The 72089-nt window shown below is 26.3% G+C and overlaps 3 protein-coding genes and 1 long non-coding RNA gene across 4 annotated transcripts; 1 reads left to right on the top strand and 3 right to left on the bottom strand.

Moving 5' to 3' along the window:
- Positions 1-40582: 40582 nt before the first annotated feature.
- On the bottom strand, positions 40583-41230 carry LOC135924271 (uncharacterized). The gene has a single exon (XM_065459325.1). It carries the CDS (start codon positions 41228-41230, stop codon positions 40583-40585), a length of 648 nt encoding a protein of 215 aa, XP_065315397.1.
- An 11179-nt stretch (positions 41231-52409) lies between these two features.
- On the bottom strand, positions 52410-56147 carry LOC135923353 (amino acid transporter heavy chain SLC3A1-like). Its single transcript, XM_065458048.1, has 10 exons — positions 55721-56147; positions 55500-55679; positions 55313-55455; positions 55036-55269; positions 54908-54996; positions 54692-54866; positions 54453-54644; positions 54171-54296; positions 52911-53087; positions 52410-52868 (listed from the first exon to the last, which is right to left on the bottom strand). The coding sequence occupies exons 1-10, from the start codon at positions 56082-56084 to the stop codon at positions 52695-52697; spliced, it is 1854 nt and encodes a 617-aa protein (XP_065314120.1). The 5' UTR covers positions 56085-56147; the 3' UTR covers positions 52410-52694.
- Positions 56148-57242: 1095 nt separating this feature from the next.
- Positions 57243-59392, top strand: LOC135924270 (probable cyclin-dependent serine/threonine-protein kinase DDB_G0292550). Its single transcript, XM_065459324.1, has 3 exons — positions 57243-57312; positions 57909-57964; positions 58886-59392. The coding sequence occupies exons 1-3, from the start codon at positions 57243-57245 to the stop codon at positions 59390-59392; spliced, it is 633 nt and encodes a 210-aa protein (XP_065315396.1).
- Positions 59393-64223: 4831 nt separating this feature from the next.
- Positions 64224-64508, bottom strand: LOC135925280 (uncharacterized). The gene is made up of 3 exons (XR_010571603.1): positions 64431-64508; positions 64321-64383; positions 64224-64272 (listed from the first exon to the last, which is right to left on the bottom strand). It is a non-coding gene; the product is annotated as an uncharacterized LOC135925280 (long non-coding RNA).
- Positions 64509-72089: the final 7581 nt, after the last annotated feature.

The raw sequence follows: 72089 nt of genomic DNA, 5'->3' as shown, positions 1-72089 counted from the left end.
AGCAAGTTTTTAAAAATTTAAAACACAAGTTTAAATAAATATCAGACATGTAAAGAAGGCCTAGCCCAGATTTGATATAAAAATATTTTTAAGCCCTACCCAGCATTTAAAAAAAAAATATTTTCAAGCCCAAACATTTTGACCCTGTTATGATTATTATTTTCGATCATTTTTCGACCCGGTACGGAATTTTTAAAATTTCATTAATTTGTTAATTGTGGCTGTATTTTAAAAATTGTTTCAAAGAGAAATTGAAAATATGAGCAATTCCAACATTTTTCAACTGATTAATTGATATAATTTGAATTTATTTTAAAAAATGGACATAGCCTAAATTTTTTATTAAAAATATTTCAAATTTTTAAATCCAGCGAATTTTCAATTTTTTACATTTTTAAGCCAAGCGAGTTGGGTTTGCAGGTTTCTTATTAAATATGTAACGCCCTCTAGTTTTGAAGTATTTTAATATTTTTTCACCAATCATAAGTTTATTTATTAATTTTAAAATTTTCCATTACCACAACTTTAAAACTAGATGGCACTATATAATTAATAACATTTATTGCATCTTTATATCTTAATATTTATATCTTATATTTATATCTTATATTTATATCTTATATTTAATTAATTTTAAATAATGTATGTAATAATTTTAAATTATAGATAAATTTAAAAAATACTAATAAAATTAAAAATTTTCTGTATTAGATTAATATAATGGATTAAATACTGAATTCCTTTTTATGTTATAAGGACAAACTAATATGACTTCAAATGGATTTATTTTTTGCCTTAATGTTGTCTAAATAATCAATTTATGTTTATTATGAGTCTATACCTCTATCACAACATGTATTTTATCAGTGGCATAGACAAGGTGAAGTTAGTTTGTGGATGCAACTCCCCTCCCCCTCTTATGGAAAATATAAGTGGGAAAAATTTTGTTTTTCATAATACTTTTATAATGATATCTCGATGAAAGGTTGCTTTTATTTTTTTTAAATTGATAACCCAATCCCCCCCTCTCCCTCTCTTCTCGTTTTCTAATTCTATATCTTATAAATTATCTCAAAAATTTCTTCTTCTATTTAAAATGGTGCGTAAGAAAACCATAAAAATCAGCGAATTAATTTTTAAAAAAATAAAAAATTTTATATTTAAAAAATAAATTGTTATTGTTGTGTTTACAACTGTTATCGAAATTAACTATTAAATTTTAATTGCCCCCCCCCTCTTTTGTTTTCAAAATTAAGTACCCTTACAAATTAGATAGTGATATACAAGTATTTATTTTCATTTTTTATAGAACATAGGCTGTTATTCTATATAACCATATGTATTAACACATTGAAATTGGTGATTGGTTAGTTAAAAAGAACTCATGACAATCCTGCCAGATTTTCGATATTATGAAAATATGAGCACACACCATCGATACCTATAAAAAGACGGGATTGTTTGTGGATTAGGATGTTTTTTTTTACTTTTCCATTTTTATGTCGTCTGATTTTTTTGGATAATATTTATTTTTTCTAATTATGCCAATGATAAAAATTGATTTCCGCATCTATAATTGTGAATTCCTTTATAAAACAATAAAAAATAGATGCAACCTGACTTGTTTCAAATTATGCTTGCCATTTCAAACCAAGAACCAGTATATCTGTTTCTGACATGATCAGTATTGTACCATCATCTTGTATTATATAAAGCAAACGTCGTAACAACTGAACCACTGTAGTTTTAATATTTTGAAATACTTGTATGTTAATTAAATTAACAAAACTTGGTCGGTACAGTAACATTTATCACAAGCCGTGTTTTATAAGCATCAAAATAAAGCACAAAATTTAATTTTTTAGCTAAGAAAATTAAAGTATATCTCTTCTTTAATTTTTAAATGATAATCAAAGGGATGTATGTAATACGCATAAACACTATATCAAATTTATAACCAGCTCCAGAGCATGAAAATTATTTTCAAATTCCTATTGTCTTAACATTTATGCTGTAAATAAAACTTGCATTCTACATTAGTCGACATCAGGATTTAAGGGATAATTTGAGGCTCTCCCTCAAAATTATCGGCCATTTGCCGGTTATGCTTATCTTTATTAACAATATATTAGGTTTTTTTCTGAAAAATTTAAATTATAGTCTTCAAAAGTTATTAAATTATATTTAAATTTATTATTTATAAATAATTTTTTTGGAGGAGTAGAGGTGAGGGTATATCATTTTTTATTCTAATACATATTTACGAAAGTTTACAAATTTGCTAAGTTGGCTATGTCGCAACCTATAAACTTAATATTTCTAAATATATTTGATCAAATCTTGATTAACTGTCACTTGTGTTTGTTTAATGTCCTCAAATCATAGAATTTTTAATATTCATTCATCAATAAACATAATATTTTTATTTTTTTTCTAAATAAATAAAAGCAATTTGATAAATAATTTTTCGAATATAATTTTATGGTACAAATCAAAAATTATATGTGAAAATCATGAACAATGACACAAAAAAATAATCGCCAAAAACAAATTACTGTAAAAATAAAATAATGTTCATTTTTAAACTCAAAATTATGTAAATTATTATTTTTTCCTTTTTTTATCCTTCTTATATTTCATTTTCTTGACAATTTTATTGCCATTTTCCATAATTATCTATTTATTTTTAAGTAAAAATAAGCTTCCATTTTTAGAAAATCATCTTAAGATTTTTTTTTAAATAAGAATGTTACTATTATGCTATCTGACGGAGGAAGTATAATTTTTAAAATTAATTTATTTATAACACAGGTTTTTTATTTTAGAAAGTTTGTTTATAGAGGAATCGTATTCCAACATGTATAGAGTATATACCCTGTAATTATCAGATACTTTTGCAGTGAACTTTTGAGCTGCCCATAATATATTAATTATATATATATATATATATATATATACTATAATTATTTGCAAATAAAATACCTTATCATATATATATATGTCGGGGAGATTGCGAAAGGAGGGGGGGGGGGGGGGGTCAGTGATTTTTCTCTTGTAATAAAATCTTTATTTCGCTTGAATTGAATTTAATAATTGTATCAAAATATTGATAGCATTAGGCTAAAAAAAATCGTAGCTTCTTACTTCAATAGTGGGCGTTATTCAAATTTAGTGGAGGTCGATTTTTTGCCATTATGTTCTCTCCAGACAGATGACAAGACATATGGGGTAAAATAATAATCAATAATTAAATCATGATATTTTGAATTTTATTTTATAAAATTGATCATTTGTAGGTGAGAATTATAGATTAAATTTCAAAAAAAAATAATATAAACAATATGGATAATATAATCGGAGTAATTAATGGCACAATTGGCCCGTAGCATTCCTACTACCTTGTAGATTTTATCCCTTCTTGTTTTTTTTAAATTTTGGTTATTACTACACATCACAACATAGAAATATTCATTTTTTCTATTTCTCCTTTATTTTTCTTATTTTCTTTTGATTAATTATTTTAGTTTTTATCCCAAATTCACTCCTTGCCACTAGCTACTTAGCCCCAGGAGTGGTGAACTTTCTATAGCCTTAACGAATTTTCTATGCAAGCTAACATGGATAAAAGTGTAATCTCTAGGTTATGAATAATAAAAAAAATATAAATATATTTTCATGCAAAAAAACAAGGTTGATAGAATCATAATTCCTGATAACCTAAAAAAAAACGAAAGGACTGCGGGATGACATGAAGGAACAGTGGTTCAACGGAAAAGTGCGATATTGTATGATGTTGAGTCTGAGGGTATTGTAAAAAACAAGCAAGCCGACCAACTGAGGGAAGCTCATGTACAAGCTAAAGAAACACCCATGACAATGACTGAGGATTTGGACATTGCAGAACATAATGGAAATACAACTCTAGAAAAAAGAGTTTCGAAACCCCCATTACGTTATTAGGATGAATTTTTTTAAACTTTCGGAATAATTATTCATATTATCCATATGCCAATGATTTTTTATTAAAATCTCTTTTAGATTTATATCATTGATCGTTTCACTAATAACTTTACTTCGAGTGAACGATAAATCTTCAATTAAATTGATCCTTACTTCTCTAATTAAATAATTTAAATAAAAATAATTTTTTTATTATTAATAATTGAGAAAGACACTAAAATTTAAAATTTTATAACAGTTATTGTATAAAAAGTTATATTTTTATGATCAATTGCCCTACGTACCTCGGCCGTGCCCCAAGTGCCCACTTCAAAAGATTATAAAGGAAATATTAATGGTTAATATGTTAATATAAAACTCAAGACTTAATTGAATTGATTTGATTACCCTTTACTGTATAATATTTTGATAGTTTATCGTGTCATAATATTTTTATATAGTAATCAATAATCTGGTGATGATAGTTTATGCCTCATATTACCCTAGCTTAATTATCTTATAAAACTATTTCAATTTTATTGGTTAGGTATTTTATTCATGTGTGAATATATGTTTCCAGCGAAACAGTTTCTTTCAAATTAAAAAAAATCTGTTTAATATATGATTGAAATTTGGAAAAAGGCAAAATAATTTGGCAACTGCATTTTTTAAACTGAAGTTTTGAATTTGCTTATAATGTATTCCAATATGTCTCTACAAATTTCAGATAATTTGATCATAAACTTTTGGGTTATTTTTAATTTTTACACAAAAATTAGAGTCATTACTTAAAATATTAATCTACACGTATTGCCCGATTAAGCACATTGACTAACATATATCTAACAATTTAATTTTTATTCTATTTTTAAGCTTTAACGACTCAAGTTGTCAAAATTAAATTAACTACGAACTAATACTAAAAGCTAAATATTTAAAATTTTATACGAAGAATGATTTTGTTCATTGAGTTTAAATTTGATGCTACCTCATTTATTATTCAATTATAATAAAATTATGAAATAAAATAGTATTCTGATGCAAAGTGCAAGATTTGTGTGTAAAAGGCTTAAAAAAACTTAGAAAATAAAATTTTATGTGAAAAATTGGATTTTGTCATTATTTTATTAATGTTTTTAAAAAAATTCTTTAAAAATAATAGTTTTTTATTATGATAAGAATTTGATCATTCATCTTTTTTTAAACTATAATTGAATTGTTTATTATACAATATAAAAAAATATGAAAATTTATGGCTAAAAGCTGCTTATGTTAGTATGATAATTGATAATTTATAGGGGAGACGTTAAATTTATCATTTCTTAAAATAATAGGGGTTTTTTTTATAACTTATTGAGCACATAAAAAATATAAATTTAAATTAATTTTTTTAGGATAATAAGTTTGATGAATCTAAAAGCAACAAAAATAATAATAATAATCGAATATTATACATGAAAATCAATATTTACGAATCTTAAGAATCCCCAGAGACCCGGAGAGAACTGCAATAAACCGCAAAACCTTTATAAATATCTGGACCGTACCCGTAACTGAACCGATATAATTATTTTTTGAAGGAGCAAAAGGATAAGTAAGGTTGAACAGGGTTCAAACAAAATAAATAAATCATTTTTCATTTTTTTCGTTTACATTTGGTATTTGTATATTTTACTATATCCGCGTCGTTTTAAGGTATCAATCCATTTTATAATTGTTAAATTATCAAAATATTTGTTTAATATCCAGAAGAAGTATGTATTAATTTTTAACTATGACTTAAATTTCTTTTAACTGCCTCTTATAAGATCCATATTACTATTTTCTCTATTTTAATATACAAAATATCTAAATAACCTATTTTTAGATTTTGATTTGTTACATTTGTTCAACTAATTTAAGTATAATATCATGACCTACCTATGAGTGGTTTGATGGAAGAACCATCATTCACATATAAATTACAAAAATAACCAAATTTATAAGATCTTAATTTTATATATTAATTGTAGAATTTTGGCCCTTGAGTATATTTTAAAGCAATAGTAGGGGAGACTGGGGTTAGGTAAACCCCGGGGCTTGGTAAACCATTTAATCTCATTTTAAAATTAAATACACCAGAAGGTTAAAATTTTTTCCTAATATAGTTTTCATTAGTATACATCTATGGACAAAAAATGAAATAAAATTTTGATGAAATTTTCAAAAGATTTTTACATGACAGTATTAAAATATATAATCATTTATAAGTAAATTAAATTTTATTGCAAAGTTTAAACACTCTACTATAATTTGGGTAAGTTTTATGAGTATTTATCAAATTTAGATATTATTTCAATCATCATTTGTCAAATTAGAGCTAGCGGGGTTTGCTAAACCATACACGTCAATTATGGCAGTTAATAATGAAAAAAATTTCAAAATCTTGAAAAGTCAATTTCATGGTTGTTTATGATTGGTATTTAGGATTTATGCTAATAAATCTTAATCTCTCCTTAAAATTCATATTTTTTTATATCCAAAATATGTTTATTAAATTAGCCAAAATTAAGTTTCAATTTTTATATATAATTAGCTTCAATTTATAAGTATTATGATATTTTGAAGAATAAAACAATAAAATTATTCTATACATATCATTATTAATAAATAAAAATGCATTTCAATTTATTATGGCCTAAAAAAACTAATGGTTTAGGAAGCCCCTTGATGTGGTTTGCCTCATCCCGCTATTGGGGATTGTTGAACAAAATTTTCACTTTTATAAAAAATAATATTTGAAAAAAATGATTACATTCTAAAGATTTTTTATAAGGCACCTTTATAGAGTATAGTTTTAGGTATCCAATCATATATTATTTTTTATATTATCTATAAAAAAAACAGGAGCTATAGCCAATATTGTAAAAATTGGTTCGACGAACCCCAGTCTCTCCTATTATTATAACCTTTATTATGAAAAATATATTTTGTTTCTTGAAATGCAAGTATTTGTAAAGTTGTTGAAATCTGTCTGGATGTGAGGACTTTAAACTAATAATATCCATATGATGTAGCTTTATAAATTGATGATGTATTCTAATTAGCTTATCAATATCATAATTTTAAAATATTTGTTTTCTCTGACCTCATATTTTTTATTGTATTTATGTTTATAATATATAAAAAAAATTTATCTCCCTTTAGAAAAAATTTAAATGTTCGAGCTAGAATTAACCCAGTCCGTTCCTTTTTACGAATATTCTCTTAGTAAATTATCCTGCATTATAGAGGAGTGCAAAATTATACTTAGGCCACCTGAAGCTAATTTGGAAATGCTTATTCCAAGAAATCATTCGAAAGAACACTAACTATAAAAAATTTAAAGCCTTTCCAAATATATTTTGCCATCAAATCGACATCTAGTCATAATTTTTATATTGAGCAGTCATTAAATTCTATGATCAGGATTAAAATGGATAAAACACATTAATAAATTCTTGTATAAAGTTATGATATATATTTTTATATATTATTAATAGATACTTATGATAAAAATAAATTAATCTCATCTTTTTATAAATAAACAAAATATTAAATTAAGTGCAAAAATTATAATAAATAATATTCAAAATTATAAATCATATACGATGCGTTGCTTCAAAATAATTTTAAATTTTTTTAAATAACCGCAATGAACCTTTATAGACATTTACAATTAGCTGAAACAAACCGAACCTTTATAGATTTTATCTTAAAAACAGTAATCGAACCGTAGCCATTATAAATTTTTATATACTGAACCTTTATAAATTAAGGTTCGGGCCCCTTTTAATCTCTGATAATAATTCATTATAAATAAAAAATAATATTTTATATTTATAATATGAACAGAATATGATTTTTTTAAATCTTATTTTTAAAATTTTTTTGAATGAATATTTGTTATTAATATTATAGTTCTCAAAACAACTTCAATCAAATGTTCATCCTTACCGTGAATGGTTTATGCTTTTTCTAAATTTTTCTTCCCAAAAAATAAAATTGTGAAATGCATTTATTAAAATTTAATTATATTGTAAATTAAGAGGGACAACGTGATATATATTTTTCAAAAACCTTATGGGCCTTTGGTTCCAGCCCTTGGGGTTTAATTCTAGAGTAATAAACTACTAAAAATATATAATTAACCAAATTATGTTGCATATAAAAATGCATCTCCAAATTTTGTTTTCTAATTCAACAATTTTTTAAAAATGATAAAAGTTTTTACCATAATACCTATCTTGTATTTTAAAAATAGCTTTTTCACATAGTACTCCTTTTATCATATAATGACTTTTCAAAAATAGATAACTTTTCAACAGACAAACGAGATTGAAAAGTAAATTATGTGTTTGAGAAAATAAAGGCTATAAGAAAAACCTTTATGCTAAAAAAATATTAATTTAAACATAGTTTAAAACTACCTTCAAGAGAATATAGTATTTATAGTAAGAGTTTGTGGTCATTTATTGAGGTTGTAAAAAAGGCTACACCAATTTTAAAATTTATAATATGACCAAAAATAATCCAAAAATAATAATTTAAAAATCTTTTCAAATGTTAAAAAACACTATTGGTCATGATAATACATGATTGATGATGCAGTTTTTCTAAAATTGCCGGAAAGGTCACGCCATATTTCATAAAAAAGCTGCTAAAATTGTCAAAAATCGTGAGGAAAAAAATAGATGTTTTTTGGTAAACATTGAGACGAATTTATATTATTCATTTTAAATTGAATAAATGAACAAATGAACAAAGAAAAAATATTAAAATATTTTAAAATAAATTTCTTTAAGCATTATCATTCGCTGAATATTTTTTGACTAATTTCTAGTATAACTCAGAGTAGAAAAAAATTTATTTTTTTTTGGCCCAAGCCCGGCCTAAATTTAATAATTTTTTGGCTCAAATACGACTCGAAATTTATATCTATTTTTAGACATGAACTTAGCTCGTCTAGACCTGGTCAAAAACTTGTAATTAAAAAATTTTTTAATTAAGGACATTTTAATAAAGTAAAAATCACTAGTTGCTTTGTCCTTATCATAGATAAATTCCAAATGTAAGAGAAAATATCATTTTTTTACTTTTTTAAATATTTTAAAAGCCCGAGACCAGTTTGAATTTTAAAATTCTAGGCCGAGAGTTTCAAACCGGCTTGCAAAGCTCTAACTCAGAGATTGTCACGAGAGGGTTCGAGCCAAATTCAAGAGTTTCAAATGGGAAGGGTCTTCACAAAAAAATAATGCACTTGGTCTATGTTTGCGCTCCTAAGGCTCATCGTCATCATCAGCATTTTTTAATATACTAAATCGATTCTATTAAGTTAAAGAGAGCTTGTTGATGTTAATTCTCATTAAACTGGAAATATATTTTATAAGTTTTGTTCACTTGACAAGTATAATTTTTCCTATACCACCTGCACCTATCGTTTCAGAGTTAATAACAAGCTCACTTTCAATTGGAACTTCTAGGAACACATTATCTTGGAAGTAAAGATACAACCCTCATATGCACTATATAAATTAATTATTACGATCTTATCTACATCAAAACTCTTATATTACAATATGACAGCAAATAAATCAATTCCAATGTTTTTGCCTTAGACTCAAAGTAACAAACTTCTCAGGTATTAAACCAACTTCTCATCATTAGCATGTTGACAGTAATAATCAGGTTCATTAATTTAAACCCTAATGCACATATAACAGTCCTGAAAAGAATTGTGCATCGATTTTAAAAAATACTCAAGTCATGTAGGCACTTTTTGTTATTATACTATCATTATAATCTATATATTCCATTATCCCGCTTGAAGCGAGGTCTAGCTTTAGCTTCATGCAAAGGCATTTGATTAGATCATCATTATGAAAACAACGATAGTGAACAACGACCCTGACTTAAGATAGTAGAAATCCGGGCCCTATGACGCAAGGGAGAAGATAATAAACAATTGGGCCATCTAAATTTTAGGTACATTGTTATATGTTTTTTAATATAATCTTATTGTTGTATTCCCTCCTCGTCTAAACCAATTTTTAATGTGTTCTCATCTTAAAAATATTAATTTAGCAATTATAAAAAAAAGTTATCTACAGGCCATCCTTATATGATAGTAAACAGGAATAATCTGCATTATTGCTTGAACTTTAGGCAAACTCATCATGTTTGTCTGTGTCTTTAAAGAGAGAGTTCATCACAAAAAATTGTACATCAAAGCGAGATTATATACAAATTCGGAAGTTTTAAATCAGATAGCTAGCTTTTAAAATTTGCCCCATCTCAATAATGATAGGCATTGGCGAACGCAGCGGGGGGGCAGGGAGACAAATCCCCCCCCCCCCCTCCAAAGCCAAAAAAAATATATTTTTCAAAAATATTATTTGTTTATATTAATTTATATTTGTTAATATTTATTCGTATCTCATATTAAATATATATTTTATTACATTTATTATCACATTCATAAGTTATTTTATCAATTAATTTTGATTTCAAGTTTTCCGGCGTAATATTTACTTATTATTTTCAAATTTTTAGTGGCGTAATATTTATCTACCATTTTCAAATTTCTAGTCAAATAATAATTATTTCTGAAACTTCTGGTCCAATAGGGAAAAAGAAATTGCAACCTTGTCCAACGAGATAGAGCCTCTTCAAGCACTAACAGCTATTAAGGAGTTAGAAGAGCCAATTATTTGCTATTACTGAAATATCAAAATGGCCTGAAAGAAATATTTCCTCAGAAGCAAGAAAATTATTGGATTTAATGCTTATTACAAATTTTATTTCTCATTAGAATGTATTATTTAATTATACAACTATCATGGATTTGATTAAGAAGATGATAATAGCAGAGAGCATTTTATCAGAACTCAAGGAAATTAGGGCGTTGATGAAGAATTTCATATTTTATATTTTATTGTTGGGTCAAAAGCAGAGCTATACGGGTATAATATTTGTCTCCCTCGACTTGCAGCAAGGCAAGCTCATAGTTCAAACATTAATATATGGTCAGTAGAAAGAAGAGTATTATAAAATAATCTTTATCCCTCTCTTAGATACAATTATTACTCAAATAAATGAACGGTTTTTAATTCATCAGGCAGCACTTACCAATCTGCAGATATTACTTCACAAAAGCCTTTCCAAACTTTTTCAGATGGTAGAAAAAAAATTAAACATTTGGCAGATTTTTATCATGAAGATGTTAAAGTATTATGATGCCTTATTAGCTGAATACCAAGATTTTTTACGGCCCGGCCTGGGTTTTTTTTAAAAAATTTTAAGCCTGACTCGGGTTTTTTTAAAAAAATTTTAGGCCCGGCCCGGCTTTTTTTAAAATAAAATTTTCAGGCCCGGCCCGGATTTTTTTATAATAAATTATATTTATTTTTGATTTTTATAGCTAATAATAACGATTTCAAATATAGGCTGTTTTAAAAAATACAGCCCGGATTGGGTGTTTTTTTTAAATAATTCAGGCCCGGCTTGGGTGTTTTTTTTAAAAAAAATTGGGCCTGGCCCGGGTATATTTAAAAAAATTAAAATACTGTCCAGCCCGGGGGACGAGCCTGCAGGTTTCTGAAAAACATACCAAGAAGTACAACATCTGAAAGTAGATTGAAAGGTTTGAATCTTTTGAATATTCATAGGCATTCGACGACAAGCAAGGATGAGATAATTGAAAAATTAGCTCAAACGAAGATTGGATTTTACATTGTAAATATATAACATATAAAATGCAATTATTCCTAAGAAACTTTTTGTGTAAAGGCTCAAAAAATTCAAATTTCTATTTTGGATCATTTAAGTGATTCTTTACATATAATTTTTTTTATAATTCACATAAATTTAAAATTGTGTATTAGAAATAGTTATTAGTCCTAATAAATTTATGCTTGATATTTTAAAAAACAAAAATATTTCTTAAAAATTTTTATTATCCCCCCCCCAGACCTAATTCCTGCGTACGCGCCTGTAGGGAGGGTATAACTAAAGAGGCTTTGAAAAGAATTTCCTCGTTAACTAAGGTGGATAGTGATAAGCTGCGAGAGAAACTAATTTTATTTTATAGAATTTATAACAATCTACTTATTGGCTTGAAGAAGAGTGCAAAATATGCTTCATCATAGTGATTACACATAAGAACCTGAAAGTGAAAATAAAAAATTTAATCAAGATTCAATGAAAGACAGTTACAATGTTGGAGAACCTTTAGCTAAATGCAATACAAAATGCAAGCAATGTTTGATATGTCATATGACATTATGTCGATAAAATATGCATACAGCATATTCCGACTTATATATAGTATACGAATATCTTCCCACTATATCTTTTCCACAAGTGAGTTGCGAACAAATTTTCTTATTTGAGCAAATGTTTACCATTAAAATTGTTAAGCCAACTATTACGGAAATTTTAAGCATAACTTCAGCAAATTCCTTTCTTTTCAAGCGTTCAAAACCGATTTAGAACTAAACGTTCAATAGCTTCTTATATCATTAATTTGATATCATTTAGATATTTTAATATATTGGAATCTATGACTGATATGTGTAGGACATATATATAGTGATAAACCATATTCATTATAATCCTGCTTCTTTTCCTATTTTGGGAATATACGATTTTTACAAAAAGCAAGTATTTTAAAAATCGAATCAGAAGTAAATTTTTAATATGTGATTACCAATATTCATATTTTTCGATAAGATTTTAGCAATGAAAGACCTTTTGCCGCAGATAAAAGATTTAGTCAAATGCTATTGGATTCAAGTCCTGCTCAACGATAAATTATTATTGGATAAAGGTCACTCCGCACACCATTGCATTAACAAATAAATACTTATTTTACTTACTTTTTAAAAATATTATATTATATTTTTATATTATTATATTTCGTTTTTTTTAAATATTATAAAAATATACAAGAGCTTCTATTTAATTCTTATATTTTTTTTTTAATTATAAATATATTGTTAACTTATTTTTTTTCTAATCATCTTTAGAGATATTGTAATCTCGGATTCCCCCCATTTATTATTCCCAATTATTTGCGACAGGCAGTCTTCCCTACTATATAAATATAAAATAAAGCATATATATATAAAATGAAATTGGTTAACATGAATAATAAGAATTATACTATAAAATTAATCCTAATATATAAAAAATGGGAAGATTATTTTGAATCATTTGAATAAAATAATATGTATAATAATTATGAACACTAAAGTTTATAAATTAACCTGAAGGATAATGTATTCAGCTCAAAGAACGAGTAATTTTTTTAATTGTATCATAATAAGATATTAAAAAGAAAAGAAATTCTTAAATTTTAATATTGTGGAGTATTTCAAATAAAATCATATAATTCCCGGCAGCAGGTCGGGTAAAAACGGGCCGTAGATCAGCAAAGGGGGGTTTAGGGGGCAAAGCCCCCATCTTTGGGCCCCATTTAGAAAATCCTATGGGGCCTTCTTGGTTACATTAAAAATAAAGATAGATGAAAATAGAAAATAGCAAAATAAAATGAAGAATTTTATTAATTCATTTTTCTGTAAAGTCTAAATAAAAAGCAGTATAATAAAGGAAACAAATCTAATTTATTAATATTTTATTGTCCAATTTAATAAAAAAAATCAAATATTTTTATTTTGAAGAATTCGACAAAAGACTAATTTTTCAAATAAAACATCATTTTCGTCTCCTGTTTGGCCTTTTAATCAAATTTTTAGATCAAAATAAGGGCTATACGGCATGGGTAAATATGAATTGTAATGAATATTTTAAATGATACATTCAGATTCTTTCAATTTAATAATCTGTTTTTCACAATCTATAGTACAAAAATCGTTTTAACAAAAATAACTATCGTCGTTTTCCTATGCAGAAATAATCACTTTTTCAATGGCTATCATTATTTAAGAAAATACAAAACGATATACAACTAAATTCCACAATGAATAGATTTGAAAATCAAGAAATCCTATTTGCAATAATATTGAATTATCTTGTTTTCTGTTAACCAATACAATTAGACATTCCATTGTCAAATTTAATATATTTTTATAAAAAAAATCATTTTATATTTTAAAAAAATGTAAATGTTTAGAACCAACGAAAAGCGAACCTTACTTTAAGTTACACAAACAAATATAATGGTTATAGAAGCTATTCGTTATATTTTTAAAATGGAAGATCTATTATAACGTAAAGCTAATTGAAACTTTTTGCCTAACTTTGCACACAACGACATATACAATATATTTTTTTTCACCAACATATTAGTAAATTGTGAAAGAAAATTTAAGTAAATTTAAAATTATAAATAATAGACTGTGGGCAAATATGGGACATGATCATTTGGAGGCATTTTATGGATGTCCATTGAAAAAATTATAATATTCGTTTAATTCATTTATTAAATATCTGTTTGGGAAACTATATTTGCAAGCCTGATTTTATATGTACAATAAGTTTTATCGCTGCAATATGATGTAATCTATGATTTCTATTTTTAGTAGAATATGTAATAATTTTATATGAGCAACTAATATTAAGGGACGGGGGTAGAACGATTGTTACTTTGCATTTCTACCACAATATTTTAAAATATTAACAACAAAATAAATTATATATTTATACGTAATTAAATCCCTCATTTACAAAATAAAAAAAGTGTAGCTCTCTAGGAGTTGTGATTAATTATGAGAAGTTAGTCATTTTCGTCATTTTACACCCCCCCCCCCCATACCAAGGGTAATGTGGCTAGGCATAAGGCTAAAGTGGCTAAACATGACTATATTGTTTAATTGAACAAAATATTACAATTTTGACATCTATTCATTACTTTTACTATTAACTAATCAATAAAGTACCTGAATGTAAAAAATTATATAAATAGCACATTTTGAATGCGCCCATTCATTTCAATTCCCCTTTACGACTATTCATAAAATTTTATTCCAAATAACACAAACTATTTATTAATGTTCATTTTTGCACAAGAGTAACTTTTATATGGTGTAGACATTGATATTAAAAAATTATCTTTTAACAGCTTAAATAAGACGTAACATTTTAACCATTTTATCATAGCAACTTTACTCTAAGATGATATATATTGTGTAAATCGTTATTGCGTGTCTTCTAGTTAATCTATAAATTTCCGATATATTTTATTTCATAGCGAGGTTTTTATGGAACATGTATACAAATTTTTAAATCCGGAGCCTTTATATATTTTGCTAAAACAAAAAAGAGAGTGATTTTTATAATTCTTTGGTAGAAAACGGTTCTGTGGCAAAATATGTCAAACAGGGAATTTTTTAAAAGATGAACATAGGTGAGAAATTATATATAAAAGTTTCATAGGTAAATGTTTTCTAGCGGCCTCATTTTTATGAGGGATTCGCCCCCATACTTCCCATTTGCGGGCCTTTGGCCGGTACCCCTTTATGGTTATTCATATTGTACATTCTTTACTATTTCTTATATTTTTAGACAAAAATATATCTAAAACGATGGGTTAAACACAATATCACAGTAATTTTATTAAGAATAAAACTTATATGAAATAATAATCATATTTTATTTTAGTAATTGCACATATAATATCATATTAATTGCACATAAAAGCATACTTTTGGCAATTGCGTATATAGTAATATATAACACACATAAAATACCGGGGTAAAGCGATCGACGGGGTAACAATATTAACGCGGATAACTTCTTAACTCTTGGGCATAAAGTCTTAAAATATTTGGAATGAAGACGTATTTTTATATCTAATTTCTTACCTATGTTCAACTTTTGAAAAATTTCCTGTTTGACAAATTTTGCATTATTTCGCCAACCACAAAACACTATATAAATTATAAGCCCTAAATAAAAATATCAATATCACGCCTTAACCGCTAAGTCACCTAAACTTCTGGAAGCATTAACTATGAAACTTATATCGATAATTAGGTATTATTTAAATTCAACCCATTTGGTAGGTAAAATAAAAAATTTCCAAGATTAGCATATTGCCCGAACGATGATAGAGGCACTGATTTGGGTGCACCACAGGGTGCGAACAAGGAGGGGGCGGATTTCCCTCCCCCATCTCAGATTTGGCTGCTTTCGTAAATATCATTTCACGCTGATAAAAAAAATCCCATATACACCCCCTCTCCCAAAATGTATACATTATATTACTATAAAGATGGTTTTGAAAAAAAAATTATTAAAAGTTAATAACTTTTTAAAATAACGACTATAATTCAGAATTTTAAAAAAGGACTTTTATTTTCAAAAAAGTGAAAATCTAAAATTATATCTAATATAGCCAAAGGCTTACAATGAGTGGACCTAAAAACCTACAACAAAATTTATGGGGAAAAATCCCACTTAAAAGTCCTCTCCCCCAGCGAAATCCTGGATGTGCCCATGGTGCGCCAATATGTATTGCCGAATTATTGCTTACTAATTCATCAATTAGTTTTTCCCATCAATAAACAAGAACCATTTATAAAAGGAATAAAAACTAAATTAAATATCGGATTTTAAATTACGATTCAAAAATTATTTACGAGAATAATCTAATTATCGAAGGGGGGGGGTCAATTTCCCTTCGCCCCCCCCCCCCTCTTCACATGGCTACACCTATGCGTCAATAGAACGCAAGATGTTTTCATTTTATTCAATTTTGTTTTTAATGTTGAGATGAGACCTATTTACAATCAAAAAAGTAGCGCTATTAATTAATTCTATAATTAAAATAATATAAATGTTTTTGCTCAAAATTATTCTCAAGCTATTATACACTATTGGAAAAAATAATAATTTCATTGCGAATAAATATATAAATGCCTCATGTAAAAAATAAGTATTTATATCAAACAATTAATAAATATTAATAAAGCTTCAAACCTAAAATGTAATTTTAAATTTTCATTTTTTGTATAATCAAGCCTCAATCCTAGAAGTTAAACGATTTTGTATTTTTAATTCCTTCTAATATCGCCGAGGCGTATATTTAGCTTAATGAATAGATAATGTTTCGGTTTTTTCCTAATATGATTCAATTTATTAGAAGTCTAATTAATGTATAGAATTGCTCGAATCTAGGAAAATAATTCCCCGGAAAAAAATCCCGGAAAATAAATCCCCGAAAATAAATTCCCCGGAAGATTACTCCCGGGAAAAAAATCCCGAGGAAAATAATTTCCTGGAATCCGGAAAAAAATTCTCATAGAAAATAATTCTTCGGAAAAAAATTCCCCATTTTTTAAATCCTATAAAATATTAAATTATTTTTATAAAATTTACAATACAGGAAAAAATATCCCCGGAAAAAAAATCCCTAAAATATATTTTGAAAAAATCGTCAAAAATTCCTGTAAAATTTTTCCAAATATAAATTTTCAAAATAAAATAGTACTTGTTATTAATATTAAACCTAACAAAAACTTAAATTATTAATTAATACTAATAAATATAATGTATAATGTTATGGACTTATCTCGAATGCAGGTTTAGTGAAAATTTAACAAAGCAATATTTATAAAATAAACGAATTGGATACCTAGTCTCTCTGATATTATGCAAAATATTATGGCCAGCTCAGATTTTTTATTTTGGCCCGGATTTATAAATTCAAAAATTACCTAGTCTCTGTAATATTAAGCTAAATATTATTATAAGTTAAGTAATGATAATGGCCAGCTCTGATTTTTTATTTTGGCCCGGCATAAATTCATTTCATTTTTTGACCCGAATCTGCTCTGCACTATTTAATTAAATATAAATGTTTTTTAAAGTCAAATTCCTTCGAGGATTTGAGGTTTTTAATAATAAAACGAAAGTTAAATAAATCTAGTTAACCTTTACACATTTTCATCAACTTTTAGATATTTATTGAAAATCAAATTTTTACTTTTAAAAAAAAATTATTTTTACACAAATTTTAATCATTTTTTTTAGAAATATATTAAAAATTTAAATATCAATTGGAGATAAGAGGCTTTTCACAATTTACTAACTCTTAAATAGCCCTCTTTTTTGTTTTTATAAGGATAAGCTATTAAATAATATAATTATAAATTGTGTGGCGAAATAGACTGATCCCCTCTATTTGATAAAAATTATTTTACTGATTTACTTACTTTAAGAATTTAACTGACTGAATACAAAATCAATATAAAACTTGCAAAATTAAATTTTTTACTGCCCAATTTTAATTAAATACTGATAAAAGTAATGAAAAATGTTGACCATTTTAATTAAAATACATCCAGAGGTGATTATCAGCAGTGAGTATTATATTTTTCGAACCTATCAATTATTATTTTGCTTATGAATTTTTTTTTAAATTTACAGAAAAGAAATAATTATAATTTTATTGTATTATTCAAATGAAACAATTCTAGAACGTATATTCTCCAATAAAAGAGAGAAAATTAGGCAAGTCCCTTCTCTCTTCTAAAAAATCAATACATAAATTTTTTAAAATATTTTGTTTCGTTGCATAACTACGATTTTTTTTGGGAGTGTATGTCCCATACTCCATTGGCCGATTTTGCCCATGTCAACGGCTATTTCCATCCTCATTTTTTTGATTAGTTCCCATATCTTAGGTTTTTCTTGGATTGCTGAAATCGATTATTCTATAAAAGCTACCAACCGATTTATCAATTCTCATTTAAAGATTGCCCTTTTGGAATTAAAAAGAAATACTCTCAACGTTCAGAAAATACTAATAAAATTTTTTAGAAATATTTTCGTTTTTTAGCGGTGGATTATTTTTTGATAATTTAAAAAAAATTATTCGGAGAATTTTTTCTGGTTTTTTTTTCCGGGGATTAATTTTCCCCCATATTTAATTTAAAATCTAAAAAATGGCGAATTTATTTCCGGGGAAATATTTTCCGGTGAATTATTTTCTATGGGAATTTTTTTCCGGGGAATTTTTTTCCAGGGGAATATTTTTCCGGGTAATTATTTTCTAAGGATTTTTTTCCGGGGGATATTTTTCCGGGGAATTATTTCCGCTTACCAAATCGAATATGTAGAAATTGTCCCTATTATTTTTAAACTTTGACTTGTAAAAATATGATTTATAATGAAAAAAAGATTGATATATTAATAATTTTTGATTAGAGATATAAAGATTATAAGTTAATAATTAGACAAAATATTCAAGCAACGCATTATATAAAATGTGATAACGCTTGACCCGTTTTTGGATAATTTAGTCTTTAAAAATTCAGCAACTATAGAATATTGAAGATTTTATATATATCAGAAATATGCTTTAGTAGAGACACATAGTTCATGGACAAAGCAGCAGTTAATCTTACTTAATCTTATTTTATTAGTCTTATATCTTATACAACATACAAGTCATTTTTGCAATATAAATTGTTAGGCAATCCAACATATTTTTATATAAGTTAAACATCCTTTTATATATTTCTTTTTGGTTATTGCTTCTTTCGGGAGTATATCATATACTATTTCTCAGAGTTGTTAAATACTCTATCTAGATATAAAAATGTAGTATCTGTATCTAGATAGATTTTTAGAAAGGTATCTGTATCTAGATATTGAGGTATCTGTATCTGTTTTTAGATACTTTTTAAGATACATATACTCCTTTTTTTATTATAAATAAAAATATTTGACTGTAAAATTTATTTTATTTCATATGAGCTTATGAAATAAATAAATATATATGTATATATTATATATTAATATTTATTAATACTATAATAAAGAATTATATATACATAAAATATTAAAACTTATATATAAAAAATATATATAAATATTCATTAATTTAAATATTATGTCCGAGTTTATCAATAAACCATACAAATTTAAAATTACAATATGGAAATGGTAAATTTTATTTTATAACTAAATTTTTAAGTTTATATATTTATTTAGATCTATATCGATGAAGAAGAGGAAGCAACAAGAAGTTCTATTGCTTTACCATGGCCAATTTATAGAGCATATTTTAAAATAATATCTCAAAACAAAGAAAACAATTCTCTGATGGTAAAATGTTTGCCGTGTCTACCTAAAAATACAAAAATATCCGTCAGTATGACTTCAACGTGCAATATCGTGAAGCACATAAGGGTATAGATATTATATATTTAAAATTCTAATTTAAATTTTAAGAGAAAACATCCAACCTTGTTAACAAAAATAAAAAAGGGGAAGGAAAATAAAACTACCAAAGAAAATATTGGACAAGGCTCATCCTCCAATAATTTTTTGCTAAAAGACCTTTGACTATAACTCAAGGCACTTTAGATGATTTAATTATTGCTTTTATTATAGATGGCATGCAGCCATTTTCAATTGTTGAAAATCCTTCTTTTAAAAAAATGATCAACACTTTGGCTCCACACAAAAATATAATTTGCCGACAGACAGTTGTTGGTAGAATTTCCCAAAGATGGGAAAATGAAAAGAAAGAAATAATTAAAAGTCTTATAGAACCATCATTAATATGCACAACAGCAGATTGTTGGAGTGCCTATCGCCGGTATAGCTAACATTTAAATTTGCATAATAATTAATTAAGAATAAATTATTTCAGCAATTTTAAGAAATTTTAATTTTTAGTTCATACATAGGAGTAACCGCTCACTATATAAATCCAATAAGTTTGGAAAGAAAAAATATAGCGTTGGCTTGTAAAAGAATGACTGGTAGTCATACATATGATAAAATAGCAAAAAATTTACAAGATATAGCTAAGGATTATTGCATTCAAAATAAAATTTCAAAGACCATTACAGATAATGCCAAAAATTTCATGTTTAAGGTTTATTTTATTATAAATAAATATAAACATAATATATGATTGATTACTTAATTTATTAAAGAGTTTTCAAGCCAATTCAAAATAATACAAGTGAATCAATTGATGATCTGGAAGATGAAGCAGTTGTGCCAATTTCTATATCAAATCTTTATAATACTGCACAGGATTCTGAATTTTCAGAATCATTTAGTTTACCTCATCACCAATTTGCGCCAGTCACACATTGAATCTTATAGCCACTGTGGATGCCAATAGAGCCATGCAGTGTAAACAATATCAGAGGGTAAAACTAATTTTAATTAAATAAGTAATATTTTCTTCATTAGATATATAGCACAGCACTACATAAATGCCAAAATATATGGAATAGGCAAAATAAGTCTCCTATTTCATCTGAGATTATTAAGGAATATATTGATCGTTATTTTATATCTCCTAATATAACTAGATGGAACTCCACCTATAATGCCTTACAATTAATGTCAGAAATTATAAAAGCTAAATCTGACAAAGTGGACAAGATATGTGATGGAATAAAACTACCTAGGTTTTTACCTAATGAATTTGATTTTATTCATGAATATTGTTAAGTAAGTTATAAATAATATTCATATATATAGCATTATTTTAGCTAATGAAGCCAATAGCTAATTCCCTTGATATTTTGCAGGGAGATAAGTATATGTACACAGCTTATTACTGTGCAACTATTTCACAAATTATTATCAAATTAAAGAATTTTAAAGAAATGAACCTGAGATTCTGTTTACCACTCTTAGATGCCTTACTTAAAGGGATTGAGGATAGGTAAATTAATATAATAAATTAAAAATATTTAATAATTCTAGGTTTATTGTGACCTTATTTGAAGATGATAATATTATAGCAACCATGCTCCACCCTTTTTTTAAACTTGATTGGACATGGTTGCAAATGGAAGAAAATTTTAATAAAATAAAACAATTGATACAAAGATTAGCTGGTGAATTATCAAAGTCATCAACTGACTGCAAGCAAATAACCTGCCAAAAAAAACAAATAATTTAATTTCAGATTTTTTTCAGTACCCTACAGCAGATATAATTTCTAATAATGATTTAAATTTTGATAATCAACAAATTTTAAATAATTTTTTCAAAAATGAATGAATTTTAGCATTTTTAAAGAATACCCTGATATAAAATTGTTACTTATTAAATATAACACTATAATTCCTTCAAGCGCCCCTGTGGAAAGACTATTTAGTGTTGCTAAAAATGTCTTTACAGATAAACGAGGATGCCTAAATGATCAAAATTTTGAAAATATTTTATTACTGAAATCTAATAATTATTTATAATTATTTAATCATATATTTTCATATATTATATTAAAATCATTATTTTAGTTAAATTCTGATAAATGCTATATCGCGTCAATAAATTTTTTAGCTCATTTCATGAATTTTCACAATATAATATTTAAAAAATGTATCTGTATACAGATACATTTAAAAATTGTATCTGTATCTTGATAACTTTTTAGACGCTGTATCTAGATAACTTTTGAGACTATGTATCTGTATCTAGATCCATTTAAAAAGTATCTTTTAACAACTCTGCTATTTCTTTATTTTTTTAGGTATTTTTTTATGTTTATTTTTTAATATTAATTACGGATTGGTTGTTTTCATGATTAGACTATTTTTTTATTATTATAAATAGCTAATTTTTAGAATTTTTTTTAATTAGTTAGGAATTTTCTGAAATATTTCTATCTAAATTATGTAAATAAATAGAGAGTTGTTCTTAGCCATACATAAAATGTTTTAAAAAATATTATATTATATAAGTTATATAGAAATTAATAGTTAACCAAGTTTTATTCATTTAATTGAAATACAGTATTAAAATTTATCATACAATCATTTTTAATGTATAAAAATCAGAGTTGTTAAAAGATACTTTTTAAATGGATCTAGATAAGATACAGATACATAGTCTAAAAATTTACCTAGATACAGATAGAGCTTCTAAAAAGTTATCTTGATACAGATACAATTTAAAATGTATCTATGTACAGATACATTTCTAATTTTACTCTTAGATAAGGTTTGAATAAATCTAAATTAGGATTCTATTGTGAAAATTCATGAAATGATCTAAAAAATTTATTGACTCGATTTCACATTTATCAAAATATAACTAAAATAATGATTTTTAGATATTAATATAATATATGATTAATATAAATAATTATTATATATCATTAATAAAATATTATAATATATTATTAAATGATTATAAATAATTATTAGATTTCAGTAATAAAATATTTTCAAATTTTGGTCATTAAGACATCCTCGTTTATCTGTAAAGACATTTTTAGCTATACTAAAAAGTCTTTCAACATGGGCGCTGGAAGGGATTGTGGTGTTATATTTAATGAATAACATTTTTATATCAGGATATTGTTTAAAAATACTAAAATCTCGGCATTCATTTTTGAGAAAACTATTTAAAATTTGTTGATTATCAGAATTTAAATCATTAATAATCATATCTCCTGCTGTGGGATACTGAAAAAAATCGGATATTAAATTATTGGTTTTTTTTCACAGGTAAATTTGCACTCATTTGAAGACTATAATTCCTCAACTAATCTTTGTATTAATTGTTTTTTTTTATTAAAATTTTCATCCATTTGCAACCATGTCCAATCTAGTTTAGATGAAGCATAGTTGCCAAAATATTTTCATCTTCAAAAATTGTCCCAATAAACCTAGAATTATTAAATATTGATTAATTTAATATTAATTTATCTATCTTCAATCCCTAAGCAAGGCATTTAAGAGTGGTAAACAAAATTTCAGGTTCATTTGTTTAAATTTTTTAATTTAATAATGAGCTGGTAAATAGTTGCACAGTAATAAGCTGTGAACTGACTCCTATGCATGAACTAAAAATTAACATTTCTTAAAACAGCTCAAATAATTTGTTTGTAATTAAATTATTATACAAATTTAAATGTTAGCTATACCGGTGATAGGCACTCCAACAATCTGCTGTTGTGCATATTAACGATGGTTCTATTAGACTTTTAATGATTTCTTTCTTTTCATTCTCCTATCTTTGGGAAATTCTAGCAACCACTGTCTGTCTGCAAATTATATTTTTTTGTGGAGCTAATGTTTTGATCATTTTTATAAATGATGGATTTTCAACAACTGAAAATGGCTGAATGCTATCTATAATAAAATCAGTTATTAAATCATCTAAAGTGGTTTAGATTAAAGTCTGAGGTCTCTAGGAAAAAAATCAACGGACGATGAGCTTAGTCCAATATTTTCTTTAATAGATTTTTTCTCCTTCCACTTTTTTATTTGGATTAAGAGTGTTTGATGTTTTCTCTTTAAATTTAAAATTAAAATTGTAAACATTTTTTTAGTATCTATGCCCTTAAATGTTTTACAATGTTGCAAATTGTGGTAATGCTAACTGAAATTTGTATATTTTTTGGTAGACATGGCAAACATTTTACTAACAAAGATTTGTTTTCTTTATTTTGAGATATTATTTTAAAATATGGTCTATAAATTGGCTATGGAATGTCGTCATTTTCGTCATCAATATTAATCTTAAAAATTATAAATATATATATAATTTTTTAATATATATTAATATTAAGTTATATGCTCATATGAAATAAAATAAATTTTACATTCAATATTTTTATTTATAATATAAAAAAGCGTTAAATAAAAGTATATCAAAATGCATCTTAAAAAGTATCTAAAACAGATACAGATACATCTAAAATAATATCTAGATACAAATACTTTAATCAAAAATCTATCTAGATACAGAATCACATTTTTATATCTAGATACTTGTATCTAGATATTTTAACAACTCTGATAAAAATATTAAAACGAGTTACTAATCCATAATAAATTTTTATTATATAAATAAAACTTTCTTTTATTATGAGCATATTTGGTGAATTCTATGATAAATCAACATGACTTTTACGTCATGAATGCTTACCTCCTATCTCCTTCATAAAATTAAGTGATTAGATAATTATTATTTATTATTTTTTACTATATTTTCGTATTGTTTTCTATAGATAGGTCTTTTCAAATATGAATACGAGTTGAATAGTGAATTCAATTCGTTATATGAATATTTGTATTAGATTTGAATTATTATTGCACATCTACCAATTTTAGGGCAAAGTATTTTCTTATAATTTCTGCCTTATAAGACATTCTATTTTTTTGACAGCTAATTTGTTCTAACTAAGAAAAGCCCATCACAAGCAGTTGTACCTTGTTGATTACATCACATGTCATATTGATAATGCTATCAATAGAATTAAATTTTATTTAAAAAATATTAATAATTATATTTGAAATATATAAATAATTAGTTAAATATTCCAATTATTCAAATAATTTGTCGAAATTTGAATAATTTCTTATCATTAGTTTTATTACAATCGTATTCTTTATTCGTTTTCGAAAAACCGAATAATTTACTATTCCTATACGCTATTGGATTAGTTTTAAAATAAGCCGAGTAAGGATAGAGCCGAATATTTATTTTGGAAAATATTGAAGAATTTTACCATATAGTAAAGAATGGAATATAAAATTAACCAAGGATAATAATTTTTCCTTAATATTTATGCTGATGCATGTAATAAAATTTATAACCAGCTCCTATCACTCTTGCCTTAGAGCATTTATAACAATATAAATCTTTTGATATTTAGTGTGAATTATTTTATAAAAGGTAGTCAAGTCATCTTAAATAAACATCATAAATTAAAATATATTTCATATCATATATACATATTTTAATATAATAAAAAATTTATGTGCAAAATTTTTATTATTAATATTAGTAATTACACCTGCTTCTTTTTTTATAGTCTGAGTTGATTGGACTTTGTTTGATGCAATAAAACTATCCCATAAATCTCAAATATAAGCTCAAAACTAACATAAAAGATAATTTAATTTATTGTTTTTAGTGTGAGAAAAAATTAAATCACGTAAATCGTGAATTTTGTCCAATATAATACCTATAATCTAAACGAATTTGTAAGAAAAAATAATAATTAAAATAGGCCGTAGCAAAATGGGAACCTAATCATTGCCATTACACCTAAAATCATGAAAATTTTATTATATTTTGTAGGAATCATAAAAGAAATATCTAAAATGATTTGTTTTATAATTTGTTTTATAAAATTTTGCTATAATATTAAAATTATTAATTACAAAACTAAATTTTATATCCCCTTTATTTATTTATATAAATACTTATTATATCGGGTTATTACTCATTATTGTTTTTCTTTTATATTTGTGATATAAAAATTATACGTCCTCAAAATGTCTCGTAATTTACGAAATCAGAGTCAACCCGCACCTATTATACAACACCAAGAGTTTACACCTAATAACTCCCTGGATGGACCTGCAAGCGACCCTACGATTGCAGCTATAGTCTCAGCCATGCAAGCTATTTCCACTCAAATGGCAGAACTGACCAGGGAAAGTAACGAGAGGAGACAAAGATCTCCCTCTCTAACGTCAACTCCACATCGCACCGGCCGTGCTCCAACCCCACCACCTCCACCTCCAACTACTGTACCAGCACCAGTTATCCCGGCAATCCCGCTAACACCACTCGAGAAATACGAAAAGATGCGCAAAGTATGGGCAGGCCTGCAACAAGACCTAATAGAGCCCAAGTGCAAGGCCAGCATCCGTGACCGTGACTTTAAGACTATATCAATGTAAAACATCCAAAAAAAATTTCTTGTGAAATTTAATATATTAAGAATTTTCAGGAACCCTAACCTTTATTTATAATGGTTCGGTTTGGTTACGGTTTTAAGAAAAAATTTATAATGTTTCGGTTAGGTTCAGCTAATTTTAAAGGTTCATAAAGGTTCATTACGATTAGAAATTTTCTAAATTATTTTTATTGAAGCAACACCATCGTATAATGATTTTAATTATAAATATTATTTATTAAAATTTTTGCCATCACTTAAGTTCATAATATTGTTTATTTATAAAATAGATGAAATTAATTTATTTTTATAATAAGTATCTGAATAATATATAAAATAATATATAAGAATCATAACTCATTTCTAAATATATTATTTGACGTATAAGTAATATATTTTCTAATATAAGTAGATTCACATTTGTTCTTGTGATGATAACACAAATTTTAGCCCCAAAAAGGCTCTTTTAACAGAAACTTGTGTTGCAGGAACTGCAAGTACTATAAGAGCAAGTTTATATAATTTTGAATATTCAAATTTCTTTGAATCCCAAATATAAAATCTGATGATTTTTTAGATTAATTAAATACAACTAAATCAAAAGATTGATTATTTAGATATTTTGCATACTAAAATATAGGAAATAGGAATGCTTTAATACTATATCAAACAGTTAAAAGATTGTAGATCAACTTAAGTCGTAGTAAAAAATTAATACATACTTCTTATGGATATTAAACAAATATTTGGATCATTTAATTATTATAAATAACGACGCAGATTTGGTAAAATTGTAAGACATCACAAGGAAAAGAATGGGTAAAAATATTTATTTTATTTTAGCTGAAACCGGTTCAAACCGGTTTTACTTTTTTTATAAAGGTTTTTTTTACTCCTTCAAAAAATAATTACATCGGTTTCGAATATTTATAAAGGTTTATAACGGTTTAGCGATTTATTCTGGTTCATTCCGGATCCCTGCCATTCTAACAAATTAAGGAAATTCATTATATGCAGCATCCTCTCCGAAATATTTTTTTCCCACAAAGTTTATGGTTTTTTTGATTTGAATTTTAGAAATAGGGCAAGTTACAAGGCTGCACAACAAATTATAAATATTGCGATATATAACAATTTAAGCACATTAAATTTTAATTTCTGGTTTCATAGATGTCATACCTAGATATTATCAATTTTTTGCCATTTGAAGGGTTTATAATTATATTGCTAATCAATTAATATGATATAAGATTCGATATAAAATATACTCATCCAACTATCAATACTCTAAAAGCACAAAGAACTTATAAAAACATGGCTCATTGCATTATATAATAGATATAATCATTGAATGCAAAATGCAATTTCCATAGATAAATAAATATTATTATAATTTGTTCTATTATGTAATAATTATCATCATGCCTATCTTGTTTAGGAATGAAGCCCTGTTTTCTTATACTAGCGTAAAAGTTGATTTGTTTAAATTTTAATTAGAAACACCTTCGATGAAGAACAAACAAAAATTTAAAGCATCACTAGAAGTTGTTTTTTGATGGTTCCCTAAAAATTGCGGACTGTTTGTTACCACACTGCAATTGTTAGTCTTCGAGCAAAATGTATTTAGTGCATTGCTATCAATAATTATTGTATATTATATTTAAAATGTTAATTTATAAAATATGAACATATTAGCATTCATAAAAATGTAATAACTAAAAGTATAAACATAAAACATTTCTGTGCGCATTTTAAAAACAATTGTTATTATCATAAATAACTCAAATAATTTGAGTTATGATAGGGCTTTAAAGATCTAATCCCTATCTAAGATATTATCATAAAATGAAATATGCTTTCCATATAACTTACCAATATATTATAACTCATAGTCATAAGATAAATAATGTATAGTAAAATATTTATAAATGCATATATAATATAACATTTTTAACAAAAAATAGTTACAACTTAATCTCTTATTCATATGCAAAATAAATTAGTAATTATTACAAAACAATCTTTTAAAAAATACTGCTTGCGTTTATATAATGTCCTACTATTTGATATCATCAAAAAAAGTCATTAGGCATATCTTTCGCAATATACATAATATATACATACATACAATGTACATAAATTATTAGAAAAAATTATACAAACTTTCAAAGAAAGATAATTGAGATTGTGAATATTCTAAATTTTGGATATATTAAACAAATATTTTTTTCTCATAAGACCTATTTATAAAATATTAAATATCTTGTCATAACTCAAAACTAAATAGAATTGGAAAAAATAAACTTTAAGAAATGGAAAAATCAACTTTAAAAAGAAAGAATGTCTTATTTAAAATAAAATTTATAATTTTATTGGATTGAATTTAATTCTTTCTTATCTGTTTCCAGCGAATGACAGATATAATCCATATTTTAAATTAAATTTAAATTCGCTTCAAACTAATTCTTTTATTTTTCATTCGGGTATTATATTATTTGAAGTTTTGGCTTCTGAATAGGCAAGACCTAGATGTGACGTTATAGTTCATTTGATTTCATTAAAATCAGTAAAGAAAGCTTCGATTTTTAAATTTTGTTCTAAAATAGCATTCACAGGGGGACGGGGTACATTAAACCCATACATAAAAGTATATAATTATAAGAGCTATATATAATTAAAAAATACGGTTCCACGTCTTTATAGAGAAACCATTATAGAGAATGTATTTTATAGAGAAACATTTATAGAGAAAACAATTATAGAGAATGCATTTATAGAGAATTGTTTTATAGAGAATGTAATTTATAGAGAATGATTTTAAAGAGAATTATTTTATAGAGAATGTCCTTTATAGAGAATGACTTCAAAGAGAATGATTTTATAGAGAATGCCGTTTATAAAGAATGGTTTTATAGAGAATGTCGATTATAGAGAATGATTTTAAAGAGAATTATTTTATAGAGAAGGTCCTTAATAGAGAATGACTTCAAAGAGAATGATTTTATAGAGAATGTTGTTTATAGAGAATGATTTTAAAGAGAATTACTTTTATAGAGAATTATTTTGTAGAGAATTACATTGTAGAGAATCATTTTGTAGAGAATTACAATGTAGAGAATTATTTTATGGAAAATTATTTTCTAGATCTTGATTTTATAGAGAAATATTATATATGGGACAATTGTAGAGTTCAAAAAATTTATACGGGATTTGAAAAATATATCAAAATTAACATTTTAATAATACAATTCAGTTTATTTGTTGTATTTTTTAGATGACTTTATTTGTTTCAACAATGGTTTTTTTGTAAAATCTTTTTAGTTCATATCAAGGTTTAGCTTGATTATTAACTCATCTAAACCAAACCTTAAACGATTTGTTAAATATGTATTAACCGTTATTAAAGAGAATCTAAACTGAACCAACCATTTTTAAAATTTTTATATATTGCGTTTATATGTCAGCTACCTAAATTAGCCTATAGAAGGGTTCTTAACTTTACCCTTATGAATATAATATGAAGGACGAGAATCTTGATTTTAATTTTAATTAAGAAAAGGTTTTAACCAGTTGTTTGGGTAAAAAATATGTCACATTCCCGTTCGTTCTGCGTTTCGGAACTTCTAAATATAATTTTCTTTCTATTTTATTATACAAATTTTATTCATAAATCTTTTTAATATAGATAACTAAGAATTCATTAATCTCTAATGATACACATTTAGATGTATGCGATGGCTTTAATATATTGAGTGTCGAAAAGTGCCGATCTCTATTTGGGTTTCCACATATTTATAGAGAAACCAATATTTTTAATTTATAAGCACCATAATTTTGTCCTTCCTAAAAAACCAAAACCGTAAATTGAAGGTTTCTATATAAAATATTATAGCGAATGCATTACCGCAAATGCATTATCGCGAATGTATTATAGCGAACGCATTATCATGCATTATAGCGAGTATAATACAGCGAAAATATTATAGCGAATGCATTATCGCAAATGTATTATCGCGAATGCATTATCTCAAATGAATTACATCAGTTGCTATATCGGGAATGGAGTTTGATGAAAACTACAATTTTATATTTATCGGCCTTTAGACAGACTTAGTTGAACCTGGAAATTAAGTTAAAGTTGGGCTTGGGTCTAAAAATATTTCTTTTTTAAATCGGGTTAAGACTTTTGATTTTTTTGACTTAAAAAAATATAAAAAAGATTCTAAGCAATAAAATAGACTTCTCTAAAGATTAGGGAAAAGGAATTAAATTTTTATATTAATTTATTGTTTAAATATGCGTTTAGTTATATTTTTCAATTAAATTTGGGACAGGACAAGCTCAGGCCTAAAATTTAAAATTATGGCTAGGCTCCTAAAAATAAAGATTTTGGATGGAGCTTTTGCCGAAATAAATTAAATTTGCAAGGCACTAAGAAAAAAAGTTTTATTTAAAACATTGAGCCAAAAAGATAATTAGACCTCGGATTTATATTATTCTTTGACAAAGCATGCTTTAATTAGTGAGGGATTTAGTATGGACTTGATAAACAGTTTTTGATAATAAATTTATATAAAGTTCTCTTATTGTTTAATCAAAAAGACAAGGTCAAAGCTTATCACAATAAGACATGAAACAATATTCAGCATCATAGGTATATTGTCGAATTGAATTACTATCCATCTCAGTACTTAATTCGTGTAATCTCTGATGATGAAATTGCCACTATTGTGACTTAGGAATTGGGAAAAAAATAGATTATTGATTTCATTAATTGATTCTTGCTAAGTTCTTGCTTCCTGACGAGTCTTTTTTCCAATTATGTGATCAAAGACAAAATTATATAAAAATAGATATAGAAATATAATAAATATAAGTGGAGCTAAAATTGAATGAATTGAACATGCCTCATATATTATTAAAAATAACTTAGCTATTTTTGACACAAATTATAGTATATTTCCATTTCAGTTCAGTTGCTATATTTTATTAATCTGATGAATGCCATAAATTTTATTAGAATGGCGATAATAGTGATTGGACGTTACTATCATCGCTGAAGATGAGAAAATTTAATGGAATGAAATATTTACTTTGTGAGTTGTACTTCAAGGAGTAGATACAACCCTAAAAAATCGAAAGGTGGAAAATATCTCTTTTTTACATTTTCTATGCCTTTATATATAACTGTCTAAGGAAGCTTAGATAATGAAAATCCTTATGCTATGCTGGAAAATGAAAATATTGCTTTAATCATGAAAATTTTTTTATTAAGAAACATCCACCCCTCCTTCCAACAGAAAAGTTTGAATAAATAATTAGCCCTAATGATACGAAGAAATTTAAATATTAATGATAATTATACTTGCTTATAACCAGATCTATAGACCGACTACCAATAATAAAAAGACGCTTCATTCAAACAATGTTAAACAGGACCTTTTACCACAGGGGAAGGGGTTATAACTCATGATTGGCATTGAAATTAAAATGGGTAGTTTGTATTTGGAATTCCGTTGTTCTAATTTTGATGTGGTATAGGAAATGAGGAGAGTGGGGGAAGAAGGGGGTAGTATTATAATATATGATGAAAAATCTTTTGATAATTAGGTATTTGAAATAACTTCTAAGTGTAAAAGAGTTAGTAAAATATTGTGCAATCTGCTGCAAATATCAAACTTCGATATTTTTTAAAGAAAGACATTACAATGTGATGGAAATCAGTGTATATCATGATACAAAGCTTCTTATAATCATATGATGACAAGCTTGTCTGTGAACCATCCATATTTAAACAAATTGGTATCAATAAATATAATCCCTATATGTAAATAAAAAATTTCTTATAAATATTAAAAGTCTGATCTTCGGAATGTTTAACAAGTTCAAAAAACCTATAAAAAACATTTTAAACTTTTTGATTCACCTTTCTCTACACTCCTAAGGAGTTTAGGCTTGTAATAAGAAATTTTTATTTTACTAAAATCAATTTAGAGAAAAAAGTGTATTATTTTAAATTTTGTCGATGTATAATTTTTAGGTAAGGGTTTGAACTATCATTTTGTATTTTGTAAATTCAGATACAATTATTTTCGGACCTATGACGATTTTGACAGAAATTGATCCAACCACCCCCTGGTCTTCCCTGCCTACCCTGTGAATATTAGACAGTACTCTAATGATCTTTTAACTAAACTTAATGTTGTAAGGCGATAGTTTAATGGGTAATGTTTTATTTTTTGTTATTATTTGCATTTAAAATCATTAATTGAGTGCGTTTTATTAAATTTAAAAATCTGATTTTGCCAGAAATGCACCTGAATAAGTGTAGAATACCCACCCTTAATGTTGCGCAATCGGTTAATTTTAGGCAATTCCAAAACGGTTAGCCAAGTTTTTAGATTAAAAAATCGTCTAAGCATAATTAGGCTTAGCATAAAAATAGCGAAAACTAATTATTCAAAAATTAGGCATCGGCTAAGGAGTCGGTTAATCGCCCGTCATATATCGTTACATAATAAATATATAAAATAATTTTAATAAAGGCTAGGCTTAGTGTTGCGTAACGCTGACGGGCAATTAGCCTAGCTCCCAGTCCCTACAATTTGTCTAATTAGTTTTAGGCGATTTTTCGGTTAAGCCAAATTATGTTTAGCTGATTTTTAGGCTACTAACACTACTTATAAATTTCAGATTAATGTAAATTAAAATTTCTTCAGAAGTTCAATATAAGATCTTCTGAAATTTATAGGGTGGGTATATTCTACACATATTATAATGCATTTTCGGCAAAATCAGATATAAAATTTAATAAAACGCGCTCAATTTATGATTTAAAATGAAAAAATAGAACAAAATAAAATTATTAAATACAAAAATATTTTGGCGCAATCGTATGAAATTCCCATGGTAGATTCTCTTCGGAATTGGTAAAATCAGATTTATTAGGGAAATTATAAAAGCGCACTATAAATCAAAAACCTACAGGCCCGACCTTAAACCCGGGCCGTATTTTAATTTTTTTAAATACACGGGCCGGGTCAAAAAAAGTTTTTTTTAAAAAACTCGAGCCGGGCCATATATTTTTAAACCAAATATTTTAACACCATTATTATCTAGGCAAATTAAAAATAGATAATATATTTTTTAAAAATCGGGGCCGGGCCAAGCAGATTAAAATAATGCACAAAGCAACTAAATATTGACAAAATTTTCTAAAACAATTGGCGTAAAGCTGGCTTTGTTGCTAATAGTTTTTTTTAAATGGCTACTCTACTAGTTAAAGCAAAGCACTAATAGAAACTGATAAAGTAGGAAACATTTTCATAATTTTAGTATTACTACTTCTAATTGTTCAGCGTATTTTAAAAAAAATAACAAGAGGAAACTCAAAAATATTATCATAATTATTCATAAGCAATACAAATCAGGAACGTGAATAAATTTTTTTATGATTATTTTTTCCCTTTTTCTATTCAAGGGTTCCGAGAATTTATATGACGGCATCTGGCTTTTTTTGAGAAAATTTATTTCTAAAATAATACTTAATTCATTTTCTATAAAATTATTCTCTATAAAATCCTTCTCTATAAAATAATTCTCTCTAAAACAATTCTCTGTAAAATATTCTCTATAAAATAATTCTCTGTAAAACAATTCTCTGTAAAATATTCTCTATAAAATCATTCTCTATAAACGACATTCTATATAATTGTTTTCTCTTTAAAAGTTTCTCTATAAAATAAATTCTCTATAAAATCATTCTCTATAAACGAAATTCTCTACAAAATCATTCTCTATAAATGAGATTCTCTATAAACGACATTCTCTATAATTGTTTTCTCTTTAAAAGTTTCTCTATAAAATAAATTCTCTATAAAATCATTCTCTATAAACGATATTCTCTACAAAATCATTCTCTATAAATGAGATTCTCTATAAACGACATTCTCTATAATTGTTTTCTCTTTAAAAGTTTCTCTATAAAATAAATTCTCTATAAAATCATTCTCTATAAACGATATTCTTTATAAACGACATTCTCTACAATTGTTTTCTCTATAAAAGTTTCTCTATATTTGCATTCTCTATAAAAGATTCTCTGTAAAGACGGGATACCAAAAAATACATACGGTTTATAATCTAAATTTAGTATTGCAATATATGATTTTTATATGCAAAATTAACTCTTTAGAACTTTACAATTCACCAGTCATTTCCAAAGCCATTCTACACCAATTCTTTAAAATTTAAAATATGACTATAAAATTATTATTTAAATTTTTTTACATATTATTTTTAAATGGATGGCTAAGTTGTTCCCCTCAAAAAATAGAAAATTATAATTTTGGGTGACAAGACCTCGGTCTCCCATTTGACAGAATTTTAAATCAATAATCATATATTAAATAAAACCCTCTTTTAATACTTGGTATATTGACTTCAGAGACCTACATGTTAAGCCAAAACCGGTCGAATTGAAGGGCAGGGTTAAAAAGTTGTAAAAATTAAAATCAGGGCAGGCCGATTCATAAAAAATAAATTTAAATTATATCAAATGAGTAATAATAAAATAAAGCGTTTAATATTTTTTAGTACTCATATTTTCAATTTCCTTTTGAAACAATTTATAAAATACATCAAATAGCAAAATTTAAGAATTTCAAGCCTGAGCAAAAAGTTATCAAAAATAAAAATCCGGGCTTGGCCAAAAATCACGAGTAGGTCTTTTAAATGAAAATTTTTTTCAAATCAGGGTCGGGCAAAATTTTGACCTCTGCAGGTTTATGATTCACGTATCCATATCGATTTCAATTTTTCTTTAGCTATTTGTAAAAGAAAGAATTAAGAATAGGAAAATACAAAATGAAAAAAAGGGCAATTTAATGTAAAATCTTTAAGTTTTATCCGAAATAAAATTCATCAGAGGGCTAAGAGCTCTCAAGTCTTTCAAAAGTGGGCATGTAACACCTCCTCCATTCCACAGAAACATTTAAATAGATTTTAAGCATGCTGCATGTATGGTTTCTATAAAGTTTTGACTATACACTTGGTTATGTAAGTAACCAAGATTTAACCATCTTTTCCAATTAAAAATTAAATTCTAACCCTATATTTCTTGATAAGGGTTGGTAGCGAATATTGCCAATTTTAAACTTTAGAAAAATAATATTTCTTGTTTAAGGTAAAAGTGATATATTAACAAAAAAAAATATGAAGTATCTAATATCTACAATTAATTAAACTTGATCCGTGGTTCTAATCTCAACTAATCGCTAGTTGTACACCTAATTCACTTGAGTCTAAGAATTGGATCGGTAAATGGGCAAATTTAAAGAATAAATTTTAATATAATGTTTAAACTATTTTAAAAAAAACACCTAATTAAAGAACCCTTAATATTTTTTCATGTCTCCTAGGCATGTATGATGATTTAATCTAAAAAATAATTTTAGTAAATTAGTAATGATGCTTTAACTATTTATTTAAATATATTTTTCTAAAAGGTGTGAAATTATGAATTAAATTTAAAATACTTTTTTTGATTAAATTTAAAATATTTAGCTAAAGGGTAGAATTATAGGTGTTTACCTTTTTTCCTGGGTGGATTGCTATCTTATCCGGGGTATGTGATATAATAGAAAAAAATTACTTTTACCAAATCCTAAACTTAAAGATGAGCCTAACATACAGTTAATTTAATAAGTTCATATAAATTGTAAGAGAAATTTTTCTCAAATAACAAAATATCTATAAACCTCAGTCTTCCTACCATATGTTTAAGGACCTTATATGACTTTGTCTATTAACCATAGTGTTGAAAAGGAAGAAACTGCAATTCCGTTATAATACATTAAAACTTTTAAAGATGCCACATTCATTTATTAGTGTTTAAAGTCTCTAAAAAATATAACCCAGTTGCAAAATAAAATGATGAGTGCAATGAGGCTTTGTCTTAATATACTTAAATTATAATTATGTAGCTTATATTATGAAGCAAGCAACATAATTATAATTAACATATAAAAAGAATTAAGATGTTTATAAAATCTCAGCTGATACCCCATCAAGAATGACGGGGAATCAGAATTTTATCCATAATTTGATGATGGATGAATCAGAATTTTCCCTTTTATTTGATGATTGATAAATAAGAAATAAGCCTCTTATGACGTGTGAATATAAAATTTATTTTTATTTTGATGACTGATTATGAATAAGTGCACAAATAATTGCTTTTAATCAAATTAATATAATATTGTGAAGGCCATCCACAACCATAAATACATTAAATTACGATCTATCAATAATTTTAGGTGAAAACCAATTTTTTGGTCTGTTAAATAAGTGATCGAGATTATTTTATATCAACGTTTTATTTTATCATATTAACATTATTTTAAAATCAATTTATTTTGACAATTGATATATTTTTTCGATATCAATTTTAAACGAACATTTTCATTTTACATAATTGGTTATTTGATGATTTATTTATTGTTAAAAAAAGATATAAAAGGAAAATTGTTTTTGGTTAAAGAAAATAAAATGTAATTTGTAATTTGTAATAATAAAATAAAAGGAAAATGTGACTTATTTTAATATGAATATTGGAATAATATAAAAAAGAGAATTAATAATAATTCTATGTTAATTCTTCATATAAAAAAGAGAATTAATAATAATTCTGTGTTAATTCTTCATGGTAACATAACTAATCTTGACGGACCTTATTTTTTTTATAAATCATGAAATGGTTAATGTGAATAATAAACTTATAGAATATAATGATAGGTTCATAGCCGACTTCCCAAGTTTTCGATACCCATATTCAATTTTTATATTATAGAAGCATTTTTACACATTCCTCCTAAGATCTAGACCTGCCTACTTAATATGTTAAAAAACATTATAGACAAAATACATTTTATTTACTATTTGATAACCATATTATATTTATGTTAAAACTATTATATTATCACCAAAAGATGTTTTAATTACTTTGTATTTGATAATACCCCCCCCCTCCCGGACTCAACCCATTAAGACCTAGAGTGAGTATTATAACTTTGGTCAAAAGATATTTTAATTAGAATCTATTTGATACCCAACTAGAATTATAAAAGGGTATATAAATTAAATTATATAATTTTATTTATAAATTAATAATATAATGCTCCTATAAGTTTCATAATCTTTAAAATAATAACATTATTACTGAAAATCTTTATCCGTTATCTAAAACTGATTGGCCGTGGATAAGAAAGAAAAGAAATTTAGCAACAAATTGGAAATGATAAAAATAATATTAAAAAAAACACTCAGGCTCCAAAGTGACCCTGAGACAATTGAATCATCCCCGAAATCAACATCATTGGATCATATTCATTTTTTTGACTTAAAATTGTAAAATTTTATTATTGATATTGAACGTATAGAAAATTTTATACAATCCAATAATAACACATTATCTTAAATAATAATTGCATCAATTCCCGCAGAAAGTTTATTCAATCAAGTTATTTTTGGAGAAAGAGGCGCGTCTTTTCGACAGAAGGAAATAATTTATGAAGGCACATAAAAAAAATTTATTAAGTCCGATTTTTTATAAAAAATAATCAGAGCAAAATATATATTTTATTTCATGAATATATTCTGTCCTCCGATATTTTTTTCAGTGTAATTATTATTTCTATAAATAAATTGTATATTTTCTTAAATGTCTATTAAAATTTGTAAATCCTAAATTTTTTTATAAAGTAACTACTTACTTTTGAAATATAACTGTAACTAGTTAATTAAAAAATGTAACTAGCTACCCTTTTAGGAATGCAACTAGTTACGTTTCAAAGGTAACTTTTAACATACTGCAAAGTAACGTCAAAAAGTAATGTCGTTGCTAACTTCTTAACCATTTTTGAAGAAAAAAAACGCCATTCGTTACCTTCTTCTAGAGGTAACGGGTAACGGTAACACGGTTCATTTTTTTGACTAACGGTAACGCAAATCGTTACGTTGCCTTAAATTTTTTCTTAAAAATATTTAAAAAAGATAAATCTATTTTATTGTATTATAATTACTTTTATTTATTTTTTAATATAAATAATTTAAGCCGAGTTTTTAATTCATTTCAACCACCATTCCTTCATTTTTATTTTAAATTTTCGTTGTTAAATTTTCAGTCGAATGTTAATCTAGTTAATATTCAATCAAAATTCAGAGTAATTGTTAATAATAATATTATTATTCTATTTTATAATTTATTTTAAGAATATAATGTTCATAGTACTTACTTTTTCAAATGAAGATGATTTAACCCTTCCCTGGCCCAAATTTGTAACATATTTTACACCAATAAAAAAAACTAAGGGTACAAAGTCTACACTTTGTAAATGTAAAATATATCCCAACGCAAATATTTTAACCTCAATGCCCAGCAGTTCAAACTTAGAAAAATATGAAGGTAAAAGATGAATGAATATATTATTATTTTAAACATTACTTTAATAATAGAATATTAAATCATGGCTATTATAAAATAACCATTAAAGGATGTATCTTTCATAATATTTAGAAAAGCTTAGTCATGAAATAATAATATAACAAAATAAATTATACTATAGTATAGGGCTGGGAACCAACAGTATAAACCCAAGATTAACAAAATAATGGTATTGGTTCAAAATATTATATTGGGTTTAAACAATATCTTCTATTTCTTGTTTTAGTATTGTTATTGGTTTGACTTCAAATTGTTAATAAATTTAAAGAATAAAATAGTGATTTTAAAAATCTTTGTATAAATATATATTTTAAATAAATATTTATATGGAATAAAACTATGAAGCAATAGTGTTTTAGAGAATAGAACCTAGATATTTTTCCTGGTTCCTTTTTAAATGATAATTCTAAAAAGATAAGAAATTGAAAAATCTGTGGCAATTATAATTTCAATTTTTTAATGTTTTACTTGACAATAAGCTTAGTGAGGGATTAAAAAATTTAATTAAATTGTTAAAAGATCTATCTTCAATTATTGAAAAAGGTAAGTTATTTTTAATAAAAAATTCAGGAAATAATAATATTTTAATTAAAAAATTATAGACTGTACATTCTTCAAAAATGGATGAGATTAATGAACATTTATATAGTAATAAAAAAAATTGAAGATAATCAACTCACACTCATTGAGATGCAGAATCCATCTACATCAAAGATAAAAATAGTAATATCAGCTGTTGATGAATTAGTTTTTAATTTTGTAATTGAAGAATTACAACCATTTTTAATTGTAGAAAGCACTGCATTTATTAATATTATGGCATAAAATATATATTTTATAGATTGATGTGTCTTTTAAAAAAGTTCTTATTTCTGGATGACGATTAAACTGGTTACACCCAGACATTCTTGAGAGGGCTTCAGCCTGTTAAATTGTAAAAGGGTAAACCAAGAACACACATTTGATTATCTAACAAATCACTTGAAATTTTACCACATACATAATATAAAATAAATTGACCAAATACATTACCGACAATGCTAGAAATTATATAACAAGTAAAAATATTATAATACTTATTAAAAACTAGTAGAAAGCCGGTCAAAAATGACGGGGAATGAGATTTTTATTCATTTTTTGCGATAGATATCATGCCAGGTTCAAGCTCACAATATTAGAAAGCATCCAAGATCTTATAATTTTAAAAAAGTTTATCGAGCCCAGCTCAACCCTTAATAATTTGTAAAAGATATTCCCAAGTCAGGTGCAAGCTAATATTAATTTTGAGGTCCCAAGCCCAGTCCTACCCATTATAATTTTGAAAATTTTTTCCCGCCTCGGAGATAGTTAAATTTTTAATATCATCACATGAACGGGAAATATCTGATTTACCAATTAGTCTAATATGGAAAAAAAATATGGCCTCTAAAATAGAATCATGAATGACAATGTTAACTCAACCATAAAACTGTTTTAAGTCTTCTTTATCATGCATATGGTCCCACAGTCGTGGGGTTTGTTTTGATAAGTTTCTTCCATCTTGATCGAGTAAGGGCCATGTTCGGATTTATCTTCTTAGTCATCATAACTTTGTCTACTTGACCTTTCCACGTAACACGAGGTCGTCCTCTTCCTCTCTTCCCCGGCACCTCCATGTTCAATACTTTTCGATTTACATCACTCGTCTCCCTTCTTAGTATATGACCATACCACTTTAACCGATTTTCGTTTATCAAGTCCGCCATAGGTTGAATACCCATTTTTGCTCTGAGACAGTCATTCGTCATATGGTTGAGTTTAGTATACTCCAAGCTCCACCGTATCATTCTCATCTCCGTGGCTTGTAATAACGTTTCTTCCGTAGCGTCTAATGCCCATGTTTCACTTCCATAGAGTAACACCGGTCTTACGATGGATTTGTAAGCTTTGCTTTTCAACCATATTGGCATCTTCTTGTCGCACATTACACCGGTTATACTTCGCCATTTAAGCCATCCTTTTTGGATCCGTGCATTGACTTCATTTGCGCAACCTCCCTCTTGATGAAGCATCGAGCCTAGGTATGTAAACCTGTCTACTTTTGGGTACTTTAATTGGTCATCCAGCGATGGGGTGCCTGTAACGTTCATCTCCATATATACCGTTTTTCGATTGTTGACTTTTAAACCATATCCAGCTAAGCGTTTTGACTACTTTTCGGCTTCTTCGAATACTTTCTCCTTTGTCTCTTCGCATAGTACTATATCATCGGCATCACCAAGGAGATGGCTTTTGGATGCCTCTCGTTATCGTGTCCATAATTATATTGAATAAAAAAGGACTTAAAGCAGATCCTTGATGTAATCCAATTTCAACCCGAAAAGGTTTAGAGTCTCCAACTGTCGTTCTAACGCAAGAAGTTGAGGCTTCATAAGTATTTTTCATAAGCCGTACATATGCGTCAGGGATATTTTGTTTTCTCAAGCACCACCGTATTAAATCGCGAGGGACATTGTCATAAGCTTTATCCAAGTCAATAAAGACCATATGTAGGTTTCTTTTCTCCATATTTATCCATCATATCTTAGTGCGAAGATCGGATCGATTGTGGATTTGCCAGCCACAAATCTGAATTGGTTAGCCGATATTTCCACCTCGTTCTTCAGCCTTGTTACTAAGATCATTTTCATAAGTTTCAAGGAGTGGCAAGTTAGCTTGATACCTCTGTAATTACCACACTCCTGAGGGTCTCATTTGCCTTTGAATAAGGGTATAATCGTGCTTGCTCTCCATTGATTAGGAATTTGTTCTTCTCCCAATATCTTTTTAAAGAGGTTCGTCATGGTCGTGACTCCTTCTTCTCGGCATCCAACCCATGCTTCCATAGGAATTCCATCTGGGCCATTGGCTTTTCCTTTTTGCATCTTGTTCATTTGCGTCCTAACTTCATCCTCCTGAAAGTGTTCGACCATACTTATGTTTGGCTCAATATCGGGAAGGAAATCTTTGTCATTAGCAATATTCATAAGTTCCTTAAAATATCCTTTCCATCTTTCCATCACCTCCTTCGGCTTTAATAAGGTTTGACCCTCCTCATTTTTGACTATTTTAAGGACTCCGACATCGCGACTTTTCTTCTCCATTATCTTGGCCAATTTTATATAAGCCTGTCGCCCCATTTATGATCTAGTTTGTTTGCCATCTCGGTGTACGCGGCATTCTTCGCTATTATGGCCTTCTTCGCAGCTCTCTTTGCCTCCCTATATTCTTGATAGTCCTCCGACTTTTTGGATCTATGCCACTGTCTATATAGAATTCTCTTTCTTTCGATGAAATCCCTAACCGATTGATCCCACCACCATAGTTCCCTATTCAAAGCTTTGCCTCCTTTGGTCTGTCCTAGAATCTGAATCGCCGTTTCCTTTATGTCTGCAGTTAGCGTTTCCCAATCGTCGTCTAAGTTTCGTTCTAACTTCCTGGCATCCAAGAGTGTGGAAGCTTTCTGATGGTATTTATCGCTTGTCGGCATGCCCTTGAGCATTTCATACTTAATTCGCGGTTCATAAACCTTTCTTCTTTTCGGAAATCCTTTTCTTTCAAGATCCATGACAAGTGGGCGATGTTGGGCGATTTCTTCTCCCGGTATTACTTTGCATTTGATCCTCCATAAATCCTTTCGCCGTATAAGCAGATAGTCAATTTAACTAAAATGCTTTCCACTTCTATAAGTCACAATAAGATCTTCACGCTTTTGAAAATAAGTGTTAACGATCGCCATGTCATAAGCTTGGGATACTTGGAGAAGTTTTTCTCCTTCCTTGATCTTCAGACTATGTCCATAATCCATGATTTCGTTCATACCCGAGACGATCTTTTCCTACGTGGGCATTGAAATCCGCCCCAATAATTAGCTTTTCTTTCTATCGCATTCCTTGTATCTCTTTTTCCAATGAATCGAAGAATATATTTTTCTCTGATTCCATACATCCAATTTGAGAAGCATACGCGCACATAATAGGAGGCTTCCTTGATCTGCAAACTTCACCCACATTAACCTGTCTGAACATCGTTTGACTTCCACTACCTTGTCCTTGAACGATTCTCTTAGAACGATACCGACCCCGTTTCTACGATTAGATGACCCACTGTAGAATAACTTGTATCCCTCTCCTAACTCCCGAGCTTTAGTTCCATTCCACCTCGTCTTTTGTAGGCAGGCGATGTGTACCTTTCTTCTTTTTAACATTTGTGAGACCTCGAAGCTCTTTCCCGTCAACGTACCCACATTCCAGCATATTATTCGCATTCTATCCACAAAGTTGATGAAATTGGCAGTACTGTACATTCAAGTTTGAACATTCCTCTAAATATTCATGAAAGTTTCTTAGAGAATCGGATAAAGTAATATTTATATTAACTCCTAGTGAAGTGAATGATAGTACGGAATTAAATGCTAATATTTGTTAAAAAATAGGCGGAGGTGGCATAGAGATTGTGCTAGTGGTGATAGAGATATCATTTGGAGTGGGTGAAAATAAAATAAACATAGATATAAAACATAAGATAAAAAAAATAAAATAAACCTCCAGGTGAGTTCATTTCAAGCGTAGTTCTTTATTATTTTGTCTACCAGTAACTCTAGAACGGGTAAGGCGTTTGTTTAATCGTCATTATTTTCTTTGCTTATCTTTAATAATAGATTCATCATGTTTTGTAGCAATGTGAGGGATTAAGCCTAGACAAATAAAGAAATCAGGCAAAAATATAAATAAACTATTGTTGAAATTAACAAACATTAAAATAATGTAAACCAGTAGATGGGTCAATATTAGATGCATATTTCTAAAAGTTGGAGGGCTATCATCAAAAAATATTTTTGGGGGACTTATCAAGCCTATTATGATATTCTAAAGGTTTATTTTGCATTTGTTCATTATTAATGGCTGATATATCAATATTTGAACAATTATAAAGAGGAAATAAGATGGAGATAGTTTTCTAAAGTAAAAAAAAAATTCTCAAGTTAATTTTTTATAAGGTAGGATTAAAATAAAATACCATTCGGAGAGACCAATTGGCAAACTTAAAAAAAATAGGATCCTTGTGAATAGGTATAGAATAGTTTAAATAATATATAAATACCGTAATATGTATTTTTTTTGGAATAAATATAAAATCCTAAAAATAGAAAACTCCGTTTAGTATTTTTTATTGAAAGAATAAAAAGGAGTATTGTTGAAAAAGGTAGGATCCTTAAGAATAAATATTTAATTTAATTGAATAAAAATAAATATTGTAATATATATTGATTTTTTGGAATAGATAACAAATCCTATATAAAATTATTTATAATAAAAATAATGTACTATGTATATTTTTTTGAGAATTACACAAAATATTCAGCAGGGATAATAGAGCAATGGTGGATCCGACAAAATGGTAAGCTCTTAAAAAAGTAGGATCCTTAAAAATTGTATTAATTTAGTTAAATATTAAAAATGTACTTTGTATATTTTTCAGTTAGTTAGACAAAATATTCATCAGAAATAAAAGGGCATATTGTGTGGCCCGGCAAAATGGATAGCCTTAAAAATACGTAGGATGCTTAAAATAATATAAATATATTTAAATTATAAAAAAAATAATCGATTTTTTGGAATAGATATAAAATCATGTATCAAATTATTTATAATAAAAATAATGTACTATGTATATTTTTTTGTGCGTTATACAAAATAATCAGCAGGGATAATAGAGCAATGGTGGATCCGACAAAATGGTAACCTTTTAAAAAAGTAGGATCCTTAAAAATTGTTATATTAATTTAGTTAAATATTAAAAATGTACTTTGTGTATTTTTCAGTTAGTTAGATAAAATATTCATAAAAGATAAAAGTATGCAGCCTGACAAAATGGATAGCCTTAAAAATAGGTAGGATAATTAAAATAATATAAATTTAATTAAAAAGTTAAAAAAATGACTTGCCTAAAAGTCTTATCAGGAGATAAAAAGTGATATGAATTATTCACTATTCATTTACATTTTCTAGAATTATTTTATGTTTGTTTATAGATATATTCTTAAATATTATTTTATATTTATTTGTGCGCAAAAGTCATGCGAATGAAACAAAATAAGATAAGGGTGATTTATTTTGTGAACATTTATAGAAATGGCCACAAAAATAAATGATTTAAATTGAAGGAAAAGGAAGAATAAAACTATTTACATTCCTACGTTACGTTTAAATTTATCTATTTTCAGATATAATATTTTAACCTAGATAAGCATTTCCTTATTAAGTTTAGAATTTTCTATTTTAAGATAAGAGTGCACTCGATATTCATTTCCTCCGTTCATTTCCTCCGGAGATTATATTGGAAGATAAGGTTGAGCAAAAGCAACATTTATTATTTAAATTCCTCAGTTGTATAAAAGTCTATGTAGGCGTTATATTAAAATGAATCCATTGTGTTAATTAAAACCATACAGCATCCTAAATTGTATCATTATTAGTCATCAATTTATTAAAAGTTACACAACAGTTTGGCTTAATTTTAATAATTCATAATCTAATTTATGAGATAGATGAAACATTCAGTCTAGTTTAACACAATTTAATAAACTTATTCAAATATTTAAAATTTTCAAACCAGGAAAATGTGATGAGAAATTCAGTTTAATTTAACACAATTTAATACTTATTCAAATATTTAAAATTTTCAAAACGGGGAAATGTGATTGAATAAGGCAAATTATATGAAGTAGTTGCTTGAAATTTTATATTTAGTGATACTTAGTGAAAGTAAGTGTTAAAGAGTAAACCATTTTACATTGGTCATAATGTTTTTTGAACCACATATTCAGTTTGATTTAACATAATTTAATAGACTTATTCAAATATTTAAAATTTTCAAAACAGGGAAATGTGATTGAATAAGGCAATTTATATCAAGTAGTTGCTTGAAATTTTGTGAAATTTAGTGATACTTAGTGAAAGTAAGTGTTAAAGAGTAACCCAGTTTACATTGGTCATAATGTTTTTGAACCACATATGATCAATCTGCATTCAAATTTCCTATTTTTAATTAACACTTTCTTGATTAAATTTACACAACGATTTAACCTAATTAAAGATTCTTATTCTAAATTTATAAAGTAGATAAAACATTTAGTATAATTAACTTAATTTAATATTCTTATTTAAATATTTAAACTTCAGAAAACAAACAGATATAAGTGAATAAGGCAATTATAAGGATTAGCTGTCTGAAGATTTACAATATACTTGTATGATCCATAGCCTTCAGCCTGTTTCACATGAAAATCCTAGAGTGCCCTTACTTAGAGAATTTTTTTAAATTACTACCACTCCGATTTCAGGAATTCAAGGAAAATGATTAACTTTGAACCATCGTCCAAGCAGTATTATTTATAAATATCTATCCATTTTTGCAAAATCAAATGTGACAAAATGTTATTAACAAATATGGTTCCCGTTCTAAATCGCTAAAAGTAATAATCGCTAAAATAATAAAAAATATAATCTATTTAAAAATAAATTAAGACTGTTGGTAGGATCATCTGTTTGTATAAAATAAATAAATAAAATCAACAAATAAAAATAAATACGTACCGATGTCATGACGTCACGATAAAGTAGTGAGGACATCGGAAAATTATAATATAGATTTAGAGTATATGAACAAGGAGAGGAATCGGATGATGAAATAGATTCTTGCCATTATTTGGTCTATTTGAAAATCAAAATACTAATGATAGTATTGTATACTTACCTAAAACATCATTTCTGTTCAGCACACACTTTAAATCTCATTGCAAGTGTTGACATTGAAAAGACGGTTAACGATGTCCATTTTAAAACCATTTCAAAATATACATTTTCAAAGTGTAAGCTATTGTAAATAAACATGGATAATCTTCAAACTGTGCAACCATTTTTAAGGAAAACATAGGAAGATATCTGATTAAACCGGTTATAACAAGATGGAACTCATTTTAAAACTCTGTGAAATTAATAGTTTTATTAAGAATTGCCAAAAATTTGACGAATCTTGTGATAAATCTGAATTACAGAGATTTTCAGATAACGAAAAGTCGTTCATGGATGAATATTGTATTGTTAGTGTTAATTAAAAAATTATATGTATGTATATTTTATAGGTTAAGGAACCGATTGCGACTTCTCTTTCAATTTTAGAGAGCGAAGAAAAAATACATTTGGGATATCTCATTCCCACGATAACTATTATAATAAAAACTTTAAAAAATGGCTTTAAATAATTTCAAGTTATGTAAGCCACTTATTAATTAATTCCTGGGTGGCATAAAGATATAGAGTTCAAATATTGCTTACAATTTATATTTTCAATAGATTCAAACACAATAAAGATGAGTATATACTATCCGCAATAATTCACCCGCAATTTAAATTGGATTGGCCCTGGATAAAATTAGAGGTCAAAAGGAAGAAATCTAGAACTTATTTCCAGTTTGAGAAAATATCTTGATAAAGAAAGAATAGACTTAATTCCTTTATCCAACACACATACCAGAATATTTTCTGATGATGATAAAAAAAATTTTTTAATGAGGAAATTAATGAAGATCCTTGTGAAGATCAACTATTAAGCTTTTTTAAAATAAAAACTTTTTGCATAGTTTAATAAATATTTATCTTGTATATAATGTATAATTTTTGTAAAGAGTAATCCGTTACTTTTTTGAATAGTCAGTAACCATGCGTTCCTTTTTTGGAAGGGCGAGTAACGATAACGCGTTTCTTTTTTATAGTAAATTTTACAGCACTACTATTTATCATACATTTAAAAAAAAGGATTAAAGTTTTTAAGAAACTTTTGTCTTGAGAAGGCCGAAAGAAATGTAGTGAAAAAATATATTATAACACAATTTAATCATTTCATCGTAGCCATTTTGGTATCACATTTTCCAAAACCAGAAGTCTAGACTAGTTTTTTATGTCATAATTATAAAAACAAAGATACAGCCAGACATTGTTATATTCTAAAATACGATAAAATGATTATATAATGTTGATTATTTTTTTTTAATATATTTATTTAATTTTTTTTATTATAATTGTTTTAGCTGCTTCTATATTTTCGCTCTATCTTTAATCCTAATACCAATTTTCTTAATAACTTTTTTTTATTTTAAATGTATCAAAAGTATCGAAGAATTAAACTAACTAGTTAAGCATTACATATTGGACTGAATTTTTAGAATTAATGTTTTCAAAAGTTTGGCAAATATCATGTTTAGAACTACGTCTTAATAAGATAATCAGATTTATATCAAATTTTTGAAAATACAATTTGATTCAAAATATAAGATTTCAACTATTTTATTTCTATATCTATTAAAATAAACCGAAAAGATAAAATATCTATAAAAATCATAAATAATATTCAAGGGAAAAGAAACCGTAATGCATTGACGTAAATTGATTTTTGAACATATCTATCTCTACTTTATTACTCATGCTATCTATTTTTATCAAATTTATATTTCTATTTCTGATCGATTCCATTTGTATCTTCGACCGGAGTATCACTATCACCAAATATATCTTGATCTGAATAATTTTTAAGGCATTCAATATTAGCGCAAACCAGATATCTAGAAGTTCTCTTCCCCGTTTTAATATGCCATTTTTTTCTTATTTTACCAATATTTTATTCCTTTTAAACCATCTGTATCACGAGGATTAATATAATTATTTGGTTTTTTCTTTGCCTTAGCCTGGAATAATATAGACATTTATCTAGAATCATTTAATTTTGCTATATGATTCCGTTAACACATATTAACAATATTATTCAAGATTAAATACCACCGTTACAGATTGCTAAGAATTAAGAAAATCAAGAGTACTCGATAAAAAATATAATCGGGTTTATTTAAAATAGTGTTAAAAATAAAATATTCGGGAATTTCTCATAATTGAAATTGTGCTCCCCAAGAGGTTTTCTCGTATTGCATATATTCTGCCTTTTTAATAAGGTCATAAAACAGCCTTAAAAAAGAGTGAGTAATTAAACATGGAATTGGACCTTTATAATTAAAATCGAATAATGATAAAACCCGATTTATGAGAGAATACTGTAACTAATAGTAATTTCGTTACGAGAATAAAAAATAAATAAGTTGAATAAAATATGCTCTGAAATTTGAAAAAGTATGATTAACTGGGAAGGATGTAGATTTATTGATGGTAGGGTAAAATTTTAAAGCTTAAAAAATGATATCTAAAGGGAATATGTGATTCATAAGGATATAACTCGCCTTTTCAAAATCCACAAAAAATGGTTATTAGTTTATAGAATAGAGGTATTGGATTTTCTTAATCAAATCTCGACCAACCAAATCGGAAATATCTGAATTAAGATTTACGAAATCATCGTCTTTGTACAAATGCCTATATTTATAATTATTCAAAGGTATTTTTTTTTATACAGATTACTAAATTTTAGAAAATAATCAACCACTTCATTTTAATTTGTCCTTATAGACTTTTACTGTACTTTAATCAATCAAACATACATTGCAAAATGAAATGCCAAAATAAAACATTTTACCCGGGGTGGGCTGTGCAATTTGTATCTCAGGTTCTGATTGATATATTGTTATTTTTTAAATTTCAAAATCTAATATTTATAAAATAAAAACCTGTTTAATTCGGCTTATAACAATTTGGTTAGCTCCTTTAAATTTTTAAAAAAAGATTCGATTCATTAAAAAAATATCAAATTATATAGGTTTGACATTCTGCGTAAAAGGATTGCACAATATCGTAGCATATTTAAAAAATATTTTCAAAAATTATGTCATGAGAAATTGAAGATGGTCATTTTTTTAATGAAGCAGTGGAATATTAAAAGCTTGCACCAGACCTGCTTTTAAGTATTATGGATTTGATTTTCTCCTCCAAAGATCAGAGCCAAATCTAAACTCCTATTTAATAACGAGCAAATATAAAATAAGAAAAGAAACTTTAGTTGAGGAGTATATTTTTCAAGGAACGCGCAGAATTATAAGGGCTCTAGAAATAAAATAATTTTGCCAATGTCCGAGTACGTGAAAATTTTATTTGTATCTAATAGAAAGTGTCTGAGGTCAACTCGGACAGGTATTTGTAGAGCTTTAATAGTCTACCTCCTTAATTTTAAAAAATTTCGAATCCCTGTCAGCCAAATTTTTAAAAATCCCAGTTATGTGTTCAAAACTGCATAATCATATTTTAAAAAAAAGAAATTTTTCATTATTTTTAGTGGTAATTATTGTTTTTGTATATTTAAAATTATAAATTTCAATAATATATTTTTTTTATAATTCATTTAATCGAGAGAAAATGAACCTGGCTGTTGTCATATATATATAATTGATTTTCCTAATCAATATTATAAGAAAGGTTTTTTCCTTTCACTCGCATTTTTAGAGATTTATTTTCAAGGCAATTATTGAATTGGAGAAATGACCCAAGGGTTGTTAAAAAGACCGATTCAGGTCGATCTTACCAAATCTCGAGGCTACCTAATATTGTTTTGGGTAAAATCTTAATCGGGTCGTTTTTCGGTCTTTTTAACAACACTATTCCAAGGTTTATATTAAATAAAGAATAAAAATGGACACCCGAAATTTTGAGATTTATTTTTATGGATATAAATATTGAATCATGGTAGCTTTCCAAGTTTATAAAAAGAATACAAAATAAATTATGTAAGAATCTGTTCATACGCCAGAGTGCAATATTTCCTTAATTTGGATTCTATTATTATAAAGCAAAGGCATATGAATTCAAGTGTTTTATTTTTAAATAGGGAATATATTTTTGAAGGTAATCAACTTATGTTAAACAATACTTATAAATAAATTAAGCCCTTTCTTTTATTGTAAAATTATGGTTTTTCAAAAGTGTTTATTTACTATAAAAAATTTTTTTATTAAACCCTAAAACCTTTTTCATCAATATTTTAAAGAAAGAATGTTCATACACACAGAACATGTTATTATCGAATCATGACCACGCCTACGTTTAAATGATATTTCAAGAGAATAAAATCATTTTTAAAAAATTTTTGACTTAATAAAAAATGAATATTTAATTACATATTTTATTATAGATTTTAAATTAATTTATACCATTCTAAAAAATTTGCTAAATTTAAGTATAAATAATAAATCCTTGTAATAATGAATTGCATCTATAGATCATTCAATAATAGCTAGAGGGCAGAAAAATTGACGTTATTTTTAAAACTTATTACAACATCGAACAAAAATATGTTCGAGATATTATGACGTAAATAAAGTAATTACCCTGGGCATTATTTATAAAAAATTTAACAAAATATATTTTTTAATTTATGTAAATAAAATGTCATTTGTTTATACAAATTATAAATTATGTGAATAAAATATTTGTGCGATTTTCCCTCTTCTTTTAAGACTGTCGATCAAAACTTTTAAAAATTCATTTATATCTGTGGTGACAACTTTTGCCTTTTTCAAAAAAAATACTTCAAGATTTTTTTAAAGAATGTTTAATTTATAATCGTTTCCAAAAATCATTAAAATGATGCAAGTAAATTAAAGTGTTGTTAAATTCGTAAAATCAATAGTTTTTTATTTATAGAAGTCAGTGATGATTTCAAACTTCTAATTCGTCCTAACAACTTTGTAGGCAATGAATGCCCGCTAATAGCAAAAATCTGTTGTAAATAGCACTTGATTTTATGAGGTGAACGGATGGGGAAGGGGGCAAATCCAATAAAATATAATTTAAACTGTATTATAATATATTAAGTTATTTATGCTAATTAAAATTGGATGCTATTTAAAAGCCCAACTACAAAAATTTAAGTAAAAATAATTAGTCCTGGAAGTATTTTATTGAATGGAATGTTTAGATTATTTAAAAATAAGAATAACTAGGGGGCTGAAAAATTGGCAAGTTGTTTATAAATCTTTTTACGTTTAAAATATGTTTGAAATATTATGACGAATAAATTACTTTCCCTAGGTATTATAATTTACAAAAAAATATTTAATTTAAACAAAAATATGTAACTTTGATCAGGAAGCAATCATGTTATAATTTATATGCTTAATTTAATATAAAAATTTTGTGCTTCCCCTTTTTCTAACAAGGATACTATAGATCTTACTGAATTTACTCTACCATTTGGTGACTTTTTATCATATATTTTTTCTATTGAATGACAATAGTCGAGGTTCACAACACTCTACAAGCTTAAAAAAATTAAAAAAGAATTGGCTGAATTAAGATCGTGTTTAGAAACGGAATCTATTTATTTTGGAATTTTTTAAATATATATCATTTTCATAAAAATGTTAATTAACACAAAAAAAAATAATTATAAATTTTATTTTAAAGTGATAGCAGTTATATACGTTTAAAGCATAGGGAAATATAAAAAAAAAAAGTTTTTTTAAATATATTTAGATTGAATTTGGAAAAATATTTTTAATTTGAAGGTTTTAAAGTGTTTATATTTTAAGCATTATAATATATATTTAAAATAAAATAGTTAAGTAAAGGCAGTGTGGGATATTATTTATTCTTTAAGTTTGAGCACAATAACCTGCCCAGGCACAAGAGTCATGGGCTGCAATAAATTCTCAACCTTGGGTGGGGTTAGAGAGGCTTTTGTTTTCAAGGAATCCAAAACAATTTCTGCTTTATCAGATAATTGTGTGACATTTCGATTGTTTACAAAAGTTGATGTCTCCTAAAAAAATTATGTGGTTAGTTAATTTTTAATTATTTTAACCTTTCCAAGATTGATGAGGGTAATGTAATTAGGGGAATCATGGCATTTGCGCACAAAAGCAAAAATGTTAGGATTCTGAGAGATGATTTTAAAATGACCACCAGAGAATGGATCCGTTTTTTTGAGAGCCATCAGTTGGGAAAATACTGGAATGTATTTGTTGGTTTGTTCTAAAGTCTAAAATTTATATCAAGATACAAATGTAAATTTCCTCAATTTTTGGAGTAATAGACAATATGTAATATTTTCTTTAAAAAAATTAGTTTATATGGAAAGCTAATAAAACAATTTTAAAAAAACTGTTTTTAATAAATGTTAGCTAGGTTCAAACTGAGATTTAGAAAAATTATACAATTTTAAAATGGATTAATTTGTTTAATCTGTAAAAAACTATGCTTATATTGTTAAATATACCAACATTCATCAAATATTTTTTAAATTAACAAATAAAATAATTCTTATATTATAACTACTATATTATTTCCCAGACTTAGCCAGAAAACATTAAATAAAAAATTGGTTCTTATAATGTCCCAGTAAATAAATTTGGCAACTTTTTAAAATATGTTAAATATTTATATATATAACCATCATTAACTTTATGATGATTCTCTAAATTTAAAATAACTGCTTATTAAATATAATGTCTTACTTTAAAAACGAATATAAATTCATTTCATTAAACAAATATTATCTTATTCAATAATAAAATTTACTATTTATATACGATTCCAATTATTTATTTTTTTTAAATATTAAATGATTCATATGAAAATATTGATAGAATTTTTTATTCCACATTTAATTTAAAACAGAAAAAAATATAAGAATATGCGATCAATTTATTAGCAAACTTTATTCTATTAATTTATAAGCCAAGCAAGTTTTTAAGGAAAAGAGTTTTCCTTATTGTTTTTTATTTGAATTAGTTTCAAATAAGAAAAGTTTTCCCAAATTTGTCAAATAAACAAATTATAGAAATAATTTGTAGAATATTCAAATAATTCATTTTATTTGATAGAATAATTCTTAACTAATTCAAATTATTTGAAATGAATCAAATATATTTGTTTTTTGAGTAGTCATTTTTATTTTATTTAAATTTCATATTTATAATTTTAAAATCTCAAAATTATTATTTAAAATGATGAGTTATATAAATAATTTATAAGGTAACTATAGCTCATTACTTTTACTAAGCAATTTTTAACACTTATTATATTTATGTATCATATTCATCATCTCAAATCAAAATGTTACCTCAACATTATTGCTTTCAAAATTTTGGTTGACAGGTGTCCAAGATTGAGAGGAAACATTGGAAAAGCCTGCATTATTTTGAGGTTTCCATTGCATGGGCGATCTAAACATATCTCTACATTCACCCTAGATAAATAAAATATGATAGAAAATGCTTGCTTACTTTAATAAGGTTTAGAATATTATAATATAACTTGGATCAAGACTCAAATTAAAATGACATGCTCATATTATAATTAAGAAATAAAATTTTATAAAATCTGGATTATGAAAATAAGATACTTTGAAAGGAATTTTGCATAAAGGGTCATAGGATTGTTGAAGGGATGATAGAGGGTTGTCAGTAAGACCTATTTCATCACCATAATAAGGTAAGGATGTACCAGGTAATAATAAAAGTAAGGCATTCAGTGCATTTACATAAGTTTGGCTTCCCATCCTGGATGTTATTCTGCTTACATCTTTATTTCCCAACTTTAATTTGTTATTTTATTTATAATAAAATCAAATAATTTACAAACCATCCAAGTCCCTTTCTTTTCTGGTACTTGTTTCCTGACATTTTGTACATAATTAGCAACACATTGAGCATCACAATTTCCATTGATCTGTGTTAGGGCTTTGTTAACAACTATATCAGCTTTAGAGCCATAAAGCATTGTGCTGTCTTCTAAGTATGGTTCAACTAACATAATTCTAAAAAAAGAAAAATTGTTTGACATTGAAAAATAAAATACCTTCTATTTTTGTTAGCATTTTCAATAACATCTTTGATAAATGAAATCAAGTCATTGGTTTTATATTCTTCAAGGGTAATATTTTTAGGCTATTTCAAGAATTATATATGAATAAAAATTGTTATTACCATTGATGATATATTTAAAGTTGTTGTTGGGATATATTTAAACCATATATCAGCATTAGGAAAGAGAAAACCATCAACATCATATTTCAACCAAAATTCAATAATATCTTTGATTTCTGTTTTCAAAGCTTCACTGTTTAAATTAAGGTTGGGTAATTTAGAAGCAAAATGGCTCAAATAATATTGATTTCTTTCTGGTGAAAATGTCCATGTAGACCCAACCCAAAAACTCCGCTGTATTAAATTGGTGAAAAACAATACTTTTTTTAATTTTTACTTCATTACTGGGTGGATTTCCACCATTACCATTTTCCCAAACATAAAACTCTCTATGTCTAGTTGTACCAGCAAGAGATTTTTGAAACCATGGATGTAAATTGCTGGAATGATGTATATCTAATTCCATAATTACCTTCATCCCTAAAGAATATTACTTGTGAATTAATATACATACTAAAACTAACCTTTCTCATGAATTTTATCAATTAGAGCTTTAAAATCAGAATTTGTTCCATATTCAGTATTTATTTTAGTAAAATTAACAAGTCCCTCATCTTGAAGAAGTGGATTCGTTTGAAGTGGAGAATTAATCAAAACAAATTTTGGGTTCAATTTGGCAATATAATCTAATTTTGATACAATTCCTAAAAATATATATATTAATAAATTGCCAAATAAAATATGCCTAATAGGTCCCCAACACCATCCCCATTTGAGTCTTTAAAGGATCTTGGGTATATTTGATAAATTGCAGAATCTTTCGCTTCATTTTCTGCCTTTTTAGTTGAACAACTTGGTGCCCTTATGATAAGTACAATTGCAACTACCAACATGGCTATCCAAACCAACCAAAACAAAATGAATAGGAACCACCTCAATCTTACCCAAAAAGGATCATTCGCGTATTCCATCAATTCTTCTTTAGTCAAGCCTGTGAAAGCATCTTCCCTTCCTTCAATCTTAACTTTAGCATCATCAAGATTCTTCCCATCTTGAATAAATTTAATTTTTGTATCATTATCTCCGTTTTTTTTATCGTCTTTATTCATTTTTTGTGCAATGGAGGACAAACGTCGTTTTGTATCGTAAATGAATTTTGATAAAAAGAGAAACAATTTTATTATAATAAACTGGTAATTGATTATATCTTGTTAAACGGCTCATTTGGAGCCAATTTTTAAAAACGGCTAACTCAATATTTTAGCTCGAAAAATATTGCCTAAGCCTTGAGATTTAGCTATTAGATGTTTAGACCTACGGCCCATCTTTGAATAAAATCTTCAAGCTTGCGTAATATTCATCTGTATAAAATATTGAGTTAGCCGTTTTTAAAAATAGACTCAAATGAAGTCGTTTAACCAGGGGCGTCGCTAGCCTTTACAATCTCAGGGGGCTCAACTAAAAAAATTTTATGGAGGTCTTCGCCCCCCATACCCCCTAATTTGCGGGCCTTCGGCCCGCTTTTGCTCGGTATATATGAATATATTTTTAAAAATTACTAAACTCTTGAAGGATTATTCTTATTTTCATATTTTGTTTTTTATTATATTATACGTACAAAATAAACTAGAATATAAATAATTAAGACTAGAATATTGATCATTAAGACTAGAATATAAATATCATTAAGACTAGAATATAAAAGACTAGAATATAAATAATTAAGACTAGAATATAAATAATTAAAACTAGAATATAAATAATTAAAAAAATACATTTCTACAAATTTTTCAATACAAAATCGATTTACTACAGTATAAAGTATTTTAAATTGCTGATATAAAAAATTTCGCGTCTAAAGAATTACAAGTGATAAAACCGATTAATTAATTCATACATATGCCTCAATTGTTAATGTTTTTAAAAACCCCATAAGGTAATATAATTCTAAGCAACTAACATTAACAAAAGGTCATGAAACTAATATAACTCTCTCTTACCATTTTAGACAAAGTTTTATAGAATGGACTAATAAGGAAAAATTTATAGGCCTAACCAAATCAACAATTCTTGAAGAAGAGAATATAAACGACCAATCCAAATCATAAAACTATATGGTGGTTAGAGCTTCCTCTTAGATGACATGATGGAAGCTAGATAAGTAATCGAGAAAATTATTGTGAGATATTAAATTTCTAAAAGATTATCTTCCATTTTTAATCCTACATAAACTACTGGACAGTTGATCATTGTTGCTCATCTTAATTATGCAATCATATGCTCTCAGCAGCTGTAGTAATAATCTTAAATTGAAAGCCACACAAATAATAGATGCTGGTTAATTTGCAGTCATAGCCATGACATACACGATGTTAACTCATATCAAAATCTAGTATGTTAGATATATTGATAAAGCAAAAACACCTAAAATCTTGGAAGAAATTATGTTTGGAAGAAATTATGCAAATATATTGAAGCCTTGAGTTATTTACAATTTAAGTGTGGCAAATTAGAAATAAATAATTTGGGAGCTAGAAAATAAGTACCAGAGTGATATGATGAAAGCAATTAATATCTTATATATTATTGTATTGTCAATGTATTCAAATATTTTTAATTAAATTTTTCAGAAACTTTGGTCATATCAAAAGAAAGCATTTATTGTTTTTTTCTGATTTTTCCTATCTCAAAAAGAATTTTTTATAAGCACCATGTCTTTTAGCTAATTTTGGATATGAAAAAAAATTTTATAAAATAAATATTAAACGATATATTTACTCGCAGATACTAACGCCTAAAATTGCGTTTCAAAAATTATAAGGTTAAATTATTTATAAAATAAGTTCTCTACGCCGGCTAGTCATTATTGCATATTCATCTATAATGTGATCTATAGGAATGGTATTAATAATATTTTTTTCTATGCTCAATAGAGCCAACGAATTTAATCGTTCCTGACCCATTGTCGATCGAAGATATGTTTTCACCCGTTTTAATGCTGAAAACGATCTTTCACATGAGCAGGAATTAAAAGGTATAGTTAACGCAATTTTAAGGCAATTAAATATACGAGGGAATATATCTATGGGTAAGATTTTTATCAAATCTATTATTGATTTACACGTAGATTCGTGTTTTTTATTATAGGTTAAAATATAAGCCTCATTGGATCAGGAAGATTATAATGTAAGATAAATGGTTTAATGATATCATTATTTAAAAAAATGGGGGAGGAGGGATGTAAAGCATTTATAGCTATTAAAACATCTGTGTTTTCTTGGAAAAATCTCTTTTTTAATTCATTTATCATAATATCCAAAATTGGATAAAAGACATGACACTTATAAAAAGTTTCTGTTTGATCAGAATGATTAGAAGAAACAATATCATCTATATAATTATTCAAAATGGTAGAAGGTATATTTGCTCTTTTATTTGTTATTTTTATATTATATAAATTGCAAAATTTATTTACTTCGGTAAATAGTGAAGAAAAATACGAATTATTTCTTAAATTTGACAAAGAACTGATAAGAGACTCAATAAGAGCCAATACTGTTGATATGTCCGAATCTGATTTTTGCAAAAAAAATAGAAATATTGGAACACATAGATAATAATTTTTGGAATATAAACGTACACATAATTGTATCATATTGTAAAAGAATATATAAAATTCCCTTTGCTTTCACCACATCACCATTTTCTAGATAAGAAATAATTGCAGGGAAAGTCATTTTTACTGCCTCTATAGTTCTAATATGGGATCCCCAACGTGTAGAACTCAAGGCATCAATATTTTTGGATTTTAACCCTAATCTTAATTGCAAATCAATAAATTTATTGTGATGGATAACAGATATTGAGAAAAAAGCATGAATACCTTTTAATACATTAAAAAACTTTCTAGATTGAGGTATTGATTTGCAGGCAGAGATCAGTACAAGGTTTAGTTCTTTCTTTAAGTGAAAAGACTGAAGAAGAAACAAGCGTAAAACATTTGGAAAGACAAAGAGGCATGAAAGTTGAAGAAAACAAACAGGTGGTCAGATACGACGATAGACATAATCCACGATCGAATAACGATAACAGACAACGATGGGCAGCAAGAGGCCATGACTTTCAAAGAAATATTTATCAAGGAAATAGTTATAACCCCAGATACCAAGGAAATAATTACAACCCTAGATATCAGAATTATAACGCGAATTATTACAACGTCAGAGCAAACTATCCAGGATCGTACAATAATTCTTCGAGATTTGATAATAGAGCTAGTTATAATAAAAATGACTATAATAATAATAGATTTAATAATGATTATAATTACAGATATAACAGACATTATAACGATTCAAGATGTATTCAAAGATATAACGATAATCATTATGATTCTTATTCTTATGAATCATTCTGATAAATTATTTATTCCATTATCATTTCAATTATTCCAAAATTATATTATTTGAGATATATTGATCATAATATATATTTACAATTGCATACTTGATTTGTTCCTCGATTTCCAAAATTATGATTATCGTTATATCTTTGAATGCATCTTGAATCGTTATAATGTCTGTTATATCTGTAATTATAATCATTATTAAATCTATTATTATTATAGTCATTTTTATTATAACTAGCCTATTATCAAATCTCGAAGAATTATTGTACGATCCTGGGTAATTTGCCCTAACATTATTGTAGTTACCCGCATTATAGTTCTGATGTCTATGGTTGTAATTATTTCCCTGATAATTATTTCTTTGAAAGTTGTTGTTTCTCGTAGTCCATAGTTGTCTGTTATCGTTATTCGATCGTGGATTATGTCTATCGTCGTATCTGACCACCTGTTTGTTTTCTTCAACTTTCATGCCTCTTTGTCTTTCCAAATGTTTTACGCTTGTTTCTTCTTCAGTCTTTTCACTTATAGAAATGTTTTCAACTTTAGCTATTATATTTTCTTTTAATTCTGTCTCTTCAAAATCATCTCTTAAACTAAAGACTTCTGCTAACGTAATATTCTCTTCCAACGTAATTTTCTGCCTGATACTTCTGCTATTTGATGAAATTTTTACTTTTTCAATGACTCTACTATCGCTTAACGAACATTCATTTTGTAAAATACATAATCTACTTACCCAATTGATGTAACTTTTATTTTTACATTGTACAGCTGCATTGAATAATAACAATTTCGAACTTGTAGATTTCCTCGGGTGTAATAACCTAAATTTTTCAATCAATATCGATGGATTGATGAAATCGGTAGGTGAACATATCGATTTGAGCTTGATGTATTCTTCGTCTGGTAGTCTTCTTGTGAAGGATCCTGCTTTTTCGATATCAGAGATCTGAGCATCGTTGAATATGTCTTCGAAACGACTTAGAAAAACATCGCCATTACCTGTGTATGTTGGAAATTCAATATTAATATTAACGTTATTATTTGAGGTCTGTTTCATAATTTATAATTTACAATATCCTTGAATTTTTCTATTTTATAGTATTGGATTTTATAAAAATTTTAAGAAGTTAATTTATATTTAATATTTTAGAAAATTTTAATTTAGGATACGCTGCCACCATGAAATTTCTAAAGATTACTAATGGTGCAGACTTCAAGAATATAATTTTTAAGTCAATTTATTGATATTTAAATTTAAAAAATATAATGATCACATAACTCAAAATAGTTTCCTATATATATTGACAATTTAATTTAAATGTCGTTTATAATAAATTGATCTTTTTAAAGTTAAAATATAAAATTGAACATTCGTTTTTTAAGTAAATTGATTTATATAATATAAAATATAAAATTTAATATTAGTTTATAAGCAAATTGATTTTTTTTTAAAATATAAAAGTTGTTTTTAACAAAAAGAAAGAAACAATTCTTATTACATTTGAAATATTTTAAGTTACGCCATAAATAGCTTAAGGATGTAAAAAAAACAATTTTTTAAAGTTAAGATAAAATACATGAGTGTCACTGTTTAACATTTCACACTTTTTTTTATTTCTTATTTGCCCTCTGTCTATAATTTTTGTCGTTTGTCATTCTTGCTCGTTAACCCCTTCGTTGATCTTTTTTTTGTTGTACGTTTTATCAATTTAGTTCCACACACAAAAAAAACTAATTTTGTTTTAATATAAGGAAGAGAAAAAAAATTTATTATCAAATTTAATTCATTATAAAATTTTCAAATTTTCTAGGCAACACACTATTTCTAACTGGTCTTTGAACGTTGCGATTCTGATCATTCACTTGTACATTTTGGTTTCTTGGTTCATCACCTCCCCTTCTAAAATTTAATGTATAAGGTGATGCATTATTATTAACATTCGTTTTAAAAACTGTTGCACCATTAGAAGAAGGTTCAACATTAGTTGATCTTTTTTTTATTTGGTCCAAGTGTCTTTTTATAATTTTGTTCCCAGTATCTATCTCATACAACAAATTTCCGTTTTTGCGCATTATTGTACCTTTTTCCCAATTATTATCCTTAAAAGTTTTATACCATATGCTGTCTCCTATTTCTATATCCCTATCTATTGATATTGCGATTTAGTATATGATCTCTTTCATCCCTCGGTTTTATCAACTCCCATTTTGTCCTAATCATTCTGGAGAACATTACTTCGCTTGGTATTTTGTTGGTCGTTGCGTTGGGTGTATTACGATAATTAAAAAGAAACTTTTCTAGAGCCATGTCTACGTCTATTTTATTATTATTTTCCATATTCCTTTTCATATTCATTTTCATTGATTTTTGCTTGTTATCCTTATCATCTAATCATTCGCTTGAACATCATCTTCACACTAGCTTGTTCATCTGGTTATTTATTATCATTTTTATCAATGTTTGTAAATATATATTATGATCAATATATCTCAAATAAAATAATTTTGGAATAATTGAAATGATAATGGAATAAATAATTTATCAGAATGATTCATAAGAATAAGAATCATAATAGAATATTTGGAATTGTTTCATTTTATATAATAATAATTTTATTTATTTATTATTTAATTATTTTTATTTTTTAAATTTTACTCCTTTATTTTTCAATTTGAACACTTTTTTTATATCATAATTTCTCTTTAACTTGTTCTTTATAACAATATCATGATGTTGAAAAGGAGATTTATATTATGATCAAAATATCTCAAATAAAATAATTTTGGAATAATTGAAATGATAATGGAATAAATAATTTATCAGAATGATTCATAAGAATAAGAATCATAATAGATTATTTGGAATTGTTTCATTTTATATAATAATAATTTTTTTTATTTATTATTTAATTATTTTTATTTTTTAAATTTTACTCCTTTATTTTTCAATTTAAACACTTTTTTTATATCATAATTTCTCTCCAACTTGTTCTTTATAACAAAATTTCTCTTTCTCCTCCCATTTTCAACATATGATCTCCATATCGTACTCCTAATCTCTCTTTCAACATCGCGACATTTAATCACCCTTGTTTTAATTTTCTTTTCCATAGTTTTTTTAAATTTTTTATTAATTATAAAAAATTTTATTTTATTATTTTCTTCAATTTTTATTTCATTATTGTTTTTAATAACTATTATTTCTCCAATTGTTATCAAATGATTTATTTCTTCTAATTTATAAGAATTAATTTCTTTTTTAACATTAGGTATTAAGTTACATAATTCAATTTTATTCAAGTTTTTTTTATTATGATATTCATAATTATTTTTATTTTTTATTTTTTAATTTTTAAATAGCCTGCCTCCCTTATTTCTGATGCTATGTACTTTACGATTAAGTTTCCAGCTGCAGATAGCATTTGATTTTGTGATTGAGGTGAGCAATAATGAGCATTGCCTGGTGGTTTATATGCTATTAAAAATGGATCATACTCTTTCAAACAGTTTAATATTTCACAATAATTTCCTTGATTATTGCTTGTCTTACTTTCATAATGACCTCTAAGGGGAAGTTCCAACTTACCACATAGTATTATAATTTTGAATAATCGTTTCAAATTTTCTCTTCTTTCAAGTATTGTTGATTTAGTTAGAGCTATAAATTTTTCTTTAATGGTGCCTTCTATCAAAGATTGTTTAAAATGGTTCCAGAGAATTACATTCGTTGCATGACCATTTGTTGCTCCGTGAGTTGTTAAGTATTCTTTTACCTTACGAAATTTTTGATAACCTTGATTAAAAAGGTATCCTTTTTGAGGTTGATGGGAAAATTACGACAAGGAAAACAAAAAATAGAGTTTCTGGTTATGCTATATTCAATCCAGAGAAAGGATTTGTACCCTGAGTTTGAAAGCATCGTTTATCTTTACCCATTCCAATATATGGATAGGCACCTAATATAGGTTGCATAGGACCAGTTTTTTTAGTACCCAAATCTAATTCTTCTGAAAAAAGTGATAAAAATTAATAAATGAATTAAAATATTATTGGTTTTAGAAAATTAAGACAAATATTATATATTTGAAGAAAAACATTGTTAAAATAAAAATAATACTTGTATAAGCTCTTCTAAAAAAGTGACAAATATTAATATAAAAATTAAAATATTATTGCTTTTATGAAAATTATGACAAATATTATATATTTGAAGAAAAATATTATTAAAATGAAAAAAATACTTGAATAGTTGTTATTTTTAGATTGGGCCAAACGTATAGCTTCTATTATTTTATAAATAAATATAAAATATCTTATAAACAAATTAATTTACTTATTTTCTTTCCTTCTATATATACATTATTTATAATCATGTCATTCAAAATACTTTCTTCATTATTTAATAAATCTAAATAAGGTTAATTTTAAAATGTATTCATCAAATGTAATTTGTTGTAATAAAACTTCTTTATCCAATATACCTTTATATTTACTGCTATCAAGAATCTGGCTTGTTGTAGTATCCTCTTCAGAATCCATGCCCAAAATTTTATATTTAATTATATTTAAAAAATTAATACCTTCAGAGATATCTATACATTGGATCTCACATATATCTTCAGATTGAGCCACACATATTGCTTCAATTATTTTATAAATAAAATATCTTATATATAAATTAATTTACCCATTTTCTTTCCTTCTGTACCTACATTATTTACAATCATGTCATTCACAATACTTTCTTCATTATTTAATAAGATTAATTTTAAAATGTATTTCATCAAATGTAATTTGTTGCAATAAAACTTCTTTATCCTATATACCTTTATATTTACTGCTACCAAGAATCTGGCTTGTTGTAGTATCCTCTTCAGATTCTATGTCTATATAAAATTTTATATTTAATTTAATTATATTTAAAAAATTAATACATTCAGAGATATCTGTACATTGGATCTCACATATATCTTCAGATTGAGCCACACATAGTGCTTCTATTATTTTATAAATAAAATATCTTATATATAAATTAATTTTTTACCTATTTTCTTTCCTTCTGTACTTACATTATTTACAATCATGTCATTCACAATACTTTCTTCATTATTCAATGAATCTAAATAAGATTAATTTTAAAATGTATTTCTTTTCAGTGTATTTATTTTTGTAAATATAATATATAAAAAGTAATATTCCATATTATAGTGTCCATTTTTCAAAAATATATATAAATAAGCAAACTATTCTAAATTTATTTAGCATTTTTATTAAAATATAGTTTATTATTAAGTTAGGATAAACAAATAAATATATAATTATCAAATTATGAAAGAATGATTGAGTAAACAATTTAGCCAATATTATCTTTATTAATGTAAAAAGAATAATAGTGTATGATTTTTTAAGATATTGACTATTTATATAGAAAATATTTACTATGTTTTATTTAGCTAATATTTTGACATCACCTTATGTGATTATAATATAAAAATTAAAAAAAAATTTTCCATTTCTAGTGTGCTGCTCCTTAAAGGTGAAAATATATTGTAAAGCAATTTTTGCTTAACTTGAAAACTAAAGAAATCAATAGTGTTTAATACTCTGGTGAAAAATGACTTAAATAGAAATTTTATAGAAATTAGGCAAATTTGGGAGGAGAAAAACATATAACTTCAATTATGATCAAGTGAAAAAGAAACCTTCCATTAAAATAGATAATTAACTAATAAATTTTTATTTTTTAAAACTTAAATGTCCAAAGTGTTTTGTTATTAATTTGTGAAAATTTTAAGGATTTTTTCAAAACATTTTGGACACAGACTTATATATAAATTTATTTACCTATTTTCTTTCTTTTAACATTTTTGTTTTCAATATTTATATCTTTTAAAACTACAATTAATCGTCTTTCAACTAAATCAAAGTTTGAATTTTAAAAACTGTATAAAATATACTTTGTTCATCACCAGCCTTATTATTGAATCCTCTTCTTTGGTCCTCAAGATTATTGCTACTTTTATCTTTAGTTTTTTTCATAAAGTCTTTAATGCTTAAATTTTTAAATCGCAAAGTCATTTTATTTAAATAGTGATTTTAAACTCGGCTTACAATATTAAATTTGTTAATTTTCAATTAATAAATCTTTATATTTATTTAATTAGGGTTATATAATAATTTAATTAATAAAAATCAATTAAACTTCAATTGTTAATGCTAAATTGATATTTAAACATTATGCATGGTTTTTATTTTTAACAAAGAATTTGATTGCAAGCTGACATAGTGAAAATATAATTTATATGTATTAATCTAATCTAATAAAATTTAGATAGTCTTATTAATTTTTAAATAATAAAATTAAATCTATATATTACTTAATAGAATTATAATAAACAGGGGACAATCAAAAAAAGTTCTTTTTAGTTTAAGGGGATATTAAGGAACCATTTTAAAAAAAAAATTTTTTTGCTTCAGGGGGCTATTCAAATTTTTTAGGGGGCTTGAGTCCCTGCGTCCCCTTCCCCATAGTGACGCCACTGCGTTTAACAACATTACTTTAACAGATCTTCAATGTTAATCGATTTTGATTATTTTTCTAAGATGGTCTTAAATATTTTTTAAATTTAATAATAAGAAATTGAATAATACTAATACATATTACTAACAAAAATATATTCACCCACTCTACTGAAATAATATCCCGTTCCATTACTATTATATATATATTTTTAAAAATCAAACTACCTTATCAAGGTAATTTAGGGTAATTAGGTTTTACTACCATTCTTTTATCATCCTTCTCTTCTAATTATCTAAGCCATCATTTTGATTCGAATCATATCTGCAACCAGCGTCTACATGACAGGAATTGGATACAAACCCCCCTCAAACACCTATGCCTTCCCTATAATAATTGCACACCCTTCGGTGCCGATGTTTACCAATTATTAATTACACCCTTTTAATTATAATGATACTCCTTTCAGAAATTTTACAAAGGATAACCTAAATTATTTTATCTCTACTACCAACTAGTGTTGTTAAGCTAACTCAATATTTTAGTCAGAAAAAATATTGTCTAAGCCTCGAGATTTCGTTAATATATGTCTAGACCTTTTTTCCTTCTGTGAGCAAAATCTGTAGTTTTCTCTGGATAAAATATTGAGTTAGCCGTTTTTAAAAATCGGCTCAAAACGAGCCGTTTAACAACACTACTACCAACTATTAATTGTGAATATGGAGGTTACTTTTTTAGATAATGAATTCAAATAAAAACTACCTCATTTAACATGAATGCATAATTATAGCATTCAGCGGTTAGGGAGGGCAGCGCAGGGGCTGGAGCCCCTTGAAAAATTTGAATAGCCCCCTAAAGTAATAATTTTAAAAAATTTTTAATGGCTCCTTAATATCATATCAGAACCGAAACGGAAAGTATCTGCGAAAGATCTTCTAGGGTACGTATGGCAATTCATTTTCAAAAACATAGAATTATATAAATTAATATCTTTAAATATATTTTTATGATTGTTCACTGAACGATTTCTTTTATAATTCTATTAAGTAATATATAGATTTAATTTTATTATTTAAAAATTAATAAGATTATCTAGATTTTTATTATATGAATACTATTTTAATTATTAGATTAGATTAATACATATAAATTATATTTTCACTATGTCAGATTGCAATCAAATTCTATGTTAAAAATAGAATATCAATATCACTCAGTAAATATGCATTAACAGTTGAAGCAGGGGCGTCGCTAGCTTTTACAATCTGGGGGCTCTATTTAAAAAAATTATGGGAATCTTCGCCCCCCATCCAGAGTGATATCATGAAGGTATTGGTCCGATCCATTTATCTTTGTTTTGTCATTATACTAATTCGTTTTAATATTTCGAAAAATTTTCATATTTTCTATAAAATTGTAAAATAAAGAACAATATTAGCAATATTCTCAACTTAATATTAGCAAGATTCTATATTAGTATTAGCAAATATTTTTCTGTAGCTTAAAGGCAAAGGTAATTCTTTTAAAAATATTTTACATAATAATATTTACATATATATTTTTCTATAAAATTGTAAAATAAAGTACAATATTAGCAATAACTTAGTATTAGCAAGATTCTATATTAGCAGGCGCATACGCTGCGGGGAAGGGACAAGGGGACAACCCCCCCCCCCCCCCCAAAGCTAAAAAATGCAGATGCCGGATTATATTTTTCAAAAATATTATTGTTAATATTAATTTATATTTGTTAATATTAATTCCTATCTCATATATATTTAATTACATTTATTTATTTACATTCATCTTCTAATTTATTTTATCAATTAATTTCGATTTTAAGTTTTCCTTGGAGTAATTTACCTATTATTTTCAAATTTTGGTGGCGTATTATTTATCTAAATTTCTAGTCAAATAATAATTATCTCTGAAACTCCTTGTCCAACAGGGAGAAAGAAATTGCAAGCTTGTTCAACGAAATCGAGTCTCCGCCATCAAGCATAGCATTTTTTATGGAGTTAGAAGATCCTATTATTAATGCTATTACTGAAATATCACAATGGCTTGAAAGAAATTGTTTCTTTTTACTTTCTGCTCCTCTTCTTTCTTTTAAATTTGCCTTCTATCTCCCTTCTTTTTTCCTTCCCCTCTTTTCCAATTCTAGTAAATTCAATAATCGAGTCTTTTTTCGATGAATACTCCTATTGTACCATTCTATTAGTCATTTACTACTTTATTTTCTTATTCAATTTGAATCCATATTTCTTCGAATTATTCTCCGAATTATTTTACTTATTCAGCTTTCAATTCAATTATTCTATTCTTTCGAATTCTCCAAAATTAAATTATTCAATTTCATATTTTGACTCTTACGAATATACTTATATCTATATTCACCAAATTCCGAATCCAATATGAATACGAATATATTTAATCCTTCGTAATTGCTTATTGGTCTAACTGTTTGATTAATCTCGTCTCTTCTTATTCTCTTCTCATTAATTGATCCTCATGTCTGGTCATACTAACCTCATTAACCAATGCTAAATACGTTCAAATTCCTGTCACCTTATTTATTATTCCTTTCACACATCTATTTACTCCCGTAAACATTCTTACCCATGCCGCACGACCCTCTATGAATCATGCATAACGCTCTGTTCTTTCTTCCCATTCCCTATCAGTTTTCCTTAATGTGTCTAAACTGGTTCTCCTTCCCAAAAATATTTCTGATAGTGTCCTGCCCTTATCATTTATACTATTATTGTAATACAACCACAAAATACATATTTCTCTCCCCCTTCTCTCTACTTCTTTTGCCATGACTTCAAACCCTACCATCAGCTCCGCTTATCCATTAGAACTTGGATGGAATGGTGGTGATAAAATGTGTTTAATACCTGAAACCTGTACAAAATTTACTAAACTTTTCACTTAAAAATGCTGGCCCTCTTTCTGATACTAATGCTTTATTAACCCGTATCTACCCACCCACAACTCTAATTTCTTTATAGTTATTTCATTCGTTAACCCCACCACCCTTTCCTATACTGTCCATTATAAAAATTTATCCTCTAAAATATAAATTTTTCCATATATATTTCGAAAAAATTATACTCTCTCTCCTGGGCAATTCGATGGTTACCAATTACCCTTATTATTTATTATTGGTATTTTAGCCCATTTATTACATGTTTCACATCTTCTACTTATTCTCTCTATCTCTTCATTCATTCCTGGCAAAATACTCTATAATATAACTAATACCAGAATAACAAAATAACTAATTTCAATTTACCAAATTTTATTTATTCAATTTCACTTTCCAAAAATGAATAAATTATTAATTTCATCAATAATCCGATATATATATATATATCTAATATTTTATAATTGACATTTTTAAGAATTAATGATATTTTTTATTCTACACATATATGTATACTATTAATATATTACTATGATAAAATGTCCACCCCTAACGGGCCAAGAACATGTAATACAGCAACATATATACAATATAAATATATACTAAAATTTACTACACATAATTTCTTTCACTCATTTTCAGGTTGTAATAATTTCATTTCTTCCATTTCAATATCCGTATATTCCATATTTGATTTGGTATTACCAACGTTCACATTCTTCTTTTCAAGATCCGGTATCATTATATAGCCTGGGTTCCTATCCATGCGTATCCTTCTTTGCTTTGGATTTAACGTATAGCTTGTGTCAATCTTTGTAACTTTCATGGTTCCCTGATATCGTATTGGCGGCCACACTCTATTCCCATAATATTTTCTCCTTGACTCCAATTCATTCACTTTGTTATAATCAGTCTTTCCTACATTTATTTGTTTTTCCTTCTTTTGATTATAATTTTTCGAACAACTCGGAATATTATCAGACACCTCTAATTAATCACAATGAATTTTCATTTTTTTAATAGATAAGACGGAACCTCACACTCAGTAATCAAATGCTCTTTGGAATGGCAACGGAAACATTGCCGTCCAATAATATATTTATTTTTTGAATTCCATTTTTTGTTATTAATATTAAATACCATATTCCAAAACTCAAAACACTTGATCATTTGTTTCGATATCTTAGGAATAATCACTATTTTAAGGTAGAAGGAACCACAGTCCATAATATTAACTCTGTTTTGTAGGAATTCATGAATAATATAAAACAAATTTTATATATACATTTCTTTTCGATTAATATTAATTTTCTTAAAATTTTAACTTCAATTTTTTAAATTTAATAATTTACCACAAAAACAAAATTTATAAATATATATAATTTTTTTAAAAATTATGAATTTTAAACCCCTTTTTTTAAACATATGTTAAAAATCATCTTTTATATTTTCTTCTATATCCCTATACTCTTTATTAATAAACAACCAACTTAAGCTGATTTATATATTTAAATTACACAATTTTCCTAATATCAACTTAATTAGTAAACAACCAAATTAAACTGATTTATATATTTGATTAACAAACAAATTTTGTTTTCATCCTCATCAAAACAATTAATATATTATCTCCTTTTAAACACATTTTAATCACTTTTATAAAAATATTTTTTTTCTTTACCATATTTTCACTTATGATATTATCTTTTCTCCCACATTTTAAACTCTTTTATAAAAATATTTTTCTTTCTTTACAAATATTTTTACTTATGCTATTATCTCTTTTCCAACACATTTTAACAAAATTGATCACTAATTATAGATGTAAAATTCCCGGGAAAATTGGTTCAGGGGAAATTTCCCCGGGAAAATTGGGGAAAAAAGGGAAAATTGGGGGAAAAAAACGGGAAAAAACGGAAAATTAAAAAATAACCACAAAATATACTTTAAACCTTTCATTTTTTTATGGAATAACTTTATTAAATTTGGGGAACTAAGGGAAAATAATATAATTAAACAAAGACAAAAATAAATACACTATAAACATCATTTTTTGAATAACTTTATTAATTACAAAAAGCATGTATCAGAAATTACATTTAAAATTCTTGGGATGCTAATGAAATAGCATCAATATCTTCATCACTTGAAATTGAAATATCATCATTATCACTTGATATTGATAAATCGGAATCTGAACTCTTTTGATGATATCCCGAACTTGATGTATTTGTATGATCCTTTAAATGTATGTTATGCCTTATTGATATTAATTTCTCGACTCTTTCATTTTTTATTCTATTTCTCGTTTTTGAATGAATTTTTCCAAATGCTAATCAGACTCTTTCTGACGAGGCACCTGAGGGTGGTATCGAAAGACATCTTACTGCCACTTGACAAAGGGGTTGATTTGTACACAACCCTTTCCACCATATGAGTGGTTTGGTATGGATTGAGCTCTCCCATATGCCAGCTCCTTTATAGAAACCTTGTTTTGAACGATATTCTGCTAAATTACCCATAATTTTTCCAATATCGCAATTAATTTGGCCTGAAATAATATTTATTATATTTAAAGCTGCTGTTAATTCACGGTCTGTTAATTTCACACCATAATATCGAGGATCCAGAAGATTTGTTGCATAATGATATTCTCGGCAACAAAATTTTTTTCGTTTTTTAATATGCATCTTAATACTTTTCAAATCATTTTCATTAAAAATAAAAGTTGTTGAATTGAGTTTATCTTTTATGTCCCAAAATATTTCTGGAACGTCAGATAATACCTCTGAATCCGATTCTACAAATATAATTTTCTTATAAATAAATTCCAAAAAGGTCAGTACAGACTCTAATTTATCCCAGTATCCTTCTTTGTCTAATATAATAAGCCTTCTTTGTTTATTTGTAAATAAACTAGAAATTGCAATTTCTTGCAAAACTTCCTTATTTTTTACAACACTTTGCAACATTATAACAAAACCTCCCCATCTTGTCGGACTTGGAATTTTTAAGGAAGATTTATATACTTTCAATATTTGCCTTTCTTTAAAAGTTGCTAATAAAATACCATGAAATTTTATATATTTAATTATTTGCTTGGTTTTTTTGATGATCTTTTCAATAAAAGGTATTTGGCATAAATCTTTAATAAGCAGATTCAACCCATGTGCGGCACATCCAAAGCATTCAATATAATTATATTTTGCCTTAACAAGACTCCAGGCCTTTTTCATATTCTTTGCATTATCAGT

Source organism: Gordionus sp. m RMFG-2023, chromosome 2 (assembly GCF_954871325.1).
Source record: "Gordionus sp. m RMFG-2023 chromosome 2, tfGorSpeb1-WG-v2, whole genome shotgun sequence".
Classification (NCBI taxonomy): domain Eukaryota; kingdom Metazoa; phylum Nematomorpha; class Gordioida; order Chordodea; family Parachordodidae; genus Gordionus; species Gordionus sp. m RMFG-2023.
The sequence above is the reverse complement of the archived record's forward strand: the minus strand, read 5'-3'. Positions and strand labels throughout refer to the sequence as shown.

What these genes read in the sequence shown, in the direction of transcription:
- LOC135924271 (XM_065459325.1), bottom strand. Translation starts at nt 41,230, where the DNA reads ATGGAGATGAACGTTACAGGCACCCCATCGCTGGATGACCAATTAAAG.
- LOC135923353 (XM_065458048.1), bottom strand. Translation starts at nt 56,084, where the DNA reads ATGAATAAAGACGATAAAAAAAACGGAGATAATGATACAAAAATTAAA. An exon ending in TGATAAAATTCATGAGAAAG is followed by an intron (nt 55,456 to 55,499) that starts GTTAGTTTTAGT and finishes AATATTCTTTAG; the next exon opens with GGATGAAGGTAATTATGGAA. An exon ending in CTTTAAATATATCATCAATG is followed by an intron (nt 54,997 to 55,035) that starts GTAATAACAATT and finishes TTCTTGAAATAG; the next exon opens with CCTAAAAATATTACCCTTGA.
- LOC135924270 (XM_065459324.1), top strand. Translation starts at nt 57,243, where the DNA reads ATGCAATCATATGCTCTCAGCAGCTGTAGTAATAATCTTAAATTGAAA. An exon ending in CACACAAATAATAGATGCTG is followed by an intron (nt 57,313 to 57,908) that starts GTTAATTTGCAG and finishes TATGCTCAATAG; the next exon opens with AGCCAACGAATTTAATCGTT. An exon ending in TCGAAGATATGTTTTCACCC is followed by an intron (nt 57,965 to 58,885) that starts GTTTTAATGCTG and finishes AAAACTTTCTAG; the next exon opens with ATTGAGGTATTGATTTGCAG.